The following is a 70,384-nucleotide window of genomic DNA, read 5'->3' as shown; positions in this document are numbered from 1 at the left end:
CTTTTTCCCTTTGAATCAACAGCAACCATTGTTTGCCTCCCCTTAATGCCCTGGCCATATGTTGACTGGCAAGAAAGGTCTACGGGACATTTTACCTGAGCAGCTGGTTCATCAAGGCCCCCTGTGTGTGTGTGTGTGTGTGTGTGTGTGTGTGTGTGTGTGTGTATCTGTGTGTGTGTGTGTGTGTGTGTGTGTGACAGAGAGAGAGAGATAAGCTTTACAAACGCCATTGTCTCCCCCCATGCCTTCCCCAGTGAGTGCAAACAGACCGCGGAAACCACACAGGTGCTCTACGTTCTGCAGTCTCTGCCTGTGTGTTGACCAAAGCTTGACCTAAACGAAAGAAAGAGAACGAGAGAGACAGAGAGAGGCCAAGAGTGAATGCATAAATAAATAAATAAAGAGGAAGACCTACAGTACTGCCTGACCTTACCCGAAGGAAGATCCCGCTGTGATTGAGTCTGTTGTTTCCATCATTGCTGATGTTTGACAAATGATGGGGCCACTCTATTGATCTTGATTACAGGGTTCCCAACACAGAGGATGCAAACAGGGCATAAAGCCAGTGCTCTGGTCCATTTTTACACAAATGGTGTCCCTCAGGTCCACTTGGAAACTAACATAAAGAAAAACAAAGAATTAAATTCTAACGCAATTCCATTGTAGTGAAAAAAACACATTTAGAATTTAACTTTTTTCCCCAAGGAAATTGCGGAAACCTTGGGTTCATATAAACTTTGTACAATTACAAGGTTACAGCACTGCCTCCTTTTTATGCTCAGTAGAGTGTAAACAGTCTAAATAGATTTAGACAACGTGTTTCCTATTTATCTTTTTGTTTTGAGGAATCTCTTTCTGTAAGGACTGAAAATGAGAGTAGCGAGAAAGCCAATGACAAAAAACACCCAAGGTGCTGAGGTCAGAAACATGGACGTGGTACCTGAAATCTCCATAACAGCAACACAGTGAAGTTGCATATCAAAGCTGTAGACTCTTAAAGCTTTGGCATGCGCTGGCCTTTGAGCGGGTGAATGGGAGGTGGGTGCGGTGCTGTAGGCACTGGCATGTTCCAGTGCTGAGGGGGCGGACAGGAGCAGCCTGGGAAGTGATCCTCTCCAGGGTGACAGGCTGTTTTATCAAAGCCAAGCATGTGTTCCTCTGATGTGCTCGCCTCAGGCCTCTCTTACCAGCATCCCCCCCCCCTCATCCCCAACACCACCCAAAAATCCCCCAAAATGCCCTCCTCTGTTGATCCCTGCTGGCTCCCGTTCCTTTTGTTGCTGAAAGGGGGGTGGGGGGTGGGGGGGTATCTAGAGGTGGCCTCTTTATCAGAGGAGGCCTGAGGCGGGACTGTATCCTGGGGTGGACTTTGTGTGGGGTGGCCTGTCTCGTCCTGTCCCTCCACCAACCCCTCATGAGCCCCTGTGAGGCATCAGAGGAGCATCCATATGAGAGCAGATAGAGAATGTCATCATAAGAGGGGGTGGAGAGGAGGCCGGAGAGAAGGTTGGGGGTCAAAGTTGGATGAAAACTCCTGCTTCTGCTACTATTACCATCTCCATGGACCTTCACTTGTGTCAAGGGGGTAGATGCCACATTCACATTGAGCTACAAGACGTGGTCATGGATTTTTGTATAAAATGTTATGGGGGGACAATTCAAAAGGTATTCCCCTTTTTTCCCCCTTTTTCTGGCGTAGTCCTATGGCAAAAAGATGTGAACCCTATCCTACAGTCAAGACGGAGTCAGTGAGGCCCTCGTTCTTCTTTAAGGCATCTTTACTGCTCAGTCAGTGGAAACCTTTTAGGTGTCGCCTGAGGCAGAGATGGCTCCGGGAGTCCAGGAGAATTCTTAAAAGGTCCCTTTCTTTTAGCTGGGTGCTCTCTTTCTCTCTCTCACTCTCTCTTGCTCTCTCTCTCTCTCTGCCATGGCCCCAGGCTTATTCATTGGAGAGTTTCTGCTCTGGTCTATGTAAAAGCTCTTTGTGATAGTGTCTTGTGTTTGAGAGGTGCATTGCAAAGGCTTGCATACAGTGTAATTATTAGAATTGCTGGCTGTCTTCACGATCTTCACAATCTTCCTCAGTTCCCGGAGGTCAGGCTGGTCATGGCTGAGGACACCAGAGGGGGGGGGGTTAAGTGACCCAGGAGTGGCACAAGGTCAAACGCTTCACCTCAGATGCATGTCTGAGAAAGTGACCTCACCTCGCCAGGGTCAGGTTGGGCCATTCCGTTCAAATGGATGTTTTGAAAGGCCGGAGAAAAGCAGAAATGCCCCGGTAATTGGTCCGATAAGGGCTGGGGATGGGAGCAGTGGGAAACAGTGCAGTGATTGATGGAAAGGCCAGACCCTGCTATCAGGCTGTTGCCCCTTGTGGGGAGATAAACAGTGGTATGTCCCCTAACTTACCTTCTCCCTCTGGAGTGTTGGGGGTAGGGGTGCACAAAGAGTCAGATAAAAGAGAGGCTTTGATGGGGAACCAATGGAGAGAGAAAGAGAGAGAAAGAGAGACAGCGAGAGAGAGAGAGAGAGAGAGAGAAGGGGAGAGAGATAAAGAAAGAATTAAAAAGAGATGGAGAAGAAGAAGAAGAAGAAAGTGATTGATAAAGAACTGCCCAATGACACACATACAGTTTAAACAGGCTCAGTACGACGATCTCAAAAGTCAGAACAGAGTACTCCTGTTCTCCAGAATTCCCTGTCCCCTGTGTCCCAGCTGTCCCAGATGAGGGGACTTTCGCCGGACAGGTTAGGTCTGGGCCACATCTAGCAGTTCTCCTCTTGGTCCCTGGTGGAGGAGGGGGGGTTAGGTGCAGAGGAAGGGTAGGTGGGTGGGCCGATGTATTTCATGCATATTTTCTCTCAGCACTTCTTTTTCTTGTTCGCCACCCAGCAGTTTAAGTGCCGGTGTGACGCAGCAGTGCAGGCAGGCGGGCCGGCAGCCTGTCTGTCTCCTGCGAGCGCCGAGTTAATTGGAAGCACCACTGTGTGATACGACTCAGAACAAAGGGGCCTGCTGAAGTGCTGCTCAGCCACGTCAAACCGCACCCACAAAACGGCTCTGTGGCACGCAGACAGCCTGCCACTACAGCACGGCCCATCTGCGTGTGTGTGTGTGTGTGCGTGTGTGTGCTTGTATGTGTATGTGCATGCATGTGTGTATGTGTGTGTGTGTGAGGGGGATGCTGTATGGGTTTTAGAGTATCTGTGTGTGTGTGTGTGTGTGTGTGTGTGTGTGTGTGTGTGTGTGTGTATGTGTGTGTGTGTTTTTATGTGTATGTGTTTCCTCTGTCATTCAGTGGTCAGGAATTTATGCGGCCTTAAATAATCTTTTGGATTTCAACTGGCAGTGTCACTTAAATAATCGGAGAGAGAAATGTGGTTGTCTAACTAAGAGGAGAGAGAGAAAAAGACGACGGTAAAAAACCCTACCAGGGGAAAGGCCTGAATGATGAGAAGGACGAGACCCTCACCACAGCCTTGGTGATGTCCTCAGTGAGCTGGTATCAGTGGGCCGACCCCAACCAAGGCCAGAAATAAAACATGCACATTGTGTTTTTTATACTCTAGTGTTATCAGCCAATGTCATTTCCATGGAACAGGAGGTCAGGATGACGGCCAGAGCAAATGTCACTCTGACCAGGGCATCAGGAAAGACACACAGCACAGCAGTGGCCAGATATAATCATCTATCGAGATAAGTGGTGTTTGTGTGTGTGTGTGTGTGTGTGTGTGTGTGTGTGTGTGTGTATGCATGTGTGTGTGTATGCATGTGCATGTGCGTGTGTGCGCGCGTGTTTGTGTGTGTGTGTGTGTGTGTGTGTGTGTGTGTGTGTGTGTGTGCATGCATGTTTGTGTGTGTGTGTGTGTGTGTGTGTGTGTGTGTGTGTGTGTGGCTGAGTGGAGAGGGGAGGGGGGTTGTTGGTAGAGTAGATAATGGGAAAGACACATTTTTGTTTTCGGTAGTGAAATAAAATTCCCACAATGCCTTGTGAGCCCACAATGTTTTTGCCTTTCCAGCAGGCTATTGTCTGGTCTATTGTCTTTCCACCATGGTGTTAAGGGCTCTCTGTGTACCGCACTGGATACCACCACCATGAATCAGTAACCAACGCTCCCCAGCCGCAAGGGAAGCATATCATCTCACGGGTACTGGCACACTCATTGGCCGCACAACTCAGGGCCGTTTCCAGGTAGCGGCCAAGGACTGGATCGCTGTGGTTCTGGCAGAGGGGGATGACAGCTTAACTTGCTGTCGAGGCACTGTTTTGAAGTGTTTCATATTCTTTCTCTTTCTCTCTCTCTCTCTCTCTCTCTCTCTCTCTCTCTCTTCTTCTCTCACTTTCTCTCTTTGTCTTTCTCTCTCTGTGTTGAGGTTGTTGTGTAACTCTTGTAAACATTTTATTATGTCCATAGTGCAAGACAGCACTAAAATTTAACTTTCAACAATAAAACCGGTACAGTTTGACACATTAAAGTTTCCACACAAAAATATTGCTATTGAGATGCTTCAAAAACATTAAACGTATGTAAGAAAATTGAGACAGTTAATAGCTTGGAGAATTATGGGACAGTTACATTTTTAAACATTTAAAAACTGCTGTTTAAACAATCTGGCCCTGCTGTGGTCCAGGTCAGATGCAGGAAGATATTAGTTAGCATTCATCAGCATGACTGTGGTTCCAATCACAGAGGGGTGCTCTGGACTCATGGATTATGATTCATTTTCTTGTTAAAAACATAACAAATTACCCCTGCCCCAGTGTTGAATGACTGATTTTCATTGACTAGGAGGGCATAAAAGTTTTGGCACTGTTCACTCGAGAAAAGATGAATGAACTAGACCTCTGGGGTGCTTGTTGAAAGGTGTGTGTGTGTGTGTGTGCATGTGAGAGACAGAGAGAGAGAAAGAGAGGGAGAGAGAAGCACACAAAATATGAGTCCATCATTGCTGGTTGGCAAACTCAACAGCTTGTCCCCTGATTCATAGGCCTTAGCAGCCATTCACAATCCCAGTGTAGAACCCCACCACCACCATCACCCCCACCTTTCCATTCTGCCCAGGTCAGTCTCCCAGCCTCCCCTCCACCTCTGGAGGTGCCCCCAGCCCCTCTGCAGTAGAAAAATAAACTTGACCCACGCATCATGAAGGAAGATTGTTGACCCACTCCCCCACCACCACCTATACCCCTACTGGGTTTACTTCACAGTGACCACGTCTGTGCTGCATTCCACACACACACACACACACACACACACACACACACACACACACACACACACACACACACACACACACACACACACACACACACACATCCAATACACACACAAAGACACAGACTCATAGAAACAGAGAGAGAGAGAAAGAGAGAGAGAGAGAGAGAGTGCCCTGTTTACCCAGGTGGATTTGCTGAACCCCTTCTCTGGGAGTGGATTCCAATTCAATTTCCCATTGTCCCCCTGCCCCCCTCCTGGTCCCTGCTCAGCCCCTCTCTATCCCCGTGTCAGGCCAGCAGTGGGGTCCCTCTTCTTATCAGGTCAGGCAGCTCACCATTACAGGACAAGCCATTCTCACACTGGGCTTTGGATCTCTACAGACGCTAACAGCTGTGGAAGAGTCAACACAAAAACAAGCTTCCATACACACACATGCACACAAACAGAACACACATGCAAAAACAAAACACATGCATAGACAGGCTAACAGCTGTGGCTAATAGCATGCTTGGCTTATTGCCAAATGCAAAAATACAAATATATTGATGCATGCATGTCTGTGCATAAACCAAATGAAATTGGAAAAAGATGAGCAGTCCATTTTATAAGAAGATTTACTTAGTCCCCTGAAATCAATGAAGTATGATAACGTCTGTGAGCTTGCCGGGGTTTTGGAACATGATAGCTACCACTTCCTAAATCCTGGTCTTAGTGTGTTGGCTTTCCTGGACGTCTCCGTCTGGGGCTGGTTTGAAAGCAAGAGCCAGCTCCTGCTGTTCTCATAACTGTAGATTAGGGGTGAGAGCGAAAGTTCATGGAAAAGAGAGATAGTGTGGTGTGTGTGTGTGTGTGTGTGTGTGTGTGTGTGTGTGTGTGTGTGTGTGTGTGTGTGTGTGTGTGTGTGTGTGTGTGTGCGTGTGTGTGCGTGTGTCTGTGTGTCTGTGTGTGTCTGCATGTGTTTTTATGTGGTGAAAGACTGGCAAAGGGGTGATGGGTTTTATGTTTGTGTTGTGTTTGAAAAGGAGGGCACCGTAATAGGGAGTGAGTGAGAAAGGTAGATAAAGAGACAGTGTGACAGAGAGAACAAGAGAGAGAGAGAGAGAGAGAGAGAGAGAGAGAGAGGGAGGGTAAGAAGGGTGTGGCATGGTGAGACGAGTGCCCTGGCGCAGCCAAATGAGACCGAGGTGGCGATAAGCTGCCCAAATCCCATCAGACCCATCTGGGGAGCGACCCGTGTGGGTTTTCCCCCGCAGTGGAGACTCCGGCCACACCTTTCCGTCTGACCCGGCTCACATCAAGGAGAGGGACAGAGCCCCTCACCCCAACGTCCAGCAGAGACTCCTCGTCCATGGCCCGGTGGGAGAGCCCTTTCATCTGCAGCGCAGCGCTTTGCTCCATGCGGAGCACAAAAAAGATTAATCTGTCACTGACACCTCACCACAGAGCAGGGCCAGTTTCAATGTGGGAAAGGCTCTCATTTGAGTTCCTCGAATTCAGAACCCATTGTGTTGGAGTGCCACTATCACTGCATGGAGAAACCTGCCGAGTAGGCTATATATTATACTTCTGCAAAAATTTGATCAATAGCTCATCAATAAAGATCGATATAGATTAAATGCATTCAGCTAGTACAGAATTGATTTAGTTGTCAAAAAGACATTTTCTGATATCTGCAATATTTGCTGATACTGAACACTATGTTTGGAAATGGGTAAAATAAAATCAGGTCATTTTTTCTGTGTTTTTTTTTTTTTGACACACTTTTTCTGTGTTTCTTTTTGGACACACCTTGTGCCCCATGTGTTCAGTTCTTGAACTGTTACACATTCCATAGCAGCGTGACTTAATAATGCTGATCTTTCTTGCACACAACAAATGAGGGGAAATATCAGTTCATTAATATACTGATATAGCATGTAAGATGTTTTTGAGATAATGAATCACACTTAGAAAGCATACAAAGAACAGTACAGAATTCACTCTATGTTGTTATTTATATCTTGTGTTTCAGTACATTCACCATGCACCATTCAAAAGTGAAATATACCCTGACCAGTGATCAACCATTAAAGTCAGAGGAAAAAGTGCAGAGCAGCTTTGCCTTTTCTCCCTAAGATGTGAACATAATTCTAGATATACAGTAACAAGAGTTTATATCAACAACCTGACCAGTGGTAATAGCTTTACTGTGGTCTCCATATACAGGAAGGGCAGTCAGCATATGGTAAGATGTCCCAGTAGGTAGTGGTCAAACAACCACAATTTCAATATCAAAGCTGAGAAACTAGGAATCCAAATGACCTGAGCACAACCCCTTACCCTAACCTATCCTTGGAGGCCCAGCAATAAGAAAACATTTTCATGGTACAGCTATACAGCTATGACCTTCCAATAACCGTAGGATAATGAAGTACTTTTCAGGTAAGCTTAAATAAATCCTGGTATGTTGTAGACATGCCCAACAAATAAAGCACAACTCCAGTCTATTTCATCATCAGCTGATGTAAAAAATTACAGTTTAAATATGTAACATGGAATTGATCAGCCTCAAACCAGCAGCTGGAAAACAACAGGTCGAATTCGGAGGCATTTAACTGAGAGGGTGAAATTTAGAGTAGGCAACTGGGACATATCCCACTGGTCTGTGTCTCTCCAGAGGAGAATAAGGAGAAAACAGCCTCTCTCTCTCTCTCTCTCTCTCTCTCTCTCTCTCTCTCTGCATGTGTGTTAGTGAGGAGCAGAGGCCTTCAGAACAGCAGCAGCGGCCCCAACACATGGTCCCAATTTCACGGCCGAGGATGGAGGAGTTTGTGGGCGGATGCGGGGGCAGGAACAAGCATGCAATCTGAAGACATTAATACCTTGGTAATAGTCACATTCGCTTAAAAACCAGGAAGCGTTTTTTTACTCCTTGTTCTCTCTCTCTCTCTCTCTCCATATGTTTCTACCTCTCTCTCTCTTCCTACATCTGTCCTTCTCCCTCCCTCTCTTCCCCCCTTCTTCTCCCCTCCTCTTCTTCTCTCCTCCTCTCTCTCTCTCTCTGGGTGAGTGGCTGTGGCTCGTGAGGCCGGAGCTATACAAACAGGATATTGTGAAACGCGTGCAGGCGCTCTGTGAGTTGCTTCCTGTGAGCGCGCCCTCGGACCCTAATGAGGCCCGCTTACAGTAAAGTGGCCAAACATGCGCCTCTCACATGTGCTCTTGCTGCTGCAGCCACCACCACCACCAATCCGCCGCCAAGGCCAGGAAGCACTGCATTAGCTCTCTCCCTCTCTCTTTCTCTCCCTCTTTCTCTCTCTCTCTCTCACTCACTCTCTCTTTCTTTCTCTCTCTCTCCTCTCTCTTCCTTTCTCTCTCTCTCTCTATCTCTCTCTCTCTCTCACACACACACACACACACAGACATAGAAAAAGTGTTCTTCATGCATTACTCATAACAATAATGTTCAAATATGACAGGACATAAAACCCGAATGCACTTGATCTGTTGCCGTCAACATATTTTCTTCGTCTATTCGCATGTTTTCATCCCTCCTTGCTCACACACACTCCCCATCCCTCTCGCCCTCTTTTTCATTCTTCCTCGCGTTCTTTCCGGATGCCAGATTTGGAACCCACTATGACGGACAGCTTGCGTCGGAGAACAGCAGATCAGGCTGTAATTACAGGACAGGAATGCGTCCCCTTTTTCACTAATTATGCCACCGCAGCCTCCACTCTGTGTATTTACTCTGGAGTTTACAGGAGGTCATGTGACAGGATACTATAGTAAGATATAGAGGCATTTAAGGCCCACAGTGGTGAGTGGTGAAAATAGCAGCAGAGCTCGGGCCACGGCTCCCCTCCAGTCTCCACCGGAACACAGGGGCCATTTCGGGTTCCAAGCTGCTCATGTTAGAATTTCTACATACTGAAGGGAAGAATACTCAAACATGGAAGGACATTTTCGAGTCGAAAGTAAAGTTAAATACACTTAAAATTGGATTTATTATTATCTATATTTTGGTAATATTGTACATGTTTATAATGTTTAGATGCACTTTCTACATCACGCAGTACTCTTAATCATGACCATTGGAATTCTTTGGAAATTTTGTTTTAACTTAATGGCAAATATCATGATTGATCGAAATTCATTGATGTCTCTTTCACAGGAAGTATAGACCCTTTCAAGAGAGTTCCATTATCAGCATCATAGTTGGCCCCACAAGACTTCCTTTTTAACATTCCATATGTTATCTTAATGCAGAGGAAGTAGATTGGGGCCCAAATAGAATGTTCAAGCATTGTTTTTGTTTTTATTGTTGAAAAGGTCTATCCACCAAAGTGTTCCTCATGTCAGTCTTGTCATACTGAGTGAACCAATAGTGGACGGAATATAGATGGAATATATTTATTGGAGGAAAATGCTTCCATTTCAATGTCCCGCTTTTAGTTTTTGCATTTCTGCCCAGACCCAGCTGGGTGGGGAGGTGGCACAAGCCACAAAGGAGCGTCCAGCGTCTCCACAGGAGGGTAGTAGAGCATCCACTGGGGCCTCGACAGTCTCGTCTCGCAAGGCCACAAATTGGGACAGGATCCTGATCAGCACCATTAAATCACTTCAACTCTCTCTCTCTCTCTGGTTATACAAGTTAATTTTCACACTGCAGTGATGTTTTTTAATTTATTTATTTAAAAAAAAAAAAACAGATCAATATGAACAGCAGCCACTGGATGTCATAATATGTTCAATGTCTCTGGATCTGTGCTCCCACTTTGCTGCTTAACTGACCTGAAGTCTCATATGAAAGCCACAACTTGCCCGACTGGACTATTGCAATACACTACTCACAGGGGTAAGAAATACTGAACTAGGACCAAGAAGTTTGACTTTTTGCCTTTAAATGGCCTGGGTCCAACTATCCAATCTCCTGAGCCTTTGTACTATATAAAGGGCTTTCAGATTCTCTCTTGAGCTTCTACCGGTATTTAAATCATTGGGGCAACTTTCACTGTCATTTGTTGATTATAAATCATTTTCATTTTATTCCATCATTCCACTTCCATTATTTCAGATCTGTTGCCTGTGTGGAAATGTCGGTAACACTTTACATGACAGTATCGAAATAAGAGTGACATGACACTGTCATGAATGTGTCATAAACAAGTCATAACCGTTTATGACATAATGCTTCTGTTTTTTAAGTGACATTCATTTTTTGTCATAACAAGTTAGGGTTAGGAGGGCTAGGGTTAGAGTTAGAGTTAGGGCTCATGTGTCATAACAGTGTCATATGTTAATGTCACTGTAATGTCGATACTGTCAAGTAAAGTGTTACAGAAATGTCTAAAACCAAATTTGAACGCACTTTTATTCACTGCCCTCATTTGGATCTGTGCTTTTAGTCTGGGGTGGCTCTATAGTTTTTCACTATATTTAAATTTCTTATTTTTTCATTGTGTTTATTGTAATGCGGTTTTATTCCATCACATTAACGATTCTACCATAATGTTGAAGAATGTTCAACTATTTCTTTCACTATTTGTTTTAAGCACTTTGTTTTTAGTCTTCTAAATTAGTTATCTGATTAATAGTCCTTTTATAATAATGTCTGTTTTCATTTAGATTTTCCATCATTCTATTACTTGTTTGTCCCTTTAACCCTTATTTATTTTAGCTTTAGCCATCTGCTAAATGAATAAATGGGAACGTCAATGCAAACATCCTCCTGTGCGCTCTCACCTGCTTGGCTGTGTCCCTCCTGTGAGTGATGGGTGAAGTCCAGCGCTGCCATACGGAGGCAGAGAGGCCGGCCCGGCAGGGGGCTAATTAAAACAACCCGCCCTAACCTGGCCAAACAGATAAGGTGGAGGGGGATATTAGGGATGAGCATAGTGTGTGTGTGTGTGTGTGTGTGTGTGTGTGTGTGTGTGTGTGTGGAGGGTGGTATTCTGTGCCTGGATGTAGCTGCTCCATGGTGAGGCAGGCAAGGGGCTCGGTGGTGGTAGTGTGTGTGTGGCGGGGGGGGGGGGGGGGGGGGGGGGGGGGTAGTGTCGTTTTCCTCAGCAGGAGCGAGACCTGACATTTGGGGAACCCTGATAAGATCCTGCAGGGGAGTCCACCTCACACCTGTGCAGCAGGCAGGTAAACTGATGCCCCGCACCTTATTCTACATTTCTACACAGCAGAACAGGGAGGACAGGGGGAGAGGACAGGGGGAGATTGAAAAAAGGGAAAGATAAAGAAAGAAAAAAAGAAAGAAACAGAGGTCTTTTACTCTTATTTTGGAAAGCATTTTGACACTCTCAGAGAGCCTTCCTTCATAGCAACAAGACAAAAAGCTTTATCAATTTAGAATGTGTATTACTGAAGTTACAGCCAACAGAGCTATACTGAGGAATCCCCTACACACACACTAGCACAGCTTTTGTGCTGCCATCTGGCCACTCCAAATCCAGGCCTTCAAATGAGAGTTTGCTTAGGCCAGCTATTTGCTCCTCTCTTTTCTTTGCCTTGACCCGTCTCTCTCTCTCTCTGTCTCTCGCTCTCTCTTTCTCTCTCTCGCTCGCTCTCTCTCCCTCTGCCTCATGTCTTTGTATCCCACTTTCTCTCACACACAAGATAAGAATTGCTTTTGTACATAACTGCAGAACCAAATAAAAATATGCAACTGCACATATTGTTGAAAAGACCGTTACTTTAACCGTTACTTGTCTTGTTATCGAGATCGGGAAGTGAGGCCCAGAATAAAGGGGATTTGAATCATGAATTAAGGGGCATCCACTCATCAAATCTTCACTGTAGTTGCGCTCCCCAACTCAATCCTAAACCACTTTCTGCTGTAGGCACACAACAATGGGATATATGCACCATAACAATGAGCCCTCACAACAATGTCATGGCTACAATATGCAAGTCGTGATGACTACTTTAACGCCAGACAGCTCTTCCTTTCTCTATCTTCTATCATTCTCTCTGTTTCACTCCTTTCAGTAACAGAGGGTCTGCACACTTGCTCTCCGTTTATTTTCTTTTATTTGACTTCAATCCCCATACACATGACGTTTCGAGCCCTTTGGCTCTTCATCAGACTTGAACAGACAAAAGAACATCACCATTTTAAATAGGTCATAGGTCACCTGACCCGTATGTACCGGAGTGCACAATACATACATACATCGTCCACCCCCAATAGTGAACACATTTAGAAAATTACATTTGTATAACAGCAAAATATAAAAACATCCTGTATATCAAGTCTCTGTAGAAAAATATATCTGTAGAAAAATATATAGCTATATAGAAAGATAGAAAAATAGAAAAATATATATACTTGACATACAGTTTTAACAGGGACCTACATAGCATACAATCATTTAGACAGACGCACTAACAAGATGTATAATTAGCTAGAAAGTGATCTTATCAAGTCTTACAGGGGTTTTCTTTTTATCATATACATAAGTAGAACGTTGCACAAACTCCAAATGAAAGGATGATCTCTAGACCTTAGACATTATGGTACCAGTATTACAGGCTATGACATGTCTTTCTCACATCTCTCAGAAATATCAACATCAACATTAACCGTCTTTAATCCCACAACAGAATTACACTTAGTATCTCAAATTATCACAAGTATGGTCTTATATTGAACTCTTCATTAAGTCCCCTAGGGGTGAGTGTATCCAGTGTGAAAATCCACCATAATTCCCGTTTAAGCCATCTAAGAGGCCTCTTCTGACTGCTTCCACACATTGCTTCATCAGGCAGTGTTTCCACAGGGGGATATACTGTATTTTTAGTCAAAAACAAATACAAGCTGTATTCAAGTGGCATTAAAGGGGTAACACATACGTTTCTTTGAACTTTGACAGTTAGTAATGGCTGAACACATTTTCACTTGTGAACAGCGTTGGTGGCTGTGTGTGGGTTGGCCCAGGTATACGCTTCATACTCAGACACGGCCTTCAAAATATAAGGGCCACATAAGATGTAAAAATCAGAGCAAAGCTTCTACTTGAAGATAGACCTGCGGATAGGGCCAAACCATCTTCAACACCTGCCATTGAACACACTAAAAACACACACCAAACCAGTCATGGTAAACCATGTTACTATTGGCAGGTGTTTTTGCACGCATCGACAGAACATTACTTTTTAAGTGGGAACAGAACTGAAGTGAGTCCCATATAAAGATCTACAGAAAGAGGCCTCACGCAGTAAAGGGACACTTTCTGCATAAAAATCACAAGATTAATGCTTTGTCAATAAAACCAAGCTAAATACAGTTCCTGCATCGCTGAAGGGGCAGTGTGCATGCAACCAATCTTTTAACTATTAAAGGCTTCTCTCAGAGAGGTACGGCCGCAGCGAGCTGCCAAAACAGAGGAGCTCTTGGTATGGCAGCGTTTGATTAATTTAAGGTAGTACAGTTGGGGCTTGAGTTGGGAGTGGAGGGCAGGATGTTAGCGAAGGCGCTAATCCTTGCGCCACACTGTCCCTCATTGTGCATCCTTACCAGGAGCCAGTGGTGGCTGCTGGGGCTAGCCCAGGACGAGCGGCGTGGTGAGGCCAGCACAGGACAGTAGTGTCCGGCGAGCTTTGATGGGCTTTAGGCTGCATTCCGTACGTGTCTGCTCGGTTCTCTCCGCACACTAACATTCACAGACACACACACACACGTGTACACACACACTCTCTCTCTCTCTCTCTCACACACACACACACACACACACACACACATACACACACACACACACCACACGCCCCAAGAACCACAGAGCTGCCTCCAGTCTAAACAAACAAGCTCAGTCCCTGAAGGCCTTGTGACTCTCACTGCTCGAGCCAAAAATGCAGACGTTCCATTTTCGAAAGTGGGGAGACAGGCAAGGGAACACAACTGCATTGTGTGTGTGTGTGTGTGTGTGTGTGTGTGTGTGTGTGTGTGTGTGTGTGTGCACGCCTGCCAGCCCCCATGAGACCTAAAAGTTGTTCCATATGTCGCTGACGCCAGACGCAGAAACACCAGTCTGCCACCATCTTCAGCTCCTGTCAGGTTTCTGCGTAGTGCAACATCAGGAAGCTTTTCCCACTCAGTTGGTGAAGTGAAGTGACGATACAACTGCCAAAGACATTAAAATCACCAAATTCAAAGCCCCAGGACTGAAGTATTCTGATGCACAGTTAAAACGTTTATGAGCCATTTCCTCTCCCTCTCACATTCTCCAAACATCTCCCTCGCCAAAGTTGTTTCCACAGGCTCTGAAACACCAACAGGATATGTGGAATAAATAAACTCCCTTTCATCTTGCTTATTTAACATTAGGCATACTTAAAAGAAATCCACATATTTATTCTGCACACAACATACATGTCCATAATTAATTGGGTGGCATCAACTGTGTGATGTGTGAGATGTGCCTGTTAAACTATTTTGTCTTTTTGTGCATTCCCATGCTAGGGGAGAGGAGTGGCAGCCCTTGCCCAGATAGAGATAGACAGGCAGTGACCAAGCAACCAATCACCCCACACCCACAACTGCTGTGCTCTAGAAACTTCTCTGGCCCTGGCCAAAGCTAGCTGTCACACACACAAAAGAGACTCAGTGGAGGCATCCCATCTTTTGCCCTTGATGGAGACATGGAGCTGGGGCAGCCACTTGTCTTAGGGCCATTGTTGGATTTATTAGATGGGAGGAGGTGGGGGTGGCGCAAACTGGGTGGGGGTGTAGGGGTGTGTGTCTTTTTTTTTCTTTTTTTTTTCGGGGGGCTTTGACAGAGGTGACAGGTCCCCTCCACAGGCTCTCTGTGCCCCTATTCAAAACTCTGAACAGACAGAGAGAGAAAGAGAGAGAGAGAGAGAGAGAGATGCAGAGCTCTCAATCATCCTGAGATCCAATCATTTGGTCTCTCTCCTCTTTCTTTCTTTCTTTCTTTGTTGTTGTTCTCTTTCTTCTGCTGTCATCTGGAATTTAGTTGTGTGCATATGCATGTCAATCATATCTGTTTTCCTCGCTAAATAACTCCAAGATCTAATGAGTAAACATAGAAACACATATATGGTGCATGGCAGTTTGCAATTAGGGCTGTAATGGAGGCTAAATGCAAGTACAACACAATTTATCCACCTCTGAAATTTCAGAAATAGAGTTTATCCACCTCTTATTAGAGTTTATCCACCTCTCAAAAGAGTGGATAAACTTTTAACATTCAAAAACCACACTGTATTATCCACATTTACAATATGTACAGTCATCAACACTCTAGGAACCATTTAATACCACTGGTATTGTTATAAACATTGGACAATAACCTCCACCATCCTCAAACATGTTCTGAATGCCGTTTTTAAAAATCCGATGGCGCAGTCCACCTTACTTGGTCACAGAATTCATAGTTTACCCACCTCTTATTTTACCACTACACAGCTGTTTGCAATACTAGTACTATACCTAATTGATTGAGTGATTGATTATAACAATTATTTTAGTGTTCATACTGCCATTCAAATCTTGTTAAAAATTGATGGAAATTTGTTAAAACAATTACTGAATTCCCCCAATCTCTGCATTAGATCGACCAATATCTTTGTTGCAGTTCGGACGGACACTTTCAAGTAATTAATTTTTAAATGGTCACTCTTTCCCTGTCATTCACAGGTGCCTCTTCCTTTCTCCACATCTGTTCAGCTACTGTGCTATTCAAAAACAATGCATTTGCATGGCAAACTAAGCACTTTACATTAGCCAAATAGAGACGCTTTCCATTATCTCTATACCATAACAACTCCCTCTTCCTCTTTCTTTCTTTCTTTCTATTTTAGCCGTTTCCTATTTTTTTTTCTGTCAAATATGGGTTTCTCTCTCTCTCTCTCTCTCTCTCTCTCTTTGTTTCTTTCATTCAATTCACTTCCTCCTCGTGGCCTCCCACATGTCTTTTGCACAATGTTCATTTTCTCACCGTCTCTCTTGTCTTGCAGCTTCCGTTTCAGAGCCCCTCTCTCGGTCTCTCTGTCTATGGGATATCTTTATTTGGAGCTCTCTTTCTCTCTCTCTCCCGCACCCCCGCTCTCTTTCTCTCTGCCGCACTCTCCTTTGTTTTTGTGGGACTATCACATTCAACTTGGATCCACCGTCTCTTGTCAGGACAGTTGAGCGATTTTGACATCTCTCTCACACACACCCACAAACACACACACACACACATACACACACACACACACACACACACACACACACACACTCACTCACTCCCCATACACCCTGTCCTCCTGTCACAGTCGGCTGAGCCTAAAAAGCTTTGGCTGCGAGGGCGACTTCCTTTCAGAGTTTCCCTATCAATCAGGGCCCTTAATCACTGCCATGGTGTGGCAGGGCTGACAGCCACCAGCATCATGACCTGAGCATGGGATAGAAGCAATTAACTGACAATTAACAATAAAGATGCCCACTCGCCAGATTAGCCCTCTTCCTGGGCCCTCATTCACAGACCCCTTTTTAGTTGGTGCCAGGCATTTGGGCACCGAAATGTCTGATTTCACACATTTCTTGTTTGTAAGAGTCATATATATAAGAGTTATGATGTTTTCAAAAATGTGCTTCAAGCTACTTAAGTATTGTGTTTCTAGGGGCAGAATGTCCATGGGACTAATAGCCTAATCACCCAATCCATTCAGAAAATCCTTTTTAATATTATTGTCTGTTGGGGCCCACTTTGTCCCCGCAATTCCCCACAATTGTTCTCCTACTCTCACCTCGGCTGCTCTCTGCTGAATGGCCGAGTGTGCGACACTAGACGGGGGCCCGGGATGCTCGGCGGTCAGGCCTTTCTCATGTTGCGCTGGGAGAGAGAGCGAGACGGTCAGCCGTCTCGGTCCGTGGGACTGCGAGCGAGCGAGGGTGGCTCCACAGTGTCAGGTCGTGACCCTGCCCTCTCTCTAAGCCGCCTGGTGCCAGCCGAGAAGGGGAGTCTGTCGGCGCGGCCGCCACGTCTCTGGCGGGGTAGGGCGGCCTCGGCTCGCGGGGCAGTAGGCCGCCGGTCAGATTGACAACTCAATGAGAGCCGACCAGCGCCAGGGCTTTCTTTCTCTTTTTTTCCTCTCTCTGTCTCTCTTTCTTTCTTTTTGCAAACGCTGCTCCATGCCTCCGGCCTCCCTTTGTCCACTGCCAACCGCCTCTGTTCACTTTCTCTCTCTCTTTTCCTGACTGTTTGTCCGTCTGTATCTTTCTCTCTCCTGCATCAAGCTGTCTCTGTTATCTGTGTCTGTCGGTCTGTCTGTCATGTTCTTTCATCTATCTGCCTCTTCTCTCTTTCTGGCTGTTTTTCTCTCTCTGGATGTCTCTCTTCCCTAAACCTGTCTCTCTCCCTTCATCTTTCTTTCTCTCTACCTCTTGTTCTCTTGCTCTCTCTCTCTCTCTCTCTGTCATTGCCTTTCTTTGTGTCTCTGCATATCACTCTTTCCCCCTCTTTCTCTCTGTGCTCTGTCGTTCTTTAAGAGACCCGGCTGGGGAGTGCAGGAGCCCATCAGTCCGTCATGCCCCAGTGCTCCTCAATTGGTGTCTGAGTCGCTGAACGCTAAACTGGCGTGCTCCATATACCTCCTCTTTGCATATGAATACACCCGCCATTGTTCAGACCCAAATGCATATTAAACCTGTCTGAAAAAATCCCAAAGAGGTGACACCTTCCCCCCCACTTCACTCTATAGCCCCCCCCCCCCCCACAACCTCATCATCCCCTGTCTCCCATCAACCCACTCCTAATAAACTAATTAATTAGGCCTGGAGAGATTTAGGAGCGGGAGAAATGCCCTGCCTACGCTGTTCTTCTGTCGCAAAATGGAGCCAGCAATAGGATGTTTATGGTTTTGCTAAGTGAGTTATAAACTGGCCTGCCCAGCCCCCAGTTTGTCCTTTGTCCAAAGATTTTTACCCCCAGCCCCCAAACACACACAGTCCCCGTATGGCCGACAGGGTGTAAATAGACTTGTTGGAGGCTGTTTTAGTGCGGTATTTACATTCAGCATAGGGGTATTACACAAAAACTCTCTAATGGGTCTGATACTGTTCTTGAGGCAAGAGAGAGAGAGAGAGAGAGAGCAAGCAGCAGTAGCTATATATGGGATGATGTTTTCCTCAATGTCTGTGGCATCAATGTGTTTAAAACTTGGATGTGTTATATGTAATTGTGTTGTATACATACATGTTCATGTATTTGACTTGGGATTGACATTTGCTCCCAATATTTTAAGATGGTTTAATCTATGTACTTGATTGATAAACTGCTAATCAGTTGTGCCATAGTAAAATAATAAAACAAGATAGATAGATAGATCGATAGATAGATAGATAGATAGATAGATAGATAGATAGATAGATAGATACTTTATTGATCTCCAGGGGAAATTCAAGTAATACAGTAAATACAGTAATATGTTACTATATTACTAATACTATAGAATACTTAGCAATACTTTAGTATGCTGATAAATCTTCTCATACTTTAACATGAAAACAAACAAGTACAGGAATATGTGTACTGGTGTATTGCAAACTAGAATATCCAGTGGTGTGTTTTTTTTACACCCATCACATACACATACTTCTCATGACCATTTACTGTCTCGTCCTTAGCAAAAGTAGCAGACCTGAAATCCCACTGCTCTCTCCTCTCAGCTGCTCTGCTCCTGTTGGAGAAATGTCCTTTTGGTTTGGTTTCTTTTTGAGCTTCCCACTGTCCCCACAAAGAGAGATGGAATTAATGTTTTATGGATTTGATACGCTTTTGTGTGTGTGTGTGTGTGTGTGTGTGTGTGTGTGTGTGTGTGTGTGTGTGTATGTGTGTGTGTGTACGAGAGTGTTTGTTTTGCATGTGTGTTGTTCAGGGAGCCCCCTCACCAATCCATCCCACATCCATGGGACGTCTCTTAAAGCGGGACTCCTGCCAGGAGAGTGCCGGGCTGAATGAGGGGACCCCTACCCTCCAGCCTTCGGCGTGGCCCTGGCTAAGCCTCACCTCCCTGGGGTGAGTGTGCTCTGGCTAGCTGGTCCCTGCTGGTTCACAGCCGCCCCTCCAAAACAGACTCAAGAGAAAGAGAGGGCAGCTGGGGATAGGGGACCCCAGGATTGTGAGAGGGGGCCCCTACAGTTGGCTCTATTTTTCTCTTCTTGTCTTTCTTTTTGCCTCTGTCTCTTTCTGCCTATGTACCACTCTCTCTGTCTCTGTCTCTTTCTCTCTCTATCTCTCTCACAGCTTCTCTTATCTTGTCCTTCATATCTCTCTCTCTCTCTCTCTCTTTCTCAGCATACTGAAACTGGGGAGAGCCAGCAGCACATCAGGTTCCCTCATCTCCTCCTGTGTACCCATCTAATTAGACTCTCAGAGAAGGAGCCCCCATGGGTGCACACCTCACACCACCACTTCCACCAGCAGCCTCCAGACACAACTAATACACACACCCCACCGAAAACAAATACACACACACTCACACACACACACTTTCCATCCTTTCACTATCCCCAATCCTCCAACCCTTCCTCTCCCCCTGTCTCTCTCTCTCTCTCTCTCTCTCTCCCCATTTCCTCCATCCTCTGAGTGAATGGGGGCTCCCCTTCACGAGCCCACTTTAGAGAAACGAGGCGAGAGAGAGTGCAGAGCGAGGGCTCTGTGGGCGCGGGGGCCCCCGTGGGCACAGTGAGAAAATGAAGACCTCTGGTACCCTCTAAATCCCCAGGAATTTCTCATTAAACGCAGGTCTCCGGCTCCTGAAGAGCCAACCTCCTGCCACCACTCAAACCCCCCCCCAAACACACAACACACACACACACATACCCACACCTCACCAAAACCCCCAGCCGTCGCAAGCTCCACCTAAGACTCAGACACACACGACCCCATCCTGAAAGAAAGTCCGTGGCACTCAACTGTCCTTCCAAGCTCTCCCCCTTTTCTTTTCAAATCCATTATGCACCTCAGCCCATTTGAGCCCCCCAGCACCCACCCACCCAAATGAATCACGCTTTTGAAAAGCCCTCAAGATTTCCTCTCCTTTTACTTCCCTCCTTTTTTGTTCAGTGTGTGTGTGTGTGTGTGTGTGTGTGTGTGTGTGTGTGTGTGTGTGTGCACAAACTATGAAAAGCTCTGTACAGCCATTACAAGAAATAATTGAAATGACATTTTTGTGATTTTTTTCCCCTGAATGAGGATAGTGGGTAACTCCATTCTGGACACTCGATAGGGGATATTATTTAGGTGCCTAGCGAGAGCACACTGACCAGAGAGTTTAATCTGTACATTTCATAAATAAATAAAGGTTCTTCCTTAAAATAAGTATTGGCACCCCTATGTTAAATTCCCATAGAGGCAGGCAGATTTTTATCTTTAAAGGCCAGTTATTTTATGGATCCAGGATACTATGTATCCTGATAAAGTTCCCTTGGCCTTTGGAATTAAAATAGCCCCACATCATCACATACCCTTCACCATACCTAGAGATTGGCATGGTGTTATTTCAGTTAGCCTATTAGCTGGTTTGATTTGCATTAAGCTCAATGAGCAGTGAATGAGAGTTTAATCTGTACATTTCAAATCCATCTCATCTCACTCTTTTCAGGATACAAAACAGCACCAGAGGACTGTCAGCCTGTATATTACAACTTTACCATGTAGACCCATGGAAGATCCCCATTGTATGGCTCTGCATCAATGTACTTATAAGTTAACTTTCTTCCAAAATCTTCCAAAGTCAATTTCCTAAATTCACCATCAAATAATAATAAAGCAGAGCATGAACGTCCCTCTGTCAAGAGGTTGTTGAGGTTCTCCTAACACACCCCAACACACCTAACATGCACTTTCCCTTCTTCCCTCCTCTACCTCCATCTTCTTCTAGACTTAAAACATGTGCACTCTCATCATCTGGTAGTATTTATTGATCTAGTATTAAATGTTAACTGAGGTCTTTATATTCCTCATTTTTGCTTTGGATAAAAGTGTCTGCTAGCTAAATTAACAAATGTAAATTATGTAAATGTATATTAAAATGCTTCATGGTGTTACTGCCATGTGTATTAGGGTAATATTACACCTAAGTGCAATGCAAGTGCAGAGTGCAATGCAACACATCTTTCAGAAATGTAAGTAGTAGCTTCCTCGCTATTGCTCAGTGATACTTGCCTGATATGTGGAACACTCGTGGCCATGCTTCTGGCTTTGCAAACGTGCTCTACTCCATCTAGTGGTAAACATGGAGACACATGGTGGGGGCACTGTCTGTTGGTGACTGAAAATATAACACTCTCAATATTAGATACATAGAAAACACATTAGGTCACATCAGGTTATGGAGTTTTTTTTTATTAGTATGGCTCATGCAAAACCAGAACATTTGGGGGTAAAACAACAGCCTGAGCAATGAAAATGAAATAATTGGTCAACACAACCCCGATCGGTGAAGACCTCTCAATATAAAGACATTTAACCTATGCTAACCATTTAGAGCAGACCAGAGCTAACCAGAGAGAGAGAGAGAGAGAGAGAAGGAGGCTGAAAAGGAGAGAGCTGTCACAAGCTCGGACAGCTGACAGCTGGGAGGAGAGGGGTCAGAATACAGGCTGTGGAAGCGGAGGGGGGCAGCGGAATCTCAAACAACAGGAAGAGAATCTCTGCACACACACACACACATTTTCACCCACACACACATGCCCCACTCGCATAGCCTACATACACAAGCTCTCTCACATATGCTTGGAGCCCCCCTCCCCCCCCCCCCACACACACACACACCATACATACACACACACACACACACACACACACACACACACAAACACACACACACACACACCACACACACACCACACATTCACACACAAACACACACACACATACACAAACAGGGTTCAAGTACTGTCAACAGAAGACTTGGTGCTCCGGAACTATCAGAAGTGAAAGTGTGTGACAGGGGGTGGTGTGTCAGGAAGCGCGCGCACACACACATACACACACACACACACACACACTAGCGCTCTACATGTCTGAGATCTGACGGCCATCCAGGTCTCACCTCCTGAAAGAGGCCAAGGGGCTTTCTATTTATACATTACATTTTATTAGGGCTGCAACTAATGTTTATTGTCATAATCAATGAATCTCACAATTATTTTGTTGGTTAATCAGGTTGTTTGTTTGGTCTTTGGAATGGCAGAAAATGATGATCAGTGTTTCCCAAAGCCCAAGATGACGTCCTTGAATGCACTGTGATGTCCTCACACCAAAGACCAAAGACAAATTAATAGTTGATTAGTTAAGTTGATCAATTTGATAGTTGACAACAAATCAATTAATCAATTAATCAATTAATCAATTAATCGTTTAAAAACATTGCACAGTTTACATGTAATCAGCATATGGCCATGAACAACCTTTTCCTCTAATAGCCAGAAAACACACTTCGGTTTTCAAATCTGTACAAATCTAAAACATGCATGCCAGTCTATGTATGTCACCTCAGGATCAAGACCCATGCCTTTTAATTTAGAGTCTGCCTGGTATGGTCAAGAAGAATAGATCTGTCCATTAGCCACATGCACTGCGGTAAATCTAAATCATTAGGGTTCAGATTTTGTAACGGTGCTTTTCTAGCCGTTTGCGTCTTCACCCTGGAGATGAAAACATTCCTGACCAAAGCCTGATTTAACCAGACTTAAGAGAGGAGAGCCATATGCCTATGGGCAGGCCTGCAGTGTGGAGATATGTGAGGCCGTGGTGGATGGAGACGCAGAGGAGAGAGGAAGGGGGTAGAGAGATAACAAATCTTTTAACGGAGGTGTGAGGTCTTCTGGGGCGGAAGGCACCAGCAGGGCACAGCTGGAGCTGGTCAGTGAGGTCGCCAGATCCAGTTGCCATGGCAAAGGTCAGAGCAAAGAAGATAACAGATAAATAACGCAGAATCAGCAGCAGGACAGTTGGAAGAGATAGAAATGGCGGTGAATGGAAATGGAGATGGACGTGACAATAATGGACAATAAATGGAAATGATTTTAAATGATGTCCAGGACTTGTTTGACATTGTGACTTAGTGTAAGAACTAATGGTATTTAACACAAACACAGCTGCCAATGTCTAGCACCCACTGTGATCCTGAATAAGATCTAACCATTACAGTAAATACGTATCTGTTACCGCCAGTATCTAGCAGGGGACAGGCAAGCAAGCACTTCTTACAAGAAAAGTGAGACAGAAAACTAGGACTGCCTTGTTGGGTCGTCTAAAGTGACAAGAGCAGTAGGCTATTCTATGTAGAAACATGTGCCTACTGATCATGTCACGTAGTTTGAAAGTAAAAAAAAAAACAACATGAAACAGTTAAGCTCATATACTTCTATGTAGCCTATTATATGTGAATACTGTCTCAAAAGCGAGTCTGTAATTGAACATGCTCATGCTACTCGGTTCCATGGATGTATTAGGTCAGAGCCTTAGGCCTATACGGCTCTGTATTAGGAAGATTTGGTCTGCCCCCTGCTGGTAAAGGTTGTCACAGACGTCGTAATTCTGACATTAATTAAGCCCTAACTAACCAAAAAAAGGCAAATGATCGTAGAGTTTGTTTCTGTGTTCATTCATAAAGCTTGACTTAATCATTTTTCAAATGAAGTGTCTTGACGCACTGGCAGTGATATTGCCTGTGAATTGACATTCAAAATTCGAGGTTAATTTGGCAAGGTTAGGGATTAATTATCCATAAAGCTCAAAACAGAAAGTAGAAAAGATAGCAAATCTGTCTTTTCAGTGAGTAGAAAAGATAGCAACGGCAAACCATCAAACTCGCTTGGGGCACACAGTCAGAACTTCTATGTTTAAGGCTGAGGTCAAATACATGTTTTAACCACTAGATGGAGTGTGTAACCACAAATGCCACAGATGCCCTCCAACATCGGACATCTGGCCGCTGATAGGATGTCGACAGGCTGTCTGGGCGAGCTCTCTGAGATGTGTCTTTACACAAAAAGTAGCACTCAAAATAATTTGCACAAGCAACAGTTGTGATATTATATATCCCAGCATAACAAGGTTCCTCGTAGTTTGTTAAAGTTTGGCCATGTCTAAATTGGGTCATGATATCGATATTTAGCATTCTGGTTCCATTAGAGGGAGAATGAAAAGAGAGAACTGCATGGGTAGTATACCACTGAGAAGAGTACTCATAGGAAAGTTGGAGCCAAAGACATGGGCTTGGATGCCAAGCCTGTCACTCAACGTTGATTAATTAGGTGAAACTGATGCTTTCGTCAACTCCTATAGCCATTACTGGGAGAAATTGCTGGCTGTGGCACTAACTATAGCCTAACCTACATTCTTTCTTGAGCTTCACCTAAAGGCAGATTCTGGAACAATAGACTAAGACTAACTCTAAGATTATAAATTGGCTTTATGTCCTCTACTATGATTCGCACAACGAGATGAGACGTTGTGGCCTGTTGTTAGAAGTAACTACTACATTCAGCCCGTTGGGGGCGCTGTTTCGGCTGCATTTCGCAGGCCTTGGTCGCCATTGCCTCGGCTGTGCGTGGCAGTGTTGTCGGCAAATCATCAGACCAAAGTGACATTGAGTGTACTCAGCGTCCGCCTCGCTCGTGTCATTTACGTTATAACATGTTATCGACTGCACCGTTTTTACATCAATAAAAAAAGAAAGAAAGAATCCAGCCAGAACGCCCCTTGGTGTGGCTCCTTTAAAACAGACGGCCAGGCTTACTCGACTGCCTTCTTTCATATAAACTTTATTCCCAATTAACCACAATGATTTCCTCTTTCAAACATGACGGAAATACCTATAATTACGCATTTTGTCCAACTGCGTCACCAGTTATCTAAATTTAGCCGCGACGGCCACATGAAGGCAGTGATTGAACGATGTGACCAAATACACCCCTCCTCTATTCTGTTGGATATAGAAACGCCAGTGAGCTCATAAAATCACCAATTCAGGGCGAACATCAGAAATATGGCACAGTACACCACATTTGCCACTGTTCTTTGTTTTGGTGAGGTAGCCTACAGTTGAACGCGCATAGGCGCCTTCTCTGCCTGCAGGCAGATCACATTTCCTGTGGGCAGTTATATTAAGGCACAAATTACCATGAATATCTACTTTGTTTCGACTGATTATATGTTATGTTGTTTAAGATGTTACAACTTGGGTTATAAGGCTTGAGAATGACAAATTCTACCACATCTACCACAAACTCGCGCATGAAACTCAGAGTGGATATCTTATGCGTTTTATGTGCAGTTGCAATCGAAATGTTAACACTTTGTGGCCTGTTCAGAGCTACAGACTCCATTTTGAAGCAGGGAATTGACTTTAAAACTCGCCTGAACGAGGAGCAGATATAGTATATTAGCCTAGTGACAGTGATTGCAAAATGTTATAGTGCATTTAAAATACACCTCCGTGTAGATTTCTTAGACATTTTCACCCCTCGTGTCATGTAATATAATACTAGTTAAAAATGTTAACGTTAACGTTAAAAATGTGTTTTTGTAAGCATTTCTTTAAGTATGAAATCATATGGCAGCAGCCTCCGAATGACTGTCAATCACAGACAATTAAAATATGTCATTACACACTTAACTGACATGGATTTTTAACTATGCACCGCAACAACTGTACTTCTCTCTCTCTCCCTCTCTCTGGGGGCTGGGTACAGGAGCGGATTGGTTGTTTGAAGACAGCTACGGACAGCCACGGCTTCAACCAGATACAGGGGCAGGTCGGCTGCAAGGAAACAATTATTCGAAAAGTAGTATTAAGGGTATGATAGTTCAAGAGGGGTAACGCACGCTGTGTAGATGAAAGGTGTTTAGCAGTGAATTGCTTTCATCACTCTTTATTCACAAGTCTATTTATATTGAAAGGGGCGGGCGGTGAGTGATAGCTAGCTCAAGAGCCAGGGATATGTGGTGAGGTCCTTGGCCTAGTAATACTGGGATTTTGCTGATCCACTTTCACAAATTTGGAATTAAGTGCATTTCCAGCCCCAAACTGAAGAATTTTAAAGTGTTGTTGTTATGGAAAACGTTTAAATGGTAAGATTTCGTTGGAATGTATCTCATCATCATATTTTATATGCGATTATTTCAGAAATGTATAACCCATGTAGACAACCATTGAGTTTAGGGATAGAGCATGTATGTGTGGACGAGTGCTTGCGTGTTAGCCTGTGAGTTACACTTGTCATCAGGTATATTAGGCAGCGACTCGTGAGCCATTCAGTGCCTTGGTGATGTACTCTCGCGTTATCTTTTGCTCACCCTATTGCACAGCTGCGGCAAGAAAGAGCTTAATAAAACGCGTGTTATCAAGATATATAACAAGGATATCGCGGGCAACCATTCATCACAGACTGATTTGAGAATCACTGGGACATATGTTAGTTTAAGATGAATGACATATAATCGTAATTTGCTCGTAGATGGGTTTAGTCCACGAGCGGAGCGCATATTTTAGACTAGCAATATAGCGCACATTTCGACCTGCCAGGGGATGGACAGTCAAGGTGTCTTATGCATCAAGTAGCCTATGGCCCTCGACACGAAATGTTTTTAACATTCTGCCAACTCGCAGCAATAGAGTATTCTCCATTTTTAATTCAGCACAGTAGAGTTTTATTTTACATCATTGGAGGTAATTGAATATTTTATCTGACATTTCAGATTTCGTGAGTGTGATAAATATTGACACACAAATTAAATGAATGATCATGTCAGTTTTTGTAAACACTTGACATTTATAGTTGAATTCTATTATATATGATTACAGTGAATATAACCCCTGTATTTTATCATCCTTTAGATGTTGATGTCATGACAACATGACTGAGCCTAATGAAGAAGAAATCAAGAATGCCTTGGACAGCGGTTCGAATCCAGAGAAACACTCAACGGTGGATGCACATCATTCTTGCATCAACCTCAATGGGGAGAAGTGTGAAGCAGTGTCCAAAACTCCACACACTGCATCCAAGAGCTCATCAGTCCAGAAATACAATCAGCAATACCCTTCTCTGTCTTACAGCCCTCTGAAGAGGCTGCGGGACCTGACCTCCATGGTGAGCCACTCCAACTTGCCTCTTCCTGAGAGGAACATTCAGGAGGTGACGAATCACACACACATAAGGAAACGAGTGAGCAGAAGCAGGTATGCTAAGCACACACATCAGGCCACTTCAAACAATGCCAGAGTGGCTGCAGCTTTTCTTCCTGATGCAAGCTCTGAGAAGAAGGATGGCCAATCAGCTCCATCTGATGCAAACACTGGACAGCACACGTTGGGCCCTGTAAACCAACGCTGCCTGCACTTTGAATCCATTTTATTAGAGGATGGAGATGAAGGCCCTGGGGCAGAGGAAGACACTGAAGCACTTTTGAAAGGGAAAGGTCAAGGGTCAGATGACTCACTGTCAACCTGTGGCACAGCAGAAGTTGTGGTCACCAGAGGTCACATGGTTGATGAGGATACCAACACAAAGCACATCGTAGCCAAACAGAGGGCACCTGCTGCCGCCAAAAACAGCTGTGTTATGGAAACAACAGAGATGGAATGTGAAGATGGTCCAGATGAGGATGTGGACAATGACTGGGGGCCATCCAGTCCTACACAGTCAGCAATGGCAAGTCCTGGTGTTTTTATTATTTTTTTTCCAAAATGGTAAATGACCAAATAACTACTGACATGAGACATAGTCCATTAGTCAATGGATGTTTTTGCCATCTGTTGGTTGAAAATGTCTGATACAAGTAGTTTATACACAGAATGTTAGATGCATTAGTTGACTACACTTTATATTGTAGTTTATTCATTAATAATGTGTGTATTGCTACTGACCTGAGCCGGCAAAATGATTTGCAGTCATGGAAACACATGTATAGACACACAACTCTCCCTGCCTTGTGAGTTGATTTGGATAACTATGCATGACAGTGTAAATCTCTTGGGATGTGTTTACCATGGTAGTGTATGCCAGCAGAATAGATTAAATTAGAATTCAGAAAATGAAATTATACATGTAACATACTGAAAATGACTAAAATGCTCTAGAGTATACATCCATGCATATATTTACGTATTACATCATTCATTTAGAGTTTGGGTATGAATAATTAAAATGTTTCCCTGGAGATTGAGCTTTGATGTCATATAACATCATTTTGTCTGGTGTCTACTGGCAGACCAGCAGCCCAAAGAAGAGTCTTCTAGTGAAGTATCTGGAAAGGGAGGTAATATGGGCAAAGTTCAATCGCAGACCATGGTGGCCTTGTCAGGTGATTCTGAATGCAACACAGGGAGTGTACCACAGAATAAAAGGTATGACCTGATGCATGAATGAAAGTATTTTTCCGTTTCTGATTTTACATGACCATTTTAATTAAATTACCGGTGTGATAAACAGTCTTGTATGAAGTTTGTGTACTCTGGACTTTCAGAGTCAAGTGACAGACCTTGTCGTCAGTACTTTGTCCGCACATTTGGGGAGCCTGTGGAGATGGCCTGGGTGCCTGGGAAGGCCACACACACTTTTGAGGGTGGTCACGAGTTTGAGCATCTACCTGTGCTAAGGAGGAGAGGCAGACAAAGAGACAAAAACTACAAATACACTGTAATTGTTTTGTTTATTAAATAACAAACAATCTTTTAAGAAACGTTTAACTCTTGAGAAAAACATAACATGTCAGATAGACCCTTTTAATTCTCGGTTGAAGCTAGGGTATGGATTAGAAAGCGGGGGTCTGGTCAGGGAAAGTGAACACTTTTGTGTTTATAATCCTTGTGACCATGTTGTTGTTTTAGATACCCAAGAGGTTTCTTGAGCCCTGGAAAACCAGTGTGGCAGAAGCAGAAGCCATATTCGCTGGGCAACCGAAAAAGGCCATGTGTGAATCTGATGTTTCAGATGAGACTTTTAGTAGCACTATTCCAGGAGACAAGGTCTCGACAACTCCCATGTGCCAGTCTTCCTCTGGTGGTATCCATTCAGGTGGTGATGACTTGCACCCAAGCCACCCATTGATAACAAAAGACAAAAACATTTCTAAAAATATACATCAAGTCAGAAAAAATCTATGTCCTAACCACAGTTTGATTACAAAAAAGCAGGTCTTTAACTTGACAAATGTTCCTACTGAAGAGAAGCCAGATGGAATTGGAGATAATCCTTATTCAGATATTGACTCAGTACCAAGGATTTTGTGTCCTAAAGCCAATGAACGGCCATCTAAACCCCAATCAACTCAGCCACCAGTTATAAAAAAGGAGGAGAAGGTCCTGGGTGAGAAGGGTGGTCATTGGTTCAGCAGACCAGGGAAGGGGCATTCACTTGGAGGCAGCAGCCGTCCAGGCATAAAACTCGTCCGAAGCTCCTTTGTGAAGGGAGCCTGCAGGAAAAAGGCTTTTGAAGGGCCCAGTACAAAATGGAGGGGGAACAAAACACCAGGTCTGGAACACCTCTCTGATGAGTCCATGCAGGCCCTAAAGGGTCGACTAAAGTGCCTCCCGGCAAGTAGTCGCCTAATGATTAAAGCCCTCAAAGCCCTAGAGGAAGATAAAGCTATTTCAACAGCTCTCTCTGGCCACACAAGCTCCACGCCCATAAAGAGTGAAGGGGAAAAGCTCTGTACCAAACTTACTCCAAAAGAAAAGCCAACAGCAGAACCTGATTGCAAATCCCAAAATGCCACCTCTCTGACTACAAACAAAGATCAAGTAGAACCACTGTCTCCAGGGCAACACACTGAGGGTGCAATCAAATCTGAAGATGAAGCTTCACTCATATCCACAAAACCAGTTGCCATCTCCTCCCCACCCAATTCTGTGAAGACGGAAGGAGAGGCGTGTGAGGAACCTCCTGGTGCCTCTCCACAGCCGTTAGTCTTAATGGTTGACGATCTTACTGACATGAAAGAAGTCACATTCAAATCGTTAACGGATGAGGAGAGTGGCCAGCCTTTGTCTTTTCAACCCGACACAAACTACAAGTTCAGCACCTTCTTAATGCTTCTCAAGGACATGCATGATACTCGGGAACTACAAGGCAAACCTCTACTATTGGAGCCTGACAACCCAAGTGCACTCATCAAAGAGGAACCATCCCTGCTTCCAGAAGAGGACCTATTGACCTGTCTAAGTCAGGCCTCCCAAGCCAGGGGTAAAAGTTGTCCAAAAAGGAAGGTTTTGGTATCCAAGTCAAAACAGGCAAAAACAAAGCAAAAGTCAGGGTCCCGACCGAAAGCAGAAAAGCCGCAACAAATTCAGACTGACAGCCTGTATAAGTACTCTTACACAAATGTGAATCAAAGAGGGCCAAAGAGTGGACTACTTGGATCAAAGAGGAAACCAGGTGTGCCTTTTGAGTTTGCTTCTGGTGGAGTTCCTTTGGATGGGCACATACAGGAGCAGTCTCTGCTGGCAGAGGATGCTACTGGGGTACATTTCTTGGACAGTGCCCCAAAGAAGCGCTGGCAGAAATTTGAACAGGACAGCAGAGAGACAGACAACTGTGGTCGGGAGAAAGAACGACCACCAAACACCTCCTTCAAGGGTGACAGACTCTCTGTGCCAAAGAATAGTCTAGACCAAGGCAGAGTTTCCAACTCAAATGATGGTACATCAGTTAGTCAAACTAACTCCACAGAAGGTAATGAGACTTTATAAATGTATATCAGCATTTAAATGAAACATATCATGGTGTTCTTCATTTTGGTGTCACTAAGAACAAAACTGAAACCTAACTGAATGCACTTGTGTGTCTAGCTGATCAATGTTGTTCTGAATTCTTGTTATCCATAGCACATACACAATCCAAACGCCTTAGAAAACCCAGCAAAAGACTTATTGAATGGACAGAGGAATATGATCAGATCTTTTCCACAAGGAAGAAAGCAAAGAAAAAAAATGAGTCACCTGCAAAGGCAGCTCAGGTAAAATATCAATGACTCTGATATGTACAACATACACAACTCAAGAGGGATGTGCATGTTCAATTGCTGTCATATTTTAATATTTCTGCCATTTGATTGTCCAGTTGGGCATCATAAATCAAGAAGGGTTTGCACCAGACAAAGAAATGGACGGAATCTCAAGGTCACTTCCTGAAATGCAAACCCCACCCCCAGAAGAGTTGAAGACCAATGAAGAAATTTCACCACCAATCACAGAGAACCCTACATGCCACGCCTTACCAATCAGCACACTAACTCCACCCCCAGAGGCTGGTTGTGATGAAGGATCTGTACTGAATCAAGAGCAAATTGAGTCTGGTATGAAAACCTTTACAACTTTCATTAATTATTATAATCTCATCATCATATTGATAACTAACAGATGAAATTCAGGTGTTCCCCGGGCACTCTTGGTCTCCACCAAATTCAGTTTTGTTTTTATTCAGCTGAACACATGAAATTATGTGTGGACTCCATCTGTTTGAAGTAAGGAACTCTCATTAATCATATCATCCTCTTCCAGCTGATGGCCAACTCTTGAACAGAAAGAGACAAAGGAAGCCCACCCTGAAGTTTCTGGAAAGTTCAATAGAATCAGAGCCAATTTTAACGCTAAAGAGAAAGGTGAGGCTGGTCAACACAGATACTCATTTTGAAATCATGTAATCTGATCCTCTATGAAATTGTGATGAATGTCTGAGATCAATCCTAGTGAGAGAGCTGTGGGTTTGGGAATGCCACCTTTTGGATTTACTTTTCTCCATATTAAAAGTTGAGGCCATTCCTTCAGTAATGTTTAACGGCACACTCTCGTTCACAGGTGAAAGCACTGAAGAATAGTTCCGGTCATAACATCATCTCAGGTTTGTATGCTTAGAATTTTAGAAGTTATAAAGACTTAATTACCAGGTTTGACACTAGTATTAAATATATACATGTATTATTCATGGTTAATTGCCTATATTTTTTACTGAAGGCGTTGATGAAGGTGAACTCCAATTAGATGTGTTACTATCTTACTCTTTGTAAAGACTCAGGTCAGCTTTCAGCCAAAATGAAAGGAAAGACAGCAATGGTACCAGGACTAACCGACTCCCCAGCCCTTTTAAATTTGGAAAAAGAACCAGACTGCTCACCCGGAGCCTCAGAAAGTGGCAGCTTAATTGACTTCCATGAAGAAGATGGGGATGGTTTTAACTCAGAGGTCAGTATGTTCATCTTGTAGCATCACTCTTAGGCTATCAATGGTATGAAGAATCATATTTTGCTCAGTTTCAACAACATCATGGACTTCTCTTAGGTGATTTCAGCCACCAGTGACTGTTCTATGGTGACAACTGGGTCTTTTGCTACTGCGGAGAGTCCTGCTCTTCAGAAAAGGTTTTTTGAAGAGAGAAGTGACACAGCTATGCTTCGGGAGAATGTTTGTCAGGTGAGTTGGGTTTGTATTATAGTGATATGATATTAAATTGCAATGTCATATGTCCATGTAGTGATGTGAAGTAATTATCTTAAAACTAACATTATGGCTACAAAGTAGAGCAGGCAGCAGGGTAGAATGCATTCTGTGCAGAAAAGCAAAGCTTGCTTACACCTTCTTAGACATTGTGCATTCTAGTTTAGGTTACTTGTAATCAGTGTTGATGTGTGAGTAACCAAGATTACTGTGGTGGTGATATATAATTAGATCCATAAATATGGTGTCTTGTGCTCTGTGCCTGGTCAGGTGTGTGAGAACCCTGGGGATCTGATAATGTGTGAGGGACAGTGTTACGGATCCTTCCATCCACGCTGTGTTGGTCTCTCAGAGCCTCTGCAAAGGAAGTTTGTCTGTCAAGAGTGTAGCTCTGGTAAGGGTGTGCCATTCTATTCTCTCTTAGAATGCTTGTGGTTTACTGTGGTTTAAACTCAACAGGACGCTAAGGGGCCATCTTATTTGTATTCTGATAAGCAGTGTCCCACATTTCTAAACAGCTTTTTGGCCAGCAATAGGTGGGTCATGTTTCTTCATTTCAGTCATTAGTTGGATTCATGGAAGGCTTTGGAAACATATCTTATGCTCTTTTGATGTTGACCAAACAAGTGGCTGTTTATGCAACTTAACAACATCATCCTGTCTGTGCTTCATAGCCTGAAGTCCACTGCAGGGTTGTTGCTAGCCCAGAGTCTCCTCTCATGCTTGTGTCCACTCCCACAGGTGTGCACCCCTGTTTTGTGTGCAGGAAGTCAGGAGATGCGGTGCAGCGCTGTGTGGTTCCGACGTGTGGCAAGTTCTACCATGAGAAGTGCATCATTGAGCACTCCCCCACCGTGCCCCTGGCCTGTGGGTTCCGCTGCTCCCTGCATGTCTGCCTCTCCTGTTTCATCACCAACCCCACCAGCACCTCAGCGTCCAGCGGTGAGTCTATCTCCGTTAATACGCAGGACAAGATGTGGAATGACTTCTTATTCTATTGATTGGGGACTTCCTAGTAAGGACAGACCTCCCAACATGAAGTGCAAATAATCAAAATAATAAATAATCAGAATGGTAACGAATCATTCATAATCAAACGGTAATGAATCATTAATCATTAAAACAGCATGATGCACCACAATGACCATATCTTAAGTAAGTGATAATGTATAGAACGCTAGTCATTATTGGGAAAATAAGTCCCCACAGGGCGAATCGGACACCAACGGGCCAGGGGTCTTGCTTTGCCCTGAAAAGAATTATTTTCCGAATAATGACCGGCGTTCTATACATTATCCCGCTAATTACACGGCTACTTGCCAAAACGGAAAAATAAACTCCACGATATGTCTCTTTTTACATTTATTTGTTACCATTTCATTGTGGCTTTTGCTGAGAAACAAATAGTTCACAACACATACTGAACTTGAATCAAATGTTCTTTAAACAGAACACAGCTGATCAACCGTCTGCCTTCACTTTTGAATGAAAATTGGTTGCCATTGACAGCGGCCATTATTTAGAGGTCCTTAGATGAAAATAATGACCAGTAGAACTTTGGGAAATCCCATTCAAGTCAATGGAGCGTTCTACTTGCATTGTGAAGAGCCGTATAATAACTATATTTAACAACCACAGCAGGCAACCTGGTGAGCATTTGTCTTTCTTTTATCAGTGCTTCCTTGACCTAGGCCCACAACATCTCTGAAAGACTCAGTAGATGAGGATTGAACAAATGAATGAGCAACAGTAGAAAAGAGCATGTGGTCAGTGAAATAGTAATATCTTCAAGCCCAAAGGCCTTTTTGTCATCTGAGCACACTTTCACAAACAAACAAACAGAGCCTCCAAATCAAGTCTACATATTTTTGTATTGAGTGTGTGTGTGTGTGTGTGTGTGTGTGTGTGTGTGTGTGTGTGTGTGTGTGTGTGTGTGTGTGTTTTGTTGTGTCTGTTTAGGTCACTTGACCCGCTGTGTGAGGTGCCCAGTTGCTTATCATGCCAATGACTTCTGCATGGCAGCTGGAAGCATCCCCTTGACGGCCAACAGCTTCCTGTGCCCCAACCACTTTGTGCCCCGCAAGGGCTGCCGCAACCACGAGCACGTCAACGTCAGCTGGTGCTTTGTCTGCTCCGAGGGTCAGTCCTCAAGCCTACTGGACACCAGATCAGGGCCAGATCAGCAACTTAATAAAAGGCACATAAAATACTCACAGTCAGTTGTGAGTGTATATTGACATGGTAATTGTCTTACCTGTGTTCTCTCTCTCACCTCTAGGGGGCAGTCTTCTGTGCTGTGAGTCATGCCCTGCAGCTTTCCACAGAGAATGCCTGAACATTAGCATGCCAGAGGGAAGCTGGTTCTGCAATGACTGCCGTGCCGGAAAGCGACCTCACTACCAGGAGGTGGTCTGGGTCAAAGTAGGCAGATACAGGTCAGTTTAGACAAAAGTTAACTTTTTTTGCTTGTCTGTCTGCACAGGTGTTTGCATGCATGAGGTGAGCCCTTGCAGCCCGTGCTGAGATGGTCCTCTTCAGCCTGATGTGTCTGCATCCCAGCAGGTGGTGGCCGGCAGAGGTCAGTCATCCCAGAGACATCCCAGACAACATTCTACGGATGAGGCACGACCTGGGGGAGTTCCCTGTGCACTTCTTCGGGTCCAACGACTACCTGTGGACCTACCAGGCCAGGGTGTTTCCATACATGGAGGCAGATGCCAACAGCAAGGAAAAAATGGGGAAAGGTGTCGACTCCACTTACAAAAAAGGTGCTAGAGTTCTTGCAGGGCAATTGGTTCAATCAGTTAGCAGTGTGATTTTGACACAAAGTTTCTCCTCTCCTTCTTGTATTAATATCAGACTGTATCTTAATCAAAACATGGAATGAAGGGATAGGGCATTACAAAAATACTCTGCCACTAAGCTCATCCAATGAGTATGTTACAGTGCATTTTCTCTGTCATTACTCTACACCTCCAGCTCTTGAGGAAGCTGGCAAACGGTTTCAGGAGCTGCAGGCAGAGAAGGAGCTTAGGCAACTTCAGGAGGACAGGCGCAATGACAAGAAGCCACCGCCCTACAGGCATATAAAGGTATGGCATGAACATCAAACTAGGGAATATACAGGGAACTAAACCAAAACAATTCCCATCCGGCTGGATGACTTATACAATGGTAACAGAAATCGAATAGCCTCCGAAAGCTAGGGACAATATGCCTACTCTTCTCCACAGCCTAGATTGTCATACATGTCATTAATTCGATTTAATAGGTAAACAGGCCCATAGGCAAGGTCCAGATCATCACTGCTGACCTCTCAGAGATACCCCGGTGCAACTGCAAGGCGTCAGACGAGAACCCATGTGGCATCGACTCGGAGTGCATCAACCGCATGCTGCTGTACGAGTGCCACCCTCAGGTGTGCCCGGCGGGCGCACACTGCCAGAACCAGAGCTTCACCAAGCGCCAGTACTCCCAGGTGGAGATCTTCCGCACGCTCACGCGAGGCTGGGGTCTCCGCTGTTGCTCGGACATTAAAAAGGTTCGACAACTTTCAGCTACACTTTAAAGAACCAGCTGGAAGTTGAGAGTTGCTTCCTCTGAGGTACTATTTCCATGTCATAGTTTTAAAATATTTGATATTTTGTTCTTTTTAGGGGGCATTTGTGAGTGAGTATGTTGGGGAAGTGATTGATGAGGAAGAGTGTCGTGCTCGAATAAAGCATGCACAGGAGAACGACATTGGCAACTTCTACATGCTGACACTGGACAAGGTCAGAAGCTGCTTAATACTTATATGTTAATGCTGAAATGAACTCATGTCATGGTAAACACCGAGATTCCTCCATATTAGCTGCAGAAAGCTCCCAGACAAACAGCTTTCTGTTGGAATAGTCAAATACAGAGAACTTCACTTTCATTCTTCATCTTGTCTTAAGCTTATTTTCACATCAAGAAAAGTCATGTATGCTATCTAAAAAACATTTTGCTTGATTTAGATGTACATGCTGTCAACTCAACTGGATGAATCATAAATAGACAGGTAGAAGTTACAACTTGCAGCTCCGCATTAAGAGGCAGACTCTCTTCATTACCTTTCTCCCCCCGTGCACAATGAAAATAGCAGTTTTAGATTTACAACCATTCAGGGTTTATCTAATGTTCTTTTAATGCCTGGCTTTGGTCTGCTTTTGCTTGGCTTTGTACAAGGAATCTCGTTCTGAGTGTTGCCACCACAAGCTATTTTTCAATCTAAAAAAAAAGTCTCTCTCTCAATTCAATTCAAGAATGCTTAATTGGCATGGCAAGCTCACTTATATTGCCAAAGCAGTTATACAATAAATCTGAACACATACATGTCAGTAGATTTTCATAAGAATAAAATAAATAGGCAAAATAAAATAAAATGCAGTGTATGATGCAGTGTGTGTGTGTGTGTGTGTGTGTGTGTGTGCGTGCGTGTGTGCGCACGTGTCTGCGTGTGTGTCTGTGTGTATTTATTTATTTGTTGATATAGGTCACTCATTGTGGCCTGTTGATACATATTGGGCAGCAAGATATGCTTTATCTCCTTCTCCTAATAGTATCTTTAATTTTGATATGTCATTAAGTTCATTAAAATGAGTTAAATTTGTTGAAGAAAAGGTTTCTTGTTTGATTGAAGGATGTACATTGTAGGACAGGGGAGGGCAAACTGCGGCCCGCCGGCCCGCCAAGCACTTTCATCCGGCCCGCCAAGCATTTCATTTGGTTATCAGGCTGCTCGCTATTTTTTGGTTAGCTTTACTGCAAACTGCTTTTCACTCTCCTTAGAGAACGTTTACAATGTCAATGTCAAAACATCATGTTAAATAGAGATAACATCATGTTAAACTTAAGTTAACTCTTAGTTATCTCCTTTGCAGCAGATCTGACGTGAACATTATGCGATCCATTTAATTGGGAACGAGAGGGATGCACTCACGAGAGGGAGAGAGAGCCGCAGGTTCTGGCTTGTCATTGTTGAAAAGTGATATGTCCTTCTTATAAGAAACTTTTAAAAGGAAATCATGAAGGCAACAGTAGTTCCCACTACTGACCATTTAAAAACTGTGAGAGGGCCCAGCCGTAGGTACAGCACTAGCCATAGCGGAGCAGGCAGAAGATCATTGAGAAATAAACGTGAATTAAAGCAAAGTCCTTTTAGGCAAATCCCTCCACTCGGCGGCCATATACCAACGTTTTATGGGCACTCATCAGGCACAGTCTTTGGGTCGAACTGCGCGTGCGCAAGGCTTCACGACACCAATCTTGCTCCAGCAGCGAGATCACAACACATGATTGCCACGATGTCTTCACAACACACCATATGATTGGCTCAATGTATTCACATCACACCACATGATTGGCTCAATGTATTCACATGTCGATGTTTTGCAGAGGAAGGGGTGGGATATGTGTAGACAACGGCCATATTGGCGTGACAAACTAGCCCTATGCATTTCTATGGACTATTTTTTGAGTGCTGTGTCTCCACATTAGAAAGTCTCTGATTAAAGCGACTGTCTTAAAGCGACAGTGCACAATTTATACATTTGTTAAACAGCATAAAATTAGCAGTATTTTTAAGCAATTCACATTTTACTTTTACTTTTCATACTAAATTATAGGCTATAAAAAATGTATTTTATTTTGTGTGTCGTGGGGGCGGGGGGTGTTGTGCGGTCCGCCGGGCAATTTTCAAAACCCAATGTGGCCCTTGAGCCAAAAAGTTTGCCCGCCCCTGTTGTAGGAGGAAGTGCATCTCTGTCTCGACCTCACCTGTCTTGCAGTAACCACATATTCTGTGTTCTTTTGGTTGCCATGATTTTCTGAGTCTTCCTTTTTTGGATTTCCAATTTGTGGTCACTTAGTCTGTACTTGGTTAGGGTCAGTCTCTGTTTTCTATCTCTGACAGTATTAAGATATTCTGCTAATTTATATTCTCGGTTTAGGGCCAGATAGCATTGTAATCTACTTTGATTTTTAGTTTCTTCTTTCCAATATTTCAAATAGGCTTCTTTACATTGTTTCATAATGTGGTTTACTCTGATTGATTTTTGGAAAACAGTGTTGTTGTGAGACTGATCAGAGTGGGTGTGTGGCAAGGCAGTTAGTCTCTGCAACAACTGATGTAGGGGACTTTTTTCTGGGTTTAGCTCTTGGGTTTGGAGGGCTTTAGAATGAATTAGAATCTCTCTCTCTCTCTCCCTCTCTTTCTCTCTATGTCTGTCTGAATCCTGTCCTCAGGACCGAATCATTGATGCAGGGCCCAAGGGAAATGAGGCTCGTTTTATGAACCACAGCTGCCAGCCCAACTGTGAGACACAGAAGTGGACAGTAAATGGAGACACCCGTGTAGGACTGTTTGCTCTGAAAGACGTAACAGCTGGTGAGTGTCAAGCACACACTATTAAGGATGACCACTAGAGAGACTAGAGATTCCAGTCCAATAGTAGAGGAAGATACTGGACCTGAACCTGCAGACCACACGTGTATTAATGTGTGTGTGTGTGTGTGTGTGTGTGTGTGTGTGTGTGTGTGTGTGTGTGTGTGTGTGTGTGTGTGTGTGTGTGTGTGTACGTGTCATCTGGTAGATGATCAAGGCTATGACAAGCTCTTTCAAAAAGACTTTGAAATGAACTCGTAGACAATTTTTATGTTTATGTTTATGTTATGTAATTGTTTCAAGGACACCATTTCCCTCACACCACTCCTATTTAAAAGAAATACACATTTTCTTTTAGGCACAGAGCTCACATTCAACTACAACCTAGAGTGCCTGGGCAATGGGAAGACTGTGTGTAAATGTGGGGCATCCAACTGTAGTGGTTTCCTTGGCGTGCGGCCAAAGGTGAGCATGGCAGACGTAAGAGGGAGATGAAAAAGTTTAATTATAGTGTGTAAATGGAGCGCTATCATAACAATAATTGTGTTAAGGGAAACAAAAACACCTTTACTCTTCATACTTCTGTATGGATGATTTCAGAGATGCTTTCCAACAATACGTAGTTGCCCTCCTTAGTAAAATTAACTACTTAAACTTAGCTACTCTTTTATATACTTTTTGTTATATATAGAAAACCTGAATCCATTTTCCCATGTTGATTTCTCGCTGTTGTTATTGGTAAGAACCAGCCCCGTGATGAAGACAAGGCGCGCAGGCAGAAACGAAAGGCTCAACTGAAACGCAAGCCGGCCAAAGTGGAGGTGACCAGAGAGCGGGAGGACGAGTGTTTCAGCTGTGGGGACTCAGGCCAGCTGGTGTCCTGCAAGAGGCCAGGCTGTCCAAAGGTGTACCACGCAGACTGTCTCAGCCTCACCAAAAGACCCGCAGGTGATTGGACCCCACACAACAACCTCCTCGTCATGGATCGGTCAGCTAGATCTATTTTGTAAGAACGTATTTGTTTGTTGGAGTTTCATTTGTTTGTTTGTATGTAGGTCGTTGGGAGTGCCCATGGCACCAGTGTGACGTGTGCAGTCAGGAAGCGGCCTCCTTCTGCGAGATGTGCCCCAGCTCCTTCTGCGCCCAGCACCGCGACGGCACACTCTTCATCTCCAAGCTGGACGGCCGTCTATCCTGCAGTGAGCACGACCCGTGTGGCCCCGAGCCGCTGGAGCCCGGTGAGATCCGTGAGTACCAGCCTGCTCCCTCCTGCCCCGGCCCAGCGTCCTCCCCATTTCCCTGCAACGGCACCGAAGCCACTTCGCAACCCACGAGCGGGCCACCACTGCCGCCAGGGCCAGCGGCCTCCTCTCCAGACTCCCCCTCGTCCGCAGGCCATCCTACCGCTGCACCCGATCCCTCCGGAGACACACACAGCCACCACAGCGCGCGCCACACCCCGGGTGCATCCTGTGAGGAGCTGAGGAGAGACGCGGAAGAGCCCCAGGAGGGAGAGGAAAGAGGCCCTGCTCAAAGCAGAGGAGGGAAGCCAGACGCGGTGGTGCTATGGGAGTCAGAGGAACCATAAGACCACATAAGGTGCTCTGAACGTACAATATAGTCTAGTCTAGCTACATCGATAAAAGGATGTTTCACATCGTTCCATCAATTCCGTTTCATAGCATGGGTCTTTCTAACAGTTATCCCAGTGTTTTGGAGAGGTCACTATCAGCCTTTTTTAACAGCAGGTCATCTCCCAGTCACGCTGTCACATATTGACTCAATAGTTTTTTTAATCCTTCTCAATCATGTTTACATGTCATGCCTTTTGGAGGAGATGTGTAGAGGACAAAGAGATCAAGGGAGAGGCAGACCCCCCAGACAGACAGGGACATGCCCCAGTGATGCCAGCCACCCCCCAATATTGACACACACACACACACACACACACACACACACACACACACACACACACACACACACACACACAAACACCTAAACACACCTAGACACACACACACCACTTACCCAAACACACACACACACAAACACATAAACCTATTTGAGGTCATCCTTTATGCGTCTACCGGCTTCTTTCCATTGCCTTACCACAAATGATCTTTTTTAAGACACACAATTATGGGAGAGAAGGCATGATATAACGATACTGATGCAGAATTGAGGATCTGTATTAAATATATGCACTGCTGTTGTGGATAAATTAGCTTGAATTACCGAACGAAAGCCTTGGCTTGGATTGATCCTGTTTTTAATTTTATAGTCTGTAACATGAATGGGAGCATTCCACCCACCCTTCAACATTGTTGTTAATCTCAGTTTTAAAGTGCCAGATTATCTGCCATGTTGCTGTTTTGATTCATGGTCATTTTAGCACTAAGAAAATTGCAAGTGTATTGTCTGTGTCATATTTATATTATAATGATAGTTGGAACGCACAAAGAAAAGACTGTTATACTGTGGGCAGCACCTTAATGTCAAGGGGATGCTCTTTGCCATTCCCTACATGGTGGAGTGTGACACTGTGTGTGTGATATTTTTGTTTTCTCTCCAGTCATAGACAGAAATGGAGAGACTGAAATGTTACCAGATTGTTTGACCAACAAGGTGGCGTCCACTTGTTAAACGGGAGGTGGTGTTTTACTCAGTAGTTCAGAAATCTCCATGACTTTCAGAATGTAATGTTTTTTTTTTTTTTTAAAGGCACAAATGTTGCAATTTTTCTTGTGATTCAAATCAGTTGGATAAGAGGAAGAAAAAAGTCAGACATTTTGCTCTAGTCACTAAAAGTTCAAACTATGAGAAACTATATTGTTCTGAGGCTCAACAAATTTACCACCAGAGAAGAAAACCAGCGAAACTGGTCCTTCTCTAAGTGGCATCTCTATGTAGAGATTTGCACATTCATCACAAATGCCAACAGATGTGTTTTTGTTCACCATTTCCATGGATCCATCCATATCTGCACAGACCAATCAAATCCATTCTTACTTTCTGTGACACAATCTCTAGTACTTGTGTGAGGAACAAAGATATTTCCATCAGCAAGCATATATTGTAGATGAAATAACATAAGGTTTTAGTTTTTTTTTTTTTTTAAATGCCACAATATGTTCTGACACTGTCTATGTACTGCTACAGATTTGACCAATTCTGCATTCCAGTCTAATATGCCTATCAGAGGATATAGTCAGTGATTGCTTTAGCATTTTATAGAGCCCAACGAAAGGGTTATGGTGCCATAATTTCCCAACTATTAACCAAGGTTTGCATATTGTGCAACATTTCTTCAACTATAAAGTTAATACATGAGGCGGTCTATACATGGGAATACATTTATTTTTTCTTCTTTATGATTAAAGCATGATCTGATCCTGATTCATTGGGCTATTGGGCACTGCAGTTAGTACACAGGTGTGGTTAATATGTTTTTTTTGTTTTTTTAAATTGGCATAAAACACTGTCCTGCAGTTTATACACAATGCGGCTAATACACAGCAAATTACTGTATTTGCACCAGTGTAATTATGAAAGACATCAGTGTAGGAAATGCTAAATAACATGTTGACAGAGAGAACACCTCTGCTAATTCCTCATGGTAGCAGGTTGGTGCTTTTGTATCACACATTCCAGTTTGCATTGCATTCCAGTTACCACATTTTAAGAACAAGTACCATAAGTTTGTTCTGTCAAAAATTGTGGTGAAATTTTGATCAATGCAGGACAAATGATGAGGACAGGAAATGTGTTCTTATTCAGGAGTTTGGTTAGTTTGGCTCCCCCTGCTGTTAAGTTGTCCTTGTGAAAGTTAAAATATGACCAAATCACAGAGCCCATCTTGTCTTCTATGGTTGTTCAGATGACATGGCAGGATGGTCATCTTCCCCTAATATAGTGTCATTAACAATGAAATATGGAAGCAATGTGGAGGTCTAAGAATCTAGATGATCTTGATTAATACGAACATGATTATGTTGTGTCAGATTTTAATTTATGCAATTTGTTTAGTTTATATTTATTTACTTTCGTTTGGTGCAAATGACTCAGTAAACATTGTGGTGCTCTAAAGGTCTATGATGGTTTATTAAGACTGAGCTACTGAACACTGGAACTTGCAATCAAAACTATGACTATTCTGGCTTAACCTTACTATAGATTGCAAGTACCCCTCTTGTTTTTAGTGTATGTATCATGGTGTCGTTTCTACAAAAGATTTGACACCATTGCATTCCCTACTGCCTTTTTAAAGACGTCATGTGGCCACCTTGCTGTTTCTCGTTCTGTAACAGTTTGGTTTATAATGTGATGATCTGTCAAGCACTTGCTGTTTTGTATGGAAGAGATGTACATGAGAAGGTTTGAGTGTTGTAACTAACTGTACATAATAAAGGATGCCATCACAAGTTTCTGTTCTTTCTCAGGGTGAGCTTATAGTGTTACAGTTTTGGTCTCGTTTCCTGAATGACCACCTATTGTCGACACAGGGATACTTTGCACATATTCAGTGCTTAATTTATAAGTGTGTGCTGAGCTACTTGAGTAATGTAATTCATTATGTAGATTTAGCATATCTTGTCTAATTTACAAATGTTAAAGATTCTATATTTAAATAAGTGACAGAGCAGTCACATTCACTGATATCAAACTGTGCAAACTATTATGTGCTGTGAGTGTTATGAGATGACATGTTCACAGCATAAAAAACAAACTTGCCTTGATATTTTTGAGTTTTATTTGAGATGCCTCACATCATTTCTAGTTCAACCACCATACACGTGGATATATCAGGTCAAACCCATAGTGTCTCATTACATTGAGGAAGTTCTGAGAACAATGCTTTTCTTTCCAGGGGCTGCATTCTCAACCATCCATGTGGCACTTGTGTCAGTCATAACAGAACAAGTCCATCCTATGTCAAAAGAGGCAGTGTAGAGATATGGAACGTGATGTGTAATGCAGGTTATGTTCCGTTTTCAAGTGCTACATAGTCATTTGAGAATCCAGGCCCCTGAAAACCAGGAACCATAGGCAGGAACAGCCTTCTACAGCCTTGGGACTCATCAGCGCTTCAAAGCTTCACACACCAGCAAAATTCATTGGGGGAAAGGAAATTGAGAGAAGCAGACTACAAAGAATTTAAACGAGCGTCGTTTTGTGCTTGTGTTGCACGACATCGATCACATTTTCTGAAGCTCTCCTGCACAAGTTACAGTTTGGCCATGAAGTCAAACCCTGTTTGAAGACCAGTTATACACGGATATGCATGTGTGAAACCCAGAGGCAATGACTGAGAATTTGGATTGTTTAGACAAAATCACACAAACTGAAGAGTGCACATCACTCTGGGACCAAGATATCAGTTTGTCCTATCCAGTTTTAGAGAAAGAGAAACATGCATACACTGCCCCCAAGTTTCCTTCTACACTTCACATGGCTCTGAAAACCATGCTACCACTTCAAAAGCTAAGTGCTTCATGATATGTCTTCATGGGATGCCTACTTGAATGCCTGTCCTCTGTCAGTGTATTTTTTTCCATGGCCAATTGTACCATGACAACTGCTGGTTTACTTATATTCAATTATCTCATTCAGATCATCCAGCTGAAATGACATTAATCATGAAATTCATCTTGTGCTACACATCCAGAAGTAGGACTAGATGGTATTTGTGCAAGATCGGAGTGATAATAATGAGCATCTTTTGCAACTTTTTTCAGGCAAAAATGCATATCCACATTGATTACATTCATTCAAATGCTGTATTTGTCCCAGATCTTAGCAACTGTAAACTAAGCTCTGTAAACATAGCTAGAAAGTGAAACGATTTGTTCCGACCAACTAGATTATGCTTTTGTACATGTCCTGTCGAGGCACACATAGTAAAGCCACTTCCTCACATGTTCACACAAAGATACTTGAGAGGCTCTTCAAAATGCACACTTTAAGTATAATTAAATTAAAACAAACCACTAAAAACATTGTAAACATTAAACACGACATTCTTCAAAATTCATCACTGCCCATTCTGCCTGCTCTGTCGCTGTGCAAGATCAATTTGGTAGAGGGGTCTTTGTGTGCAAAACTTGTGCACTAGAGAAACATTGTACAATAATAAATTACACAGCCTTTTGATTAATTTTCTGGTTTGAGAACAAGTATTCCTACTCACAGCTTTCTTTGTGTGGGTATAACATATTTTATATGAGTTAGCTCAAGTGGATAAAACACTGAACTAGCAAAATGTGCTGCTGAGGTGAAAGAACGATAAACTTTACTCTATATGGAATGACTGAATGGTCATCCTCCATCATTCACGGGTCAGAATAATAAAAAAAAAAAAAACGAGATATAAATAGTGTTCAAACAATCAATGAAAGCAAACAGGTTGCAAAGAGGAATTATTTTTAAAAAAAAAGAAAAAATAGAAATGAGAAAAAAAATAGCACTGTCAGTATCTGAAGCAGAAAGCAGAGTGAAGGACATGAGAGCAAAGTAAACAGTCTTTAGCAGACAGAAGGTGCTCCCACTGGAACAGGCGCTGGAGAGGGTGGACACAGGGGCATTGTTCCAGCTGGGATCACTGTGGCGCCTCTGGCACCAATCCCCTTCTTCCGCCACACCTTTGCCTCAGAGGAGGCACAGAAGAGAGCAAGGAACTGGAGTGATGACTCAGTACAATACAACAAAAGTCTTCTCCTCCACTGAGGTCCTGTCCTGCCAAAACATGGCATGGATGACTGCAGAGATAACCAAAAAAAAAAAAAAAAGCAGAAGGAAGAACAACACTGGTGCTTGGCACAAAACGATAATGGCAGCGTTTCTTTTGTGGATGCCGTCGATAAAAAGATGCACAGATCGTATGACCAAGGAATGAAGTTCCCCTTTGGGAGCAAGAGGCTCTGGTGTAGTTGGCTGGCCACAGGCAAAACCACATCAGTCAGTGGTGGCAACAGGCATAAAAATACGAGTCCTTCTTCTGACCAAGGTCTACCCCTTTTTCTTCTGCAAAGAGAGATAAGAGAAATGGGTCAATCGCATTTGATCTGTGACTGAAGCACACAAAAAATACATCCTCAAACACCATCTTGCAGTGTCCTCAGTGGAGGAGCACGGGCTTGATGAGTAACTTACTCCGTCAGCAGCTCTAAAATAAATAACGGTCTTATTAATCTCTGTTCAAGGTGCTCAGTCAAAGTCTACTTTTGAGTTTAATATTAAGTTAGTGGATACCATTATGTTTTTTTTTTTTGTTTCAGAATAGTTTGTCTAATTTAGTCAGACAAATGTCAGTTTCCTAAACTTGGTAAACTTGCAGCTTCTGCAAAGAAAAGGTTGTCTTACCAGGCATGACCTCAAACGATGAACTGTTATAGTCTTCAGCAACCTTTTGGAACAGTTCATCTGTAGACCAACAAAACATACAAGTTGTCTTTTTTTGTTTTTGCAAAAAAAATGTCTAGTTCAGGTCAGTTTATATCTAGGCTCATAACACTGAATTCATACTGTATACTACCACATAGAGAACCCAAAGTATTAGTATTAGGGCCACATGAAGAGAAAATATTTTTTGAAAATTCCGAGAAAATCAAAGTCAGAAATTCTGACTTTAATCTCAGAAATTATTTCTGACTGTTTCTCAAAAATGTTGAGTGTTTTTCTCAGAACCGATTTTTCTGAATTTTCAAAAATATTTTCTTTTCATGTGGCCCTAATACTCTTCTGTAAAAGAAGCTTCTACTGACAGTGAACAAGAAAATTCCACAACATGCTGTCATTTTGCCACTTACCCACGTTATTTCCAGTTTTGCTAGAAGTCTCAAAATGTTGGGCCCCAATCTCTGCAGGGAAACAAGACAGATGCCTCTGTAATGCCACTTAGTGACTCATGCATCCAGATAATTAAGATATTACACACTTAAGACCAAAGGTCCAGTCCACAACCTAGGTAAACGGGTCCTGATATTTGAGCTTAGCAGCCAATCAAATACACCCTCACTTCTGTGTTTCTGCAGCAACGTTGGAGCATGAACACCAATGAACTTCGCACATGAAGTCCAATTCAATTCAATGATTTAAATTGAATTGAACACTCTTAAGGACAGACTGGCTGAACTGGTATATGACTCAGTCTGAGACACTTTGCTTACATCCCATTTATTGAGCCAGCGCTGTTCCTGGACTATGCAGGAACACCAGAGTTCGTCTAAGCAGAAAGACTGGATGGACACACATATGAAAGTAAAGAGAATTTATTTCGATGATTTGTGGAAAAGTAATTATACCATCAGCAAAGTCCTGCACGTCATGGTAGTCCACATGTCGAGCACCTCTGTCCGCTTCAATTAGGTCATTTTTAGTACCGCACAAGTAGATTTTGCAGTGCTTAAAAAGACAACAAGGACAATGTCAAAGACAATGTCAAACCAATTTCAGAGCCTCCAAAAAAGAACAAGAAAAGTGACATTACCTCTTCACAGTTTTGTAATTCCTTAACCCAAAATCTGGCACGCTGAAAACTACTGCTGTCTGTTAGGTCTATAGGGAAAGGGAAGTGACATCACAGGTAAGATGCAATGTTCTGAATCATGTTGAAATATTCTATGAGAGCCAACACAAAAGAAGGTTTACTAAAAAAGAGATGATATAAATTAAACAGGTTGCTAGATGACTAAAGAGTAGCATAAAGACCGTACATGTAAATACATGTAGAAGAACACATTTCTCGAGAGCAAACCTAACAATCATAACAAGAGTGATAAGAGACTTTTGCTACGACACAGTCTTTGATAGTGATCTGGTAGCAACAGTGACAAGCCAACTCACCATAGCACACGATTGCTGCTCGTGCCCCCCGGTAGTAGATCCGACTCATGGCTTCATAGCGCTCTGATCCCGCTGTGTCCTATCATTCAAAAAGGCAAAGGTAAGCTCATCAAAACCTCTGTAACATGTTCCTGTAACTCAGCTGCATAGCCACCACTCTATATTCTACCAAATGAAGGTCATGGGATCATGTTCCAAGAGGGGGAGACATACTAACACAATTTATATGTTGTAGTACACTTTCTTTAGTTGATTTGGATGGAGGCATCTGCCAAAATGCTTGACAGGGATGTAAAAGACATTTCAGCGGTATCCACTAGTATTTTAAAGACATGCCTGACTAGAATACTGCTACATTACAACATTGAATCTAATTAGCTATACAGGGGCTTGTTGGAATATTATGTACTAAAAATACCACCATATAGTATAACATACTGATGGGTTGCCAAACCAATAAAAAACATAAACAAGCACCACCAAGAGCAAGCTGTAGGTAGTACTAATTAACTATACCTCTGTTTCATAAACCTAGCTACTTAAGAGTCTAATGTCAATGACACATTATGGACTTGAACACAAACATACTACAGTACAAATATATTTAGACATTTCTGTCACTGAGCAGTTTTAAACCATTGAGTCTGATCATATTTGTTTCCCATCTTAAATCACATAATGAAAGCAACTGGGAAGTCACAGCTGGGAAGTCACAGCTGGGTCACATGCAAAAATGAGAATTAGGTCAAATGCTGCCGATAATCTGAAAGTAGCTTATATGACACTCACCCATATTCCTAGAGTTATAACTTTATCTCCTACATGGTTTGGCTTGGCAACAAAAGCAGCTCCAATCGTCTATGAAATGAAATTAAACATGAAAGTTATTTTTCTTACACGAACATGGCATTTTAGTCATTCAATTATCTTGTCTCTGGAAATGTATTTCTGTCGCCAGAATGGTTAATCCCAACTTGTAAAGTTGCTCATCATCTTTGGCAAAACTTTGGTCATGCTCAAATACAACAGTGAACTTGTCAAAAGGGGAACTTCACGTTTGACTGGAATATTTGACACTGCCTGGGACTCTCATAATGTATCAAGTGAATTAGATTAGTGTTGACATACAACTGAGCCTACTGCATATCCTTGCAAGCAAGTAGGATAACTAAATTCTTAGCCATTACATTTTGATAGGGTCCAACAAGGAAACGGTGGTGGACGTATCGCTCCACCAGACTGGTTTTTCCAACACTCTCTTTTCCCAGCATAACCACCTTGGCGTCCACGCGCATCGCTGTCATGGTCAGAAAGATGTCTTCCCTGAGGAGAGGAGAGGCGAAACAATCATTGTGATGACACTCCCTTAGAAGGAACCCACAAATCTACATAAACAAAGTAACATTACTGTAAGAAGCATAACAAATTCACGTCTAGCATGTTTTAAGGCAACGCTTATTCCCATAATAATTTACAGCACTAATTCAACAGACAAGGATAAAGCAGAAGATGTTGGTTCCTCTACTTTTCTGAACACAGAGTACCAAGCTGGCCAGAGGAGCCGTACCGAGACACTGCCATTTCGTTTGTGGTCTTCACATAATCAGTTAATGTTATCAGTGTACAACAGCCAACTTGTTGGCCAACTTGTGAAATCTCATGATGGAAATCTGAGAACAGGTAAACAGTCTGTTGACAGTAACGTCGCATTGACCACATGGTTGATTGTTGCAGTTCATTAGCTGTACAACTTGCTAATTAAGCAATCATCTAAACATTTAAGATGCATCTTGCGTGCTAAGTTAGCCAATATAAGGAGTAGGAATAACTTGGCAGCTGGCTAGCCACCTCAAGACCATTTTAACAAGCTAACAATAATGGTGACTTATCTTTTTCTATCGTTAACGTTACTTTATCGCTCCAACATCACCACCTGGCTAACGTTACTGAAGAGTGCTTAAAATGCCGAAGACCTACAACGTACTGGTGGTTAGCTAAACGATAAAGTTAGTTATCTTTGTTGAACATGTTTGTAACGTCAACGTTAATAGCAACACAGCTTGAACTGGGTCGATTGTTAAGGCTAGTTTAACTTACCGTTAGCTTAGCCTGTTGACTTGGATATGCAATGTCAACGCAAACAGTTACCTTTTCAATTTGCAACATGAAACTGACAGAACAGCTTTTAACTAATAATGTGAAGTTATTCGACAATGGCAATCGGACAAGTAACGTTAATGCAACGTTATTATTCATATTTGACATCGTTAACGTTAACGTTACTGGCCTCAAACATTAACGTTAGCATACCAACTTTGATCATATGGAGGCAAGATGATTGGAACTGTGATATGCGTTAGGTCTCGTTATCACATTAAAAGAGATCAATTTAAATTTACTTTAAGTGTACAATTAAAACCATTATTTACCTTTCGTTGACAGGGATTCCGACTAGCTGGGTTTTGCTTTGTTTGCTAGCTAGCCGTTCAGCTAGCGTCGAACTATTTAATACTGCTTCTTATACGAGCTGAACATGGGTCAGCTCCTAAAACAGCTTCCGTTTACATTAACTCCACATCTTAAAAGATAACAGCTATTCAACTGATTCAAAACACTCGAACAAAGTGTGGGAAGAGCGCAGTCTGATAGACTACTGCTGTGACCATGGGGCTGTGACTGGACTGCTCAAGAGGAACCAAAAACATGAGAATGCAAGAACAGAAATAGCGACGGAAGCCCATAGGCTCCAAACCTTGTCTAATGTCAAAAGTCTTTTGTAACGATGCAGTTTTTTTTTCTCTTCTTCTTTTATGTCAAGTTGTACCGCTCACAGTTTAACTGAGAATTGAAAGAATTAGAATATCTGGGATTTAGGCAGGTGTTCAGAAGGAAGGAAAATACAAGATCTGACACACTTTGGAAAGAGGAGCATCTTGTGTTTTCTCTGTTCCTTCCTGATCTGCGGCTCACTAGCCCACGTGAAGCAGGATTGATCAAATGATTCTCCTATGATGGTTTTTACAGATTTGAGCAGATGTTGCCTGCTGTCACAGCTGTAAGGATATCCCCATATAACTCAGCCCACTCCTAACATTTTAAAACATATAATTTAATTGAATGATAATATTGTCTGTTAAGATTTCCAGCTCCCAGCATCATCATCACCTCTTGCGTCAGGTAGGTAGAACTAGGTTATACTCTACTGTGTGTAGGCTATCAATTTTGTAACTATAATAATTTATTCGCAGATCAAGTCATTTCCACCCCCAAAATGAGTTTTCATCCGAGACAAAAAAAAGTATGGTCATTGGTTAGTGCTTTCTTCACGAATGATTACGGCCTGTCCAGGCCACCCCTAGCTGCTGAGGAGTGGGTGGGACCACATATCCCATTCCACCGAAGCAACCACGACTTCTGGTTAGGTCTATGAATAAGGATTTCCTGTTGGATTGCTGAGTCGCATTATTTTAGACAAAGCTTGCAAATTAATCTTTTCCGAGAGATCTGATGTCTTAAATAGTTTATAACTGTAGTGTGCGGTCTTAACGGAGTTGTATCCGCAGGAAACGTTAGCTTTCAATACATTCTTTAAGTAGCCAGCTAACCTAACTTAGCTATCGTTAGTCTGTCAAAAATGTCAGAGCCGACGGTCGCAGATACTCGCCGGTTAAACTCAAAACCTCAGGATCTTACGGACGCCTATGGTCCACCCAGTAACTTTCTTGAAATCGACGTTTATGATCCTCAAACCGTTGGTGTTGGACGAAACCGTTTCACCACGTACGAGGTCCGAATGAAGGTACGTTAAGTCATAACATTTTGCTATGTTGCTAACTTCGTCCTCGCAAGCGACTGGGATCTTCATTTGAATCGAGGTTTTGGGTGAAGGCTGGTCCGAACCTTGGATACCTTACCTGCTGCATCAACTTGTTATTTGCTTTCATAGCTATACAAATGGTGTTTATACTTATGAACTAGAGAGAAATTAGCTGTTAAATATAGCCAACAAACGTTTTGCCTCTAGTACTGGTGTCTGTTTAGCTAGCCAGCTAGCATCGATGTTCAATAGCAAGCTTTGGCTAACTAGAATCTATCCAAGGTAGCTAGTTCTAGCAGGGGTTAATAACATTAACGATAATGGTGTTTGACAGGTCCTATTCGGATGGAAATAACAACCAGATAGAGACAACAGAATATAGCAAAACGGACCAGGGTTTTTCTGGGTCACCAGCACTATTAGATTGCTTGACTACTAAACAGAGTATAAGACACATAGCTAGGTTGCTTGACCCACTAACGTTAAGGACTTTTGCGATATTAGCTTGCTAACTTCATTGAAATAATTAGGTAGAAGGAGAGCGGTTATGGTTTGTGTCAGGACACGAAGTATCAAAGGGATTAAATCAAGTAGAGCACATATTTTGCATTTGAATTAGTAATCACAGGCACTACGACACTGATTATCAGAAAACTTGCTAGGTGAACAGCTAACGTTAATGTAGTCGACAGCATACATTAGGTTTACGCGTCCTTATCTATAACACTCACACTCTTTCCACTTGCTTGAAATAAATGTCACACCCAGTCTTGCTTGATGTAACTTCTTTGTGATCTTATTGCAGACAAACCTCCCAATTTTTAAGATGAAGGAGTCCTCTGTGCGAAGACGATATAGTGACTTCGAGTGGCTGAAAAATGAACTCGAACGAGACAGTAAGGTAAGGGCCTAATAGTTAGGCAAAACGCTGTTGATTGTAGACAGTTGTCAGAGAAGTTCTGAAGTTTATCCTCATGAAAGTGGTTACTCACGCAGACGCCAGCTTATTTAAAATGCAACAGCAACACTTAAATGGGACCTTGCACTGCAATAAATGTGTCAGAGATCCACGTCTGTTCCTTTGCAGTGAATGGAATTATTCCTGAAGGTTTAACGTATCCAAACTCACCTGTATTAAAGAGAGATGTCTGCCATCCATTTATTCATTTCCCAACCAAATCTCAAGGATCCAGAAGCAATTCAGTAATACCCCAATGTTGGTAGGCCCATGCAACTCGCCTGCAATGTCTTCCCATAGCATAAAGTAGATCTTTTGATGTCACTTTCCTTGGATTGTCTTGTAGGCTATAACGCTATCTATAGATGTTCAGATTAATGACAAAAACTCTGTTGACATCAATCTGTGATTAAGGGGATTCGTTAAGGTGATGTTATGTAAATGTTCAATAATAATTTGAATTTAAACAAACTATCTGTAAAATGTTACTGTTCTTAACTATTGAAGACAGCAAAAAGAAGCATGGCTTTGGCCTGTTACCATGGAAGCATACTGCCAGGAGAGTATTGGATATTGATTGCATGTGGCAAACATGATAATTGATGAAAGCCTAACAGGACCTTACATGTTAGCTGTCGATGAGTTTTCAGAGATTTCATGCACTCTGTGCTGTGACAGAATTGATGACCATTTGTGGATGTTTCCCACAAAAAGGTGAAAGGCTTATACCGTATATGCAGAAGCATTCATTTATAAAAATGGAATACATTTCATTTAATTTTTGTTCATTTCCCAAAACCAGATCTCTTCATTATACAGGCTCACAGAAGATCAGTGACTGTTGAAAAATTGGCTGTAGGTCCTCAGTCACATGATGTGAGCATCAATATTTACTGCATCATACCCTCTATATCATCAGAAGAATTGCAGTGTCACCACAGTTGAAAATTCTTCTTCTTGGCCATCTTCCATAACATGTCTTATCATTGGAGCTTAGCCAAAAATATATGTACAAAGTGTGATCTCAGGGGAGCAATAGACTATAATGCAATAGACTAGACATTTCCCCCATATGGTTATACCTTGTGTCCATGCCCATCCTCAGGTGGATCTCTATAAATACATTTGACTTTATTTGTGCCCTTGAATATATCTGTTAGTGATTTACCTATCCACTTGCTGAAAGTGAGTGTTTCTTTGTTAGGTTAGACACAACTGAAAGTCCCCTTTTGGTCCACATAATTAGACTACTCATTCTCTTGCAGATTGTTGTGCCTCCCTTGCCAGGGAAGGCATTGAAGAGACAGCTACCCTTCCGTGGAGATGAGGGTATATTCGAAGAGTCCTTCATAGAGGAGCGAAGAGTTGGCCTTGAGCAGTTCATCAACAGGTAGGTGTTTGTGGCCTTGTTATGCTCTCAAAGAAAAGCTCATGTACAGAACATGCATTGTACCAGTGTAACCATTGTACCGGTTTGGGATTCCTGTCTTATCCTAATTAAATGTACAGTCAAGTGAAAACATGCAAGTTAATGAATACATTGAAAATATTGAGACACATAGTTTCTCATTATACATGTACAATTTGTGTATGTACGTATACAGATGTTTTTAACAATATAAGCTAAACTCCACACATTTAACTAACTACACATTGAACATGGAAGTTTGCTCATCACAGGCATTGTTATGTGTTCTCCTAGATCTCATTTCATCAGTGAACAGCATTCATTCTATTGATAGACTATGTGCGTCTAAAACTCTTAGCACCAAAAGGGTTTGTCACATGGGGAGATTTCTGTGCCATGTTTATTAGAAGGGCATAATCTGCAGATTCAGTTGCCAAGGTTTTTTGTGGGGTACTTTTGCAACCTTCACTGCAACCAGAAGTGAAACTCATGCCTGAACACACACACACACGCACACACACACACACGCACGCACGCACACAGTATAAAAGACAGGTGCACTGCATAGGAGAGGGAGACAGGCCTGGCTGCAGGACTGGTTGGGCTTTTGCCTTCTCTTCTTCTCCTTTTTTCTTTTAATAACAATGTAGACAGCCTGGAAAAATGTTCAGTTTGCATGTCTGAGCTTGAGAAGGGCTCACAATTCTGGCACCGCCTTAGCCAAGACACACAGCAAGTGTGACAGCCAGGATGTCTGGCTTTGCCTTCCTAAGTAATTTCTTCCTACGCCCAGAACACTATAGACAAGATTACATAGACCACAGATAGAGCGCAGAGCTAAACTCTGTGCCTGAAAAGCCCTCAGTCCGCTTCTGTAGTATTTCACTGGCTAATGACTCGTAATGACACAGAAGCACTCTGGCTTTATTGGAGGTGAGAGATAACCTTTGGTCATCTATAATAATATAGTTGCACCTTGTGAGAAACCCATGTGAATGAGTTGTAAATGGCTGAGATTGCCTGAGATCCATTGTCAGAGGGGATGTATGTAGTGTAACATAACCTCAAGACACAACAGATAGAATTACGACATGAACGTGAACATCAAACAAGATCATTTTGGTGTTAATAACTTCAACACAGACTACATTAACACATGCACATACATTAACACATGTCTTTTTGACTACACACTGTGGATATTGTACTTGAAGCATTAGGCTTGTTTCACATTGCCCACCTCATTGTTGTGACTGTTGTGGATCACTTGTACGTGTTTATTCACATGTGACGTTTCTGCTGCGGTGCTGCTACCACCAGGCGTATGTCTTTCTGTATTGAGCTTGAACACCAAAACTCCAGATGACTCGAGTCATGGCAGCAGCATCTCACACAGCCAGTATGAATGCTTCTAATTTCCAGTAAGGCATTACTATGTAAAGTGCTTTGAGTGCTCCAAGGCGTAGAAAAGCACTATATAAAGGCCTTCCATGCATGTACCATTTAACATGGTGTCTCAATGAAAATCCAAAGATTTTTGGGCATCATGCACATAATACAGGAAATTGTGTAACCGGCCTTATTCTCAGTAATCTGTCTCTAACATTTTTCTGTATTCATTGTTGTTTCAACTGCTGTTGTGTCTTTCTTGATCAGAATTGCAGGCCATCCCCTGGCCCAGAACGAACGCTGCCTACATATGTTTCTTCAGGATGAGGCTATTGACAGGAACTACATCCCAGGAAAAGTACGGCAGTAGGAAATGAACTGTGCATTTCATTTAGTTTTTTTTTTCTTTGTTTGTTTTTTTTGTCCATTTCTGCACTTTTTTTTTTCGGGAACAACTGAGCTTTCCATATCTGCAAGTCTGCCTTCTGTGTTGTGCAGTAAATTCGTAGTGCAATGCACTTTTAAATTCTTGACACTTTGTGTGTCCATTCTTGTTATTCTTGATTGAACCTTGCCCTGCCACAGTACGTCAGTTCATGGTTTTTTTTACGACCACGCAGAATTGGTTAGTTAACCTTGGTCAGAATAACGGTCTGAGGCTATTGGTTCTTTGTTAATTTGTGCAGAAACTCCAGCTAGTCACCTAACCTGCTGTAGGATGAAGGAAACCAAGTTGCATGTAAATGTTATTACACATCATGTTTTTTTATTACTCTATATTATTATTCTAAAGTGATTCGGTACATGAGGTGGTTTCTGAAAATGATCTCAAAGACAAAAACAAATTATGATTTATCTCTCTTTCTTTTACATGAATGATATGCCATTCATTATAGGATAGTTTTTGCTCGTTTGTCCACACACCCGCAACCTATGTTGAAGTATCCTTTACCTTGATATAGGTTTCTGAGTGTGACCATAGAATATTCTAGCATAGAACCGAGCTATAAGCCATCTTCCTGACTCATACCAATATTTCCAACCCTTATATTTCCCTTGAGGAAGCACAGATATATTTTCCGACCTTTTCCAGATTGTACACAAAGCTGCCCCAACCTTCTATGGAGCCATCTACTATTCCGCCCAGAAATGTACACTCCTGCTGAGTTAACGTCCACAGCAGTGCACACTGCTGTTATGAATTGGCTTATTCCCTATTGAGTCACTGCAGAAACTCAGTGTTGATGTTACTGATGGAGGGTTTTTCTCCGGAAGGTGGATGGCTTAATCATGCCAGTTTAGTCCTCTCACATGTTTCAAAGCAGAGATATGACTCGACTGAGATATGAAATTAAATTAAAATTTTTCCTGTTCACTACAGAAATATGTGCCAACTTTGAAAAGAGTGTTAAGCAACTGCCAAACATTATTGGAGATGCTCATTTTTCAGTCAAGTTTTGATTTATTGAAGCAATTTGTTTTGCTCTCCTCGGGGGTCAGTCAGATTGTGCCTGACTCATCTACTGGTAAAATAAAAATGACTATATCATAAAACGTGCAATGTTGAGATGAAGAGCAACACCTTTGACACCATCTGACACCATGACTTTGTGCATTTTGTCTCCTTTTCTTAGGTATGAATGAAGTAAGTTTTTATTTTCCTTCCCATTTGTCTTCCTCATAAGTCTGAACCGCACTCGAGGTGGGGTGGGAGGGGCTGATCCAGGTCCTTGCATGTCTTTTGAAATCTTCATTAGTACAACAAAGCCGCTTGGTACTTAACACATATCACATCTCCATTGTCCACCACAGTGTCCACTCCCCTCACTGTTGCTGCATTTTGCAACCCCCCCCCCCCCCCAATCCCCCACCACCCTCCTTGCCTAAAAGGATCACTAATGATAAACGCCATGGTGAATGTGGCAGGTTGCATGATGAGATTGCACGCTTTTAGTTGCACTTTTGCGTCAGTCTCTCACCACTCACACCAGCAGTGTTTTTGTTTCTTCTAGTCATGCTAACTCTCACTTGCATCTTCCAATCTTTAATATGCTCTCTAAAGTAGCACTTTTATAACATAGTAGAAAGAACAACAGTTTGTGTGGTTTCAGTCTGTTTTCACCGTTCTACTATTTGTATGCTTACATCACTGTTGTCTGTCCCTATGTTGGATTATTCGATTAGTCGAAGAAAGCACAGGATTATCATAATGTTAACGGAAATTGCAGAATTATAGCTGACCTGGTTGAACTCTTTTCGCAGTGGAAATACTTCAGATATGCATCAAACTAAGTAAAATACAAAATGTCCGGATACAATTTGAACATCATAATAACTCATATAGTTGTAAAAATTAACCATTAGTTTTAGCCAAGTTAACCAAGTCTCCAGTGAAACAGTTTTTGTCTACTCTAACACATTTTCTATAAATATGCTATAAAATGGACTGTGTATATAATAATAATGGCGAAAACAGATTTACTTAAAGGTGCAGTCAGGGATTTTACACGATTTCAAGCCCATAACATTTTTGGTCACGTTCAGTAATCATCTCCTCACAACCGCTAGCTGCCAATACGGTGAGTACACTGTAAAAAAAAAATCCGGTTTCTAGGCAGTCCAGGCTCCGAAAATTGGAAACAAGCAAAGTGGGGGCAGCCTGTCCCCCTAATAAAAACGAAACCATGCGTGGGATTTCTCTGGGAATACTGAAGGTAGGGGTGAGCTACCTCTCTGACGTGTTTCGTTTGGTCCTGGGTTAAAATAGAATGTAATATTTTTTATTTTTTTTGCACAAAAGTGTCTACTAATTAATTTAAACATCAACAAACAATACTTTCTGCAAAATCCCTGACTGTGCCTATACATTATGTTAACCCAAAGAACAATAATACATTCTACAAATATTGTATGAATAATGTATCCTTATATTATTGTCGAAAAAACTTTTTCTCATGTGTCCATTCCAGCACACCTAAAGCATAACATTGGAAGTATACATATGTAAGAATTGTCAGTCACCAGTTGCCATTTTTATCCTTCAACAGATGAAGATTAAATAAACAAAAAAAAAACAGATTTCAAGAAGGTTTAATTTTTAGGTGTTATCCCTGATTGTGAAACTACTCATTTATTGTGACACTGGTATCCAGAGATTGTAGCTGAAGGCAATCACAATACAGCAGTGTTTTATGTGCAATGAATTGTATTGACTGACAAAAATACAAAGGCTAGTTACATGGAACATGGAATAGGCTACATCTGAGGTGTGTTTCTTTGTCAGGTCAGTAAACAGTTGTTATCAGTTCATTTTCCTTTATCGATAGCTTAGATCTGGCGAATTTGTGATTAGCAAAGATACTGCATGCAGATCAACTGGCTTACGCTTTTTCCCCTGTGTTAGGAAAGCAAGAACATCCATCTTCCCATTGTCCTTTTAGATGGGTCAGTGTGCAGTAACAGTTTGTTCAGTTGATTTTTAGAATTGAGATGGTTACTAGTTTCGTTATTATGGTTCTTCTGATGACTTTATCTCTTGGTCAGATTTTCTGTGTAGTCAGCAGTGGTATAAAGTGGAAGTGTGCATTGTGCTGCAAATTTACCAAGTTTAAGTCAGATTGATCTCAGATTATACACTCTTAAAAAGTCAAGCTTAGTGCAGATAGGCAATTCAAACTATTTAGTTGTTACAGGCTGTTTTTTTCAAATGAAAATAGCATTTCACCCTTATTTTTGTTACTACATTTATAGCAACCAAACTATATTTACCATTGTTGCTGTCCCAGAATTACATTAACCAAATACAAATACAGCAATTGCACCTGCAAGCAAATCTCTTTCTCTTTCTTGTCTTAAGTCTTGCATGGTTGTGTGTAGTGGGTTAGAACAGCACTGTGTTGGAGCAGCTCTCTTTCTGTGTGGTATTGATGTGCTTGGTATGTTTCTGTTGTCCCAGAAATCTCTGCCCCCTCCCTCCAGACACCAGAGAGGAAGAGAGGTCTGGTGGCACCCCCACACCGTCCCTCATGATCCCCGCTCTACCATCACCACAGGCCCGGGAAGCACACATGCTCACACATACACACACACACACACACACACACACACCTACATGCATACACATACACACACCTCTGGCTTATTTCATAAAGGCCCAGCTTTCGCTGACTACCCTACCAGCATTCTCTATTCCTCTGTACATACTGTTGTCCTCTTGAGCAAGACAGCACCAGTGCACTGTGTGTGTGTGTGTGTGTATGTGTGTGAAAGAGAGAGTGGGTGAGTGAAAGGGAGCCCAGAACACTTCTGGAAGTAAAAACTGGTGCAATGCTGCTTCAAAAAGCCCAGGAAAAGAAATGAAATCATTTGCTTGATCGCTGAGAAACATTAGGATGGAATATGACTGCTGCTTGCCCCATCTCCCTGAATTGTTCTGTTTTCACTTCAGTCATCGAAGATTAAGTGTCAGTTACCACAATTATGGCAGTGGGTGATGATTCTTAGCATACATCCATCAGTCTGGTGCATGTGACATTATATTACACTCATTTCCCCTTCTGATCTCACCATTCTCCAAATGCTCCCCTCACCCCCACTCCCACAAACAAAAACAAAAAGAAACTTCAGCCATTGCTATTGATACAACTTCAAATTCTCGTACAGAAAACAAGTTTGTTGCATCACAGTTTTGTTATTCTGAAGTTAACACTTTCTCCATTTACATCTGTCTGCTTTCATACAGAGTGAGTTGTACAGGTGTTTCATTCAGTAAAAACAAATTATCATTCCTTCACCTCAACAGTGATTTTACGGTGTGTCCCGGTTGCATCTCTGAATTATCTGGGGATTGTGTCATTCCATTGGCATTAATGCTTATCTTGCTGTCTATGGAGCATTTTATTTGTACATTCCTCTACTCATGCCACTGTCATTAACAATTCCCCAATATCATTTATACACCATGACAGAATGTAGCAATGGAGGGTGAGAAGATCCCACTAAAATGGACAATGTCTTCCTGTAAGCCAACATTCCATGTATTATCTGCAAGCAACCTGCTCTTTATGTTTTATACCAAGGTTAGCCATGATATGTTTGTCCTTTTTTCTTACTTTTTTTTTTTTTTAAGCTTCTAACGTGTGCGTCTTTGACGTCCCAGCTTTTGTAAGTGCTGTCCAGAATGTATGGTTATCTTACATGCTTTCATGCTGTATAAAATCACTGTGAATAGAATATCCACTGTATTCAAAAAAGTAAAAAAAAAAACAGCTTGTATCTGTTGGGCCTGTTTGTTTAAATTTGGTTAATTTCTTCATTTTCATGGCTGTATACTCTGAATTATACAGGTGAACTTTTTATTTTCATACAAATCGCCTTGTGGTTTCTATCCATCATTAAAGTTGCCTCTGCCTGCTTACCCAAGGATGTCTTTGGTATTTTAATTAACAAAAGCAACATTTCATAATGTAGTTAAATTATAATAAATATAGTTACATTATAGAGTTACATGAACTTATAATATAGTATTGGTTATAATAATTATAATAACCATTGCATTTGGTAATAAGATTTTCTGTGAAAATAACAAAACAAGATTCATTTCTTTTTTAATACTCCCATATAATCATAATTCACCTTTCATCATTGATCTTGAGATACTACTTTTGAGAAAGAAATGTTACCATGTTTAAAAAAGAAACATTCTCTGAAGCAATAAAGAACTAAAATAATACACACTAGAACAAATCAGGGATATCAGCACGCAACTACGTACACTGCACAAAGAGGTAACAACAGATATGATATTGAGAATTTGGCCAAATGGGAGTTTCATGAAGAGATTTTTGTTGTCTCAACAGGTCCATCTGTTTCAACCCGTGACTACAGAGAACAGTCCTTTTTCAAGAGGGTCAAAGCAGACTGCATTCAGAGAACAGACCACTTCACTTTTTTACACTTTGTTACATTGCAACCTCCTCATTCTCAAATCACTGAAATGAATCCCATCCCATCATAAATCTACATCAAATTCCCTTTTTAAAAAAAATCAGCAATTTTTAAAAAAGGTATCAGGAATAAAAATGAATTATCAGTGGTCTGAATACTGAGTGGACTGTATATGACTGAAGCTTTAGTTTATTACGGGGAAGAGGGCCATTGGCTTTGCGGGGGGTGGCCTATCTTTCCCTGCGTTATGTTGTCACTTTGCGGGCGCTCCATCACTCAGCTGTGGGGGTTGGGGTTGGTGATGACACCCAGGAACAGGGGCACGTGTGTGGTGTCGTCAGTCAGGGCAAACAGGAAGGGCATGTTGACGGCGAACATGGGCACGGAGCGGAGCAGGTGGATGGCGGTGGCGGCCGAGGCCTCTGCGCCCTCCTCGCTCAGGGTGATGGCTGAGGCGTGCTGTACACTTGACACCTGAAGGGGGCCTTCCGTGATGCCAGACAGGTCCGGGGAGGCGAACAGAGAGCCCAGACCTGACCAGGGGACGGTGAGAGAGAGAGCAGCAAATGTGTAAAGGAGTAAGGGTAGACTTAGAGAAAATAATGGTAGGATATATGTCAACAGACCAACATTTGGTTTTGATCAAGCCTACACTATCAAAAGTACATGTGGTGTTGTTCTTTGATCTCACAATTTCAGGCGCTTATTTTAGTCTGCACGATTTAGTTGATACAGTTTCACTGTTGCCCACAGTCTCACCGATTTTGGTCAGAGGTTCCTGCAGCTCCTGCTTGTACTCCAGCTTAAACTTAGGCATTTTGACCTGCATGGTGCTCTCAGCCGGCAAGCGAGTGTAGAGGTCAGAGATGTTCAGCTTGGCTGCTACTGTGGACACATTTTCCGACCCTGTGCCACTGGGCATCACCACCAGGAAACTGGTATTGTTCTGGAATCTGAATCGAGCCACCTGGTTGTGTCACATGGGAAAGGAATTCAGAGGGTGTCATAGTTGCATCGACTCAAAGATCGAATCTGACAAAGTTCTCGTGATCTTTACAGTATCAAATCAAGAGAAGATAAGGATTTTGGATGTTACACATGTAGGCCTATACTGTAGATATATGACCTAATACATAGTATTTTGTATAGTTACAAAAATGATGTCAACTAACAAGTGGAAAAGTAAGTGATCCCGAAAATCGCAAGAGTAATCCCAGAAATGGCAAGATAGACAGAAAAGGAGAGATTATCCCACCTGGGCCCCAAGTGCATTGTCGAGCATCATGCTCAGTGGGTACTTGGGAGCCACCATCATGACCACCTCTACAGGTGTGGTGCTGTTGATGTAGAACCGGTCTTTGCCAGTGAGCTCCTTGTCAAAACGGGATTCCCATTCCCCTGTAAATAAGACGAAGCAGTGCAGAAATGGATTTGTAATTGTGATTCTAGCACCATGGAGAGGTCTATTTTAAGGAATGTGTGTTCCAAAAAAATGTCTCAATAATCTATGAGTATATGTAGGGATGTAGTGGTAAAAGAAGAGGTGGGTAAACTATGAATACAGTGATCACTGTGAGGTGGACTGCGCCATGCGGAATCAGATTTTTTAAAAAGGCATTCAGAACATGTTTGATGATGGTGGAGGTTATTATCCAATGTTTATAACCAGTGGTATTAAATGGTTTCTAGAGTGTTGGTGATTGTACATATAGTGAATGTGGATAATACTGTGTAATTTTGAATGTTAAAAGTTGCAATTGGTGAATAAACTCTTTTGAGAGGTGGATAAACTCTAATAAGAGGTGGATAAACTCTATTTCTGAAATTTCAGAGGTGGATAAACTGTGTTTACTTGCGTTTAGCCTCCACTATATCCCTGAGTATGTGTGTGTGTGTGTAGACCAAATGTGTGTGCCAATGGACAGCTTTGGGCAATGTTGAGGACCTGGGTGGCTGCTAGACTGTTTTTTCAGTCACACTCAACTTGCTCACCTTTGAAATAGAGTGCATTCAAGAGCAGCAGAACCACACTTCGAGGTATGCTGGTCAGGAAGTTGGTCATGTGACCATGTGTGACCTCCTCCACCCACTTGTTGACTTCTTCCACATCGGTCAGCGGGGCGGGCTCTGACTTGTACAGGTGTAATGATTCCTGCACAAACTCCTTCTTAACCTTGAAACCTATGCACAGATGAGACCATGGAAGAAACAATAATCAGCTGGGGGAAGACGGACATGACACAGAGACAGCTGATCAATCCTGAGAGTGAAATGGGAGGATGAACAATAATGGGGAGAAAAAGAGACCGCTCTAACAAGGAGAAAACACACAAAGATTTACAAGTTTGTTTTAATTGTTTGTGGAGGGATATGATTATGATTCATTGGTGACTGTAGTTCTAGGATAAAGTATTCAATCTCCCTGTTGCCACCACCTCACCTGGGCGCAGGTATAGTCGCGAGGCCACCTGTATTGCCATGGTGTTGAGGTGTTGCTGCAGGCCACTGAGGAGCTTGTGGTAACAAGGCAGATCGTTGGCATGGAGTGCCTTCAGAAGCTGTGCTTGGGTTTCATTCTGTGCCCCTAAGAGAGAATAGGAGACCAATTAATTCAAGGCAGAAGCATTAAATTCACTTAAATACACAGTATGTCGTCCTCAGTGCTGATTGAACTTGGAATTTGAAATATACAGCACTACACTTTAAAAGCATTTAAGACATTGATTTATGCTACATCGCTCTGTCCGGCATCTTTTGTCCTGTGTGTCATTTGTATGTCTGTAAATTTGGGTACGCTGGCGACTATGCCGCTCCATCTGGTATCATTTGTCTTGTGTGTCAATGTCTTGTATGTGGAGCACTTTGTGTTGCACTGAAAAATGTGCTATCTAAATAAAATATTTACTTACTTACTTACTCACTTATAGGCATGATAGTCATCCAAATAATGTGTAGTTAATGTTTAATTCTAATGTATAATTGTCAGGGTCTATGACTAATGCCACACTCACATCAACACACACACACACACACACACAGGCACAAGTCCACAAACACATGACACAGTGATACAAAGACACAGACGTACCCAGGGCTAGCTGTGAGAGTGCGAGGGCAATGCTGAGAGGGGAGATGAGTACATTGGGTTGCTCTGGACTTGGCTTGAGGTGCTCCAGCAGCGTGAGGCCCAGTTTGGTCAGAGACGCCTCCACCGCCCTGTGGTTGGACTCCAGGGAGAAGACCTCTCCACACTCATCCTCCTCCCCTGGAGGCACTGAAGGAGAAAAAGGTGCAGCTTCATCCTGACAGAGATAGACAGAGGCAGGGAGGGAGCGAGAAATGGAGACAAATTGTGCAGATGTGTGTGAGAGGGAGAGAAGGAGAAACATCTGGTATTTCAGAGAGCCTGTTTCTGTACATGAAGAACTTCAAAAAGTGTCTCAATCATGGTTGTGTTAATAGTGAGGTAGATTCTCTGGGTATATTCACCTTATGGTATATGCAACAACACTGATTAGCAACAGAAGTTGATACTATTCAACAACCCCACCAACCCAGTCCATTACACTGCACCTTTAAGAAGGTTTCCAGCATGGGTGCATAACTCCACTAGTGCCACCAGTTCCAGTGTTACAGGTAAAAGACATGGCTTACCATCATTCCTTGAGTACAGAGGGAGAGCAGCAGGAGCAGAGTGAAATGGAGCACCATCCTGGGGGTCCCAGCCTGCAGTGCGGCAACAGACTTAGAAAACACCCCTTTAACAGTGAGCACACTGACTCTAACTCTAGTGAGTATGAAAGCAAGATAGGTTCAAGGAACCAGGCTATGGACTCACTATTCAAATCTCTATGCAAATAGGTACAAACTCTCCTAATCCTGGGTGGTAGCATTTTGACAGGTTTTACTTTTTATATCCCTTCAAGAGAGGAGTCTGATGCTGTAGGTGTTTTCTGAAGCATTAATACTGCAACAGCATTGTTTAGATTGTTCTATGCACCTTGCACTTGTGTACAAAAGCAATGGTTTTAGTAATGATGTACAACTCCACATTCCAGTGTTGAATGTTTTAACAACTTTTTACACAACCCATTGAAGTCCCAAGAATGCATTTTATTCTGATTCCAGATGTAATGGCATTTTATACTTAACATTAGGTACAACACCAAATCTGCATTCAACGTCAACAGGACTGCAACATACTTAGTTATTGAGCTGATGCAGCATTTTCTTGATATGCTAAATGCTAACAGAGCTAATGATGGCCATAGGCACAACTGTGCTGCTCACACACAGCAGGCAAAGATGCAACTTCACATACTTACACATCATGTTTGAGGTGAGAATGTGCAAATAATTTGCACTATGTCTAGCAGCTGTAAAGACAACTTGACAGCGCAAGTGCAGAATTGACACGTTTCAGTGCAGAATTGCTCAGAATTGTAGGCCTCTTGTTAAAATATTATCTTTTCAAAATCATGCATTTCGATTTTTTCTTCTAGCTTCAGTAGAGAAGCACTACTATTATTTAAAAGAGCAACTTAAATACATCAGCTATGACCATCCACTTATATTTTTTTAAATATAAGTGGATGGACATTTTTATGTCTTATGTATGTCGTATGTGACATGAGCATGAAGAGTACTCATGACATGAGTATGTGCTAATCATGACAGTTGGAGTAGCAGTAGTTTGTGAGAGTAAAAAAAATAAATGGCCTACTTACCAAATCTAAATGGGAAAGGGAGGGAATCTGCGATATCCAAATTTTGTGGAGAAAAAAAGACAGCAACGGTGAATGTCCTAGGGGCAGCTCACTTTGTATGCAACACTGCAAGTCCCCCAACCTCTGGTTAATATTTCACCCCCCATTGATTCATTTCAGGCACTACTTAGTTGTAAATTTAAGTATCAATTTAAATTCTATTAAATGTATAGATGTCTATAGGGTGTATGTGTTGGCCATATAGCACCCGACCCTTGCTGATATGGTTTAAATGTCATACATATTTTAATGCAGTGTGGACTGTTGTTTTTTACAACTGTCCAAAGAGTCACTGTTCATATTGTTGTGCATGTGGGAAGGAGTATGTTTGGAAAGAAGCTAGTTTAACTAAAGATTCATTCATTCATTCATCCAACCTTAATTTATTCTCAGAGGTTCACTGAGGGTAGTCCTAATTTTCAGTGAAGTTGAGATTACAGTAATGAAATAACAAAAGATATAGTATAATAATTGTGGTAAAAAGTATAGGTCTAACCCTATAAATAAAACAAAATAAAGTAAATAATAAGATAACCTACATAACATTAACCAACCCACACTAACTCTCTTAAGTCCACATCACCATGTTTTCTTTTCAACCAGATACCAACAGTCGGCAAGCCAGAGGTTCTCTGTGTTTTTGAAAATCACACACACATTGACCGCATCTTTCCAAATCTGCCACCCACGCAAGACCTTGGAGGCTCTTTCCCAGCCCATAGGTCAGATTCAACCATTAAAATCCCACAATGCATTGAGCTAGCAGGCTCACAACTACCACAGTCATGAAGTCATTTGGGGTGACTAACTGTCACAACCTCATAAATAACAGATGCCAAACGCATTTGATGAATATTGTCAAGATAGATCATTAACAAAGTAGTCTACTACAACACACAAACACTGACTTGCAGTAGACAAGGAATGTGATCAGTACATGCATTTATATCAGTTCTTCAACTGTCGTGGTTACAGAGAACTTGCCTTGAAGAACTTCATTAAGTTTACATTGAGTCATTTTAGAAGGTACATGTAGATGTTAGCAGTCTTTGCACAAACTACAATGCACAAAACTCTAATGTCTATTATAAAATCTATAATAATTATGCCATCCCTAATATCAGGTCTTAATTTAATCTTGAAGCGTCTTATGTTGCGCTTTGTGTTGCACTATGTGCATGAAAAATGTGCTATATAAATAAATACCAACCTACCTACCTAATATGACACTTCTAATTTCTACGTCTAAGCACAAGGTACAGTCCTAGTGACTCTCCATATGTTTTCAAAGTGAGAGAAAGAGGTTTGCCTTTCCCATGGAGTTACCTGGCGATATCTGCTTGGGTAACGGTTTCTCTGACATTAGTAATCCTTGACCGAGTAGGAGGAGACTCAGTGTGTTTGCTCTGTGCTGGGCAATTTGTTTGCTACCTCTGAACAAACCACTGGCTTCTAACCTTCAGCCCTCAAGCCTCCAGGTCGTCACCCATTGAGGGGCCAAGGGGGATGAGAACACTCACGTCCCCCGCAGGGTCAAGCCCTAGGGCTCAGGGGCAGATGGAAGATTTAAGACTTAGTGAACATGTACCTGTACAGATGGTAAATCTTAGGTAAAAATGCATTTGTCAGCATACCTCAGTGCCCTTCGAGAGCATTATTATTTATAAGGGAAGGACTTGATTTATGTTATCATTTACGTGCAAATGCAAATTTCAGAGTGTAAATGTGTATGTGTTTTATATGCTGCCATTTCATTTGCAATTTGATTCATGTTTAATTAATTTGAACACAAGAAACTGATCAAATCACTAATATTTTAATGGCACCTTGCCTTAGGAATTCTTCTTCTTCTTCTTCTTCTTATTATTATTATTATTATTTCAATTAAGTGTAAAAATGATTATACTACTTACCCTGTCAATGGTGATTCTGGTTCTTGAATGTGAAAGCCAAAAGCCAGAGCTCATCTCAGTATTTTAAGACCAAAACAATTAAATGATGACAGATAATTAATCATGTGTGGACAGACACATGAACTCACAGATTAGGAAGCCATGGCTCATGTCTGACATTTCATATAATTTTACTGTGTGATAATGTGATCATTTTTAAGTAAGTGGGTGACAGACACTGACGGAGGTTTTCTCCAATCATTTGCGATACTCAACAGCAGGTGGCAGCAGCTCCTCAGCCGTGCCATCCACCCTGCCTGATTAGACAGGACTCCCCAGAAGGGAGCATATTCCACATATGAGTGTATTGTACTCCAGTAAAATGTACATTTAAATTACTACTATATCTCAGTAGTGGAAGTGCACAGTCACATCTGGCCCTCTGACAGCGACAATCAAATATTTGTGGCCCTCTCTAATCAAAGTTGTCCATCCCTGCATGAGTTGCAGGTTGCAGTTGCCTGTTTCACACCGGGTGCGTGGCGTGAACATTGCGTGTCTGGTGTGTGTCAGTTGTGTGGTGGCTGCATGGTATTTTCTATCGGCTCCCACACACAGTTGCGTGCGTTGCAGTGCTGGAGACGCATCCCATTCACTTTACATGGGCTTACGTCACCCGTTGCCGAACTGAATTGTGGGTCCGTTGCGTCGCGTTGCTCCCGTCACTCGCGTTGAGAAGTTCAACTTTTGCTGCACCAACGGACGGCACCAGCCAATCAAATTACGAACAAACGATCAACAGACGGCACCAGCCAATCAAATTGCGGTTATACTTTAAGTCATTTGCATAGCTACCGTCGGGAACACCCACTGGCATGCGTTGACAGAACGCAACTGTGTGTGGAAGCCGTTTGTCTTTGCTTACCAGAAACGTGTCTGACGCGGCACTGCGGTGGCCTCTCTGCCAATTAAAACGTCTCTTCATTTTTTTTCTTCACTGTTTTGAATGGAAACGCTTCCAACACACTTGCGTGTCGCGTGAAAAATTGCCGTCGGCCCTATTTCTACCATGCACGCGTTTTCGGCGTGGCTCAGGCCGCGCCTGAGAGGTGCATGTCACGCAGGCGGTGTGCAAGCTCTAACCTGTTAAAATGGGAGCCGAAATAAAAACAGACACGCCACGCAGCTGACACCCTCACGCCACGCACCTGGTGTGAAACAGCCCTTAGGCCTGTCGTGGCGTGTCTGTTGCTTGGCGGCTGCGTGGGGTTTTCTATTCACCATTACGAGGCTAAAGGGTACACTTGCAGATGGTGGTGGTAATGTAACCTGAAGCATTCTGAAGCAACACTTCAATGGATCGGTTCCAGATGGATGAGTGGAGCTAGGCGGAACGAAATTCATCTGGCGAGAGTCAGGTTAGTGGTAATGCACTACGTTTGCAAACTGCCAAAAAAAAAGCTCACTGAAAAAGAAGGGTTCACTGGCCTGTTCTTCTTCTTCAGTGAGTTTTTTTTTTAGCAGTTTGCAAACGGAGTGCATAACCACCACCATCTGCTGGACTGAGGTGTAATGGCAAGTGTACCCTTTAGCCTCGTAATGGCCGCCGGGTGAATAAGGCAAATTTCTTTGCTTACCAGAAACGTGTTTGATGCGGAGCTGCGGCGGCCTCTCTGCCAATTAAAACGTCTCTTTTTCTCTCGTCATTTTTTTTCTTCAAGTCAAGTCAAGTCAGTTTATTTATATAGCACATTTCATATAGCATACATAGACACAATGTGCTTTGAGTGGAGAGTTGTCATAAAATTATATAAAATAAACAAACACACTTAGCAAAAGAAAAAGAAAAGACAAAGAAAGAAAAAAAAGGAAAAAAACAAAAACAAAAAAAGAAAGTTAATAGATAAAAATAATAATAATAAAATGGAGTGTTTTAAAAGCAGAGACCTGTAGTCATGAATTTAAAACTAAAGAAAATAAATACGTTTTAAGTCCCTTTTTAAAAGCGAGAATTGATTGCTATGAGCTTAATTCCAGAGGTAGGCTATTCCAGAGGATTGGGGGACAGTAACCAAAGGCACCATGTGCAGCATTAGTGTTGATTCTGGGGATCGTGAGGAGACATTTACTGGAGGACCTTAAGTAACGGGTTGGATCATAAAAAGATATCATATCGGAAATATAGGGTGGGGCAAGGCAGCTTAATGATTTAAAGACAAGAAGAAGTATTTTGAAATCAATTCTTTGTTTAACTCTTTGTTTAACTGGGGGCCAGTGAAGTGATTTAAGAATAGTATAAGTAT

At 42.5% G+C, this 70,384-nt stretch overlaps 4 protein-coding genes and 1 long non-coding RNA gene across 13 annotated transcripts in view; 2 read left to right on the top strand and 3 right to left on the bottom strand.

The window, feature by feature from the left end:
• LOC121708976 overlaps nt 1–3,520 on the bottom strand; it is a 3,852-nt gene extending 332 nt beyond the window's left edge. The window contains exons 1-3 of the long non-coding RNA XR_006031808.1: nt 3,433–3,520; nt 434–616; nt 1–333 (exon numbers count right to left, since the gene is read on the bottom strand). The exon at nt 1–333 is cut by the window's left edge and continues 332 nt beyond it. This is a non-coding gene — a long non-coding RNA (uncharacterized LOC121708976). The remainder of the gene's footprint in view (nt 334–433; nt 617–3,432) is intronic.
• Nucleotides 3,521–25,949: 22,429 nt separating this feature from the next.
• On the top strand, nt 25,950–43,485 carry nsd1b (nuclear receptor binding SET domain protein 1b). 5 transcript variants are annotated; one of them, XM_042091942.1, is made up of 23 exons: nt 25,950–26,294; nt 27,061–27,877; nt 28,437–28,572; nt 28,692–28,864; nt 29,056–30,898; nt 31,051–31,181; nt 31,286–31,520; nt 31,726–31,826; nt 32,023–32,065; nt 32,234–32,406; nt 32,503–32,634; nt 32,929–33,052; nt 33,400–33,600; nt 34,618–34,797; nt 34,937–35,093; nt 35,221–35,426; nt 35,638–35,750; nt 35,930–36,199; nt 36,315–36,431; nt 38,926–39,067; nt 39,423–39,529; nt 39,808–40,012; nt 40,120–43,485. In XM_042091942.1, exons 2-23 carry the CDS (start codon nt 27,080–27,082, stop codon nt 40,650–40,652), a joined length of 6,120 nt encoding a protein of 2,039 aa, XP_041947876.1. In that variant the 5' UTR covers nt 25,950–26,294; nt 27,061–27,079; the 3' UTR covers nt 40,653–43,485. The 5 variants fall into 5 exon arrangements, with proteins under 5 accessions (XP_041947876.1, XP_041947877.1, XP_041947874.1 ...); XM_042091943.1 differs by having other exon boundaries at nt 35,218–35,426; nt 39,814–40,012; XM_042091940.1 differs by having other exon boundaries at nt 35,218–35,426.
• A 311-nt stretch (nt 43,486–43,796) lies between these two features.
• Nucleotides 43,797–50,626, bottom strand: rab24 (RAB24, member RAS oncogene family). The gene is made up of 9 exons (XM_042091970.1): nt 50,335–50,626; nt 49,093–49,228; nt 48,695–48,763; nt 47,906–47,984; nt 47,550–47,617; nt 47,365–47,464; nt 46,870–46,920; nt 46,424–46,483; nt 43,797–46,084 (listed from the first exon to the last, which is right to left on the bottom strand). The coding sequence occupies exons 2-9, from the start codon at nt 49,207–49,209 to the stop codon at nt 46,020–46,022; spliced, it is 609 nt and encodes a 202-aa protein (XP_041947904.1). The 5' UTR covers nt 49,210–49,228; nt 50,335–50,626; the 3' UTR covers nt 43,797–46,019.
• Nucleotides 50,627–51,279: 653 nt separating this feature from the next.
• LOC121708972 (sorting nexin-12) lies at nt 51,280–61,470 on the top strand. Of its 5 annotated transcripts, none has more exons than XM_042091976.1 (6): nt 51,280–51,704; nt 52,528–52,623; nt 53,946–54,070; nt 55,745–55,835; nt 57,112–57,122; nt 61,336–61,470. In XM_042091976.1, exons 1-5 carry the CDS (start codon nt 51,540–51,542, stop codon nt 57,115–57,117), a joined length of 483 nt encoding a protein of 160 aa, XP_041947910.1. In that variant the 5' UTR covers nt 51,280–51,539; the 3' UTR covers nt 57,118–57,122; nt 61,336–61,470. The 5 variants fall into 5 exon arrangements, with proteins under 5 accessions (XP_041947910.1, XP_041947909.1, XP_041947908.1 ...); XM_042091975.1 differs by lacking the exon at nt 61,336–61,470 and adding an exon at nt 60,445–60,893; XM_042091974.1 differs by lacking the exon at nt 61,336–61,470 and adding an exon at nt 59,433–60,893.
• Nucleotides 60,551–68,171, bottom strand: LOC121708965 (alpha-2-antiplasmin-like). The gene is made up of 9 exons (XM_042091959.1): nt 68,103–68,171; nt 66,151–66,177; nt 65,078–65,149; nt 64,512–64,725; nt 63,864–64,007; nt 63,416–63,604; nt 62,679–62,821; nt 62,183–62,390; nt 60,551–61,956 (listed from the first exon to the last, which is right to left on the bottom strand). The coding sequence occupies exons 1-9, from the start codon at nt 68,154–68,156 to the stop codon at nt 61,700–61,702; spliced, it is 1,308 nt and encodes a 435-aa protein (XP_041947893.1). The 5' UTR covers nt 68,157–68,171; the 3' UTR covers nt 60,551–61,699.
• Between the last annotated feature and the right edge of the window lie 2,213 nt (nt 68,172–70,384).

This window comes from Alosa sapidissima, chromosome 5 (assembly GCF_018492685.1).
Source record: "Alosa sapidissima isolate fAloSap1 chromosome 5, fAloSap1.pri, whole genome shotgun sequence".
Lineage (NCBI taxonomy): Eukaryota > Metazoa > Chordata > Actinopteri > Clupeiformes > Clupeidae > Alosa > Alosa sapidissima.
Note: the sequence above shows the minus strand (reverse complement) of the source record. Positions and strands in the feature narration are given on the sequence as shown.

What these genes read in the sequence shown, in the direction of transcription:
- rab24 (XM_042091970.1), bottom strand. Translation starts at nt 49,209, where the DNA reads ATGACAGCGATGCGCGTGGACGCCAAGGTGGTTATGCTGGGAAAAGAG. An exon ending in AGCAGCAATCGTGTGCTATG is followed by an intron (nt 47,618 to 47,905) that starts GTGAGTTGGCTT and finishes CTTTCCCTATAG; the next exon opens with ACCTAACAGACAGCAGTAGT. An exon ending in AATTACAAAACTGTGAAGAG is followed by an intron (nt 47,465 to 47,549) that starts GTAATGTCACTT and finishes TGTCTTTTTAAG; the next exon opens with CACTGCAAAATCTACTTGTG.
- LOC121708965 (XM_042091959.1), bottom strand. Translation starts at nt 68,156, where the DNA reads ATGAGCTCTGGCTTTTGGCTTTCACATTCAAGAACCAGAATCACCATT. An exon ending in CCAGAATCACCATTGACAGG is followed by an intron (nt 66,178 to 68,102) that starts GTAAGTAGTATA and finishes TGGATATCGCAG; the next exon opens with ATTCCCTCCCTTTCCCATTT. An exon ending in GCGACTATACCTGCGCCCAG is followed by an intron (nt 63,605 to 63,863) that starts GTGAGGTGGTGG and finishes ATCTGTGCATAG; the next exon opens with GTTTCAAGGTTAAGAAGGAG.
- LOC121708972 (XM_042091972.1), top strand. Translation starts at nt 51,540, where the DNA reads ATGTCAGAGCCGACGGTCGCAGATACTCGCCGGTTAAACTCAAAACCT. An exon ending in CGTACGAGGTCCGAATGAAG is followed by an intron (nt 51,705 to 52,527) that starts GTACGTTAAGTC and finishes ATCTTATTGCAG; the next exon opens with ACAAACCTCCCAATTTTTAA. An exon ending in CTTGAGCAGTTCATCAACAG is followed by an intron (nt 54,071 to 55,744) that starts GTAGGTGTTTGT and finishes TTTCTTGATCAG; the next exon opens with AATTGCAGGCCATCCCCTGG.
- nsd1b (XM_042091940.1), top strand. Translation starts at nt 27,080, where the DNA reads ATGACTGAGCCTAATGAAGAAGAAATCAAGAATGCCTTGGACAGCGGT. An exon ending in GGGATGGTTTTAACTCAGAG is followed by an intron (nt 32,407 to 32,502) that starts GTCAGTATGTTC and finishes GACTTCTCTTAG; the next exon opens with GTGATTTCAGCCACCAGTGA. An exon ending in GTGCTTTGTCTGCTCCGAGG is followed by an intron (nt 34,798 to 34,936) that starts GTCAGTCCTCAA and finishes TCTCACCTCTAG; the next exon opens with GGGGCAGTCTTCTGTGCTGT.